This window comes from Scleropages formosus, chromosome 11 (assembly GCF_900964775.1).
Source record: "Scleropages formosus chromosome 11, fSclFor1.1, whole genome shotgun sequence".
In the NCBI taxonomy this organism is placed as follows: domain Eukaryota; kingdom Metazoa; phylum Chordata; class Actinopteri; order Osteoglossiformes; family Osteoglossidae; genus Scleropages; species Scleropages formosus.
Genome location: NC_041816.1, coordinates 25,561,373 through 25,621,366, shown reverse-complemented (window position 1 = coordinate 25,621,366; position 59,994 = coordinate 25,561,373). Strand labels below are relative to the sequence as shown.

At 43.2% G+C, this 59,994-nt stretch overlaps 4 protein-coding genes across 8 annotated transcripts in view; 1 reads left to right on the top strand and 3 right to left on the bottom strand.

The window, feature by feature from the left end:
• The window catches only part of LOC108940933 (solute carrier family 12 member 3-like), an 18,761-nt gene extending 2,802 nt beyond the window's left edge, over positions 1-15,959 (bottom strand). The window contains exons 1-22 of the mRNA XM_029256195.1: positions 15,546-15,959; positions 14,597-14,737; positions 13,930-14,005; positions 12,941-13,036; positions 12,656-12,795; positions 12,289-12,399; positions 9,670-9,781; positions 9,199-9,329; positions 8,746-8,830; positions 8,504-8,655; positions 7,628-7,735; positions 6,108-6,231; positions 5,887-5,988; positions 5,452-5,607; positions 3,865-3,964; positions 3,652-3,763; positions 3,422-3,556; positions 3,021-3,127; positions 2,646-2,728; positions 2,470-2,541; positions 1,964-2,068; positions 253-364 (exon numbers count right to left, since the gene is read on the bottom strand). Coding sequence (XP_029112028.1) covers positions 253-364; positions 1,964-2,068; positions 2,470-2,541; positions 2,646-2,728; positions 3,021-3,127; positions 3,422-3,556; positions 3,652-3,763; positions 3,865-3,964; positions 5,452-5,607; positions 5,887-5,988; positions 6,108-6,231; positions 7,628-7,735; positions 8,504-8,655; positions 8,746-8,830; positions 9,199-9,329; positions 9,670-9,781; positions 12,289-12,399; positions 12,656-12,795; positions 12,941-13,036; positions 13,930-14,005; positions 14,597-14,737; positions 15,546-15,905 — 2,720 coding nt within the window. The 5' untranslated portion in view covers positions 15,906-15,959. The remainder of the gene's footprint in view (positions 1-252; positions 365-1,963; positions 2,069-2,469; positions 2,542-2,645; positions 2,729-3,020; positions 3,128-3,421; positions 3,557-3,651; positions 3,764-3,864; positions 3,965-5,451; positions 5,608-5,886; positions 5,989-6,107; positions 6,232-7,627; positions 7,736-8,503; positions 8,656-8,745; positions 8,831-9,198; positions 9,330-9,669; positions 9,782-12,288; positions 12,400-12,655; positions 12,796-12,940; positions 13,037-13,929; positions 14,006-14,596; positions 14,738-15,545) is intronic.
• Positions 15,960-41,507: 25,548 nt separating this feature from the next.
• Positions 41,508-46,041, bottom strand: ltb4r (leukotriene B4 receptor). The gene is made up of 4 exons (XM_018763248.2): positions 45,954-46,041; positions 43,716-44,225; positions 42,360-42,636; positions 41,508-42,058 (listed from the first exon to the last, which is right to left on the bottom strand). The coding sequence occupies exons 2-4, from the start codon at positions 44,174-44,176 to the stop codon at positions 41,672-41,674; spliced, it is 1,125 nt and encodes a 374-aa protein (XP_018618764.2). The 5' UTR covers positions 44,177-44,225; positions 45,954-46,041; the 3' UTR covers positions 41,508-41,671.
• Positions 46,042-50,409: 4,368 nt separating this feature from the next.
• On the top strand, positions 50,410-55,479 carry LOC108941283 (leukotriene B4 receptor 1-like). Of its 5 annotated transcripts, none has more exons than XM_018764009.2 (3): positions 50,410-50,695; positions 51,585-51,675; positions 53,291-55,479. In XM_018764009.2, exon 3 carries the CDS (start codon positions 53,303-53,305, stop codon positions 54,392-54,394), a length of 1,092 nt encoding a protein of 363 aa, XP_018619525.1. In that variant the 5' UTR covers positions 50,410-50,695; positions 51,585-51,675; positions 53,291-53,302; the 3' UTR covers positions 54,395-55,479. The 5 variants fall into 5 exon arrangements, with proteins under 5 accessions (XP_018619525.1, XP_018619522.1, XP_018619524.1 ...); XM_018764006.2 differs by lacking the exon at positions 51,585-51,675 and adding an exon at positions 51,222-51,532 and having other exon boundaries at positions 50,410-50,711; XM_018764008.2 differs by lacking the exon at positions 50,410-50,695 and having other exon boundaries at positions 51,543-51,675.
• A 934-nt stretch (positions 55,480-56,413) lies between these two features.
• Positions 56,414-59,994, bottom strand: part of LOC108941282 (leukotriene B4 receptor 1-like) — a 4,785-nt gene continuing 1,204 nt past the window's right edge. Inside the window, exons 2-5 of the mRNA XM_018764003.2 lie at positions 58,046-58,663; positions 57,261-57,461; positions 56,909-56,952; positions 56,414-56,814 (exon numbers count right to left, since the gene is read on the bottom strand). Coding sequence (XP_018619519.1) covers positions 56,535-56,814; positions 56,909-56,952; positions 57,261-57,461; positions 58,046-58,654 — 1,134 coding nt within the window. The 5' untranslated portion in view covers positions 58,655-58,663 and the 3' untranslated portion in view covers positions 56,414-56,534. The remainder of the gene's footprint in view (positions 56,815-56,908; positions 56,953-57,260; positions 57,462-58,045; positions 58,664-59,994) is intronic.

Below are 59,994 nucleotides of genomic sequence, written 5' to 3'. Positions count from 1 at the left end.
TAAGGTAAGTACCTTGCTCAAGGGTACTATAGCAGGAGATGAAATTTAAACCTGTGACCTTAGAGTCCAAAGGCAGCAGCTCTAATCACAACACTGTCAGAAATTACATATCAAAAATTATATTTCTAATAACTAGATGTCACTTTTGCTAATGAGCTGCAACATTTTCACAAGCCACTGTCAAGGTGTACATCATGTGTAATTTTTTTTAACTTACTACTTTACTACAGTAGTTTCCCATGGTTTACTCACTCTTTGCGCTGTTCCTCCATACTCTGCTGGTCACCCACGATGAAGACGCGCACCTTGCATTGACGCCAGCGCTTCCGCCGAGTCAGCAGGTAGGGCACCAGCAGAGTGAGGCCTGAAAGATGGGGGGAAAAAAATCCAAAGGCGGGAGACAGAGGCGGCGAGGGACACAAGAGATGTGTGAAATGGTTTGCCGTTTCTGCTAACATGATAAATACTGAACTTACGACATGGTTCTGTTCCCAACGACCTCATTGTAAGTCCACTTTATCGTAAGTCGCAAATACCCTTATGGTTTATTATATAAACCATAAGGGTTGTGTTATGAAACCCTAAGGATATATAAACAAGGGACTCTACTGTGTGAAAAAAATTGTTAACATGCGGGAATGTTAAATTATATAAACAGATTTTGTTATTTTTTCCACTTATTCCCACATTATTCATTTAGCCGACACTTTTCTCCAAAGCGACTTGCAATTATTTACCCATTTATACAGCTGGGTAATTTTCCTGGAGCAATTTAGAGTTAAGTCCCTTGCTCAAGGGTACCACTACACTACCAGCTGCCCCAAATCAAAATAATAATAATGTAGAATAATATAAATACATTACACTGCACTATTATTTTCACTTTCATTTCTAAATCTGTCTTCTGCTTTTTCTTTCGCCTTTCTCTCTGTTCTGCTGCTGTCATCCTCCATCTTTTTTTTTTGTTTAGATGTTATATGCTTTAATTGTTTTTGGCTGCATATTACAGCACGTTTTAACAGAAACATCTCAATGTTATAAACCAACTTTAACACAGATTCTAAATTTCAAAGATGTGAACCTCATGGATGACATCCTTCAACATTTAATTTAGCTGCCAATGGGGAAACACATCCTCAGAAATGAAAATCTCATGTCATATTGTCACTATGGGACCAAGCTTACCAGTCAGAATTCCACTTTGTACCAGTTTGGGGGTGGCTGCCCTTCATGCCCCTAGATCCATAATGAGGACCTGGCTTGCAATGAACTTATATTGCAAATGACTCCTGTGTATGTGTGTGTATGAGTGTGTGTGTGTGTGTGCCCATGCTCTCCCTGAGATTTATGAATATGGTACACAGGCCAAATGTGAAAACCGGCAAGTCTGCTGCTCTGGTTGGTTGTACTGGCTGGTAACTCACACTTTCCTCTGTCAAAACCTCACCAGCCCACCAGGAAGTGTTCCCAACCTCCCAATTGCCACTCCGGCATTGCTACTAGACACTGTCAGAAACCCAAATAATTATGGGACAGCTGGTAGTGTAGTGGTTAGAGCTACTGCCTTTAGACCCAAAGATAGCAGGCTCAATCCCTACATCTGGCTGTAGTACCCTTGAACAAGGTACTTACCCTACATTGCTCTGTTAAAAAATTACCTAGCTGTATAAATGGGTAAATGATTCTCAGCATGTAATAACTGTGGCCCTAACATAGTAAGTTGCTTTAGAGAAAAGTCTCAGCTAAATGAATAAATGTTCAGATGTGGGTATCTTGTGGCTGTGTGACTCATCTGTGTTATCATACTACAGACAGATTGGTCACTGTTAGACATTATGACCCAACATATAATGAGGTTAATGGGTCATCCATCATAAGGGTTCTCAAGATGAGGGCTGTCTTTAGAGTCATCTGTATCTGCTGTGGTATTCTGAGATTTACAGTACATTTGTCCTCTTCTTACCTCCATCATCAGAGACCCAGTACACATCGATGGTCTTTTTTCCTTGATTGTTCTGAAACACTGTATGGATCTGCTCCTTGGTAGTATCATCAGATGCCACATGATCTGAGGAGCAGGAGAAAGTTCTTAACCCAATGCACAGAGTTTTTTATGCAAGACATAAAAGGTATAGATATAAAAGTCTTTCAGCAAAACCTGCTTGCCATCATTCTTATGAGATCCTATACCCAACTGATGAGGGTCTGAGTGCTAGAGTTTTATATGAAAGTCTTTTAGTATCTGGGGGTGTGGTGGAACAGTGGGTTTGGCTGGTGTCTGCTGTGTGGTAGGCTGGGGGTTCAAGCCTTGCTTAGGGTGCCTTGCGACGGACTGGCGTCCTGTCCTAGGTGGGTCCCCTCACCCTTTGGTCTTATACCCTGTGTTGGTGGAGAAGGCTGCGACCCTGCTCGTGACAAGCAGTTGTTGATAATGGATGAATAGTCTGTTGGTGGGGGGTGTAGGTAGGCCTTTGTCTAGGTCACCTTTTTGAATTCTGTGATCTTCATCTTCTGATTCCTCCATTTCAAAGGCTGTGTTCACTGCACATGAAAAAAGGACATGATTAAAACATTCCGATGATCCTTCATCCTTAAAAGATGATAATAGCTCCTCGTCAGAGGTCCAGACCTAAGTGGAATCTGACCTTCACCCTCGGTGTCCTCTGAAATGTCCAGTCCATCCATCATCCTCAGCAGACACACACCGTAGTTGGAGTCAAATGTGTCACTGAGAGAGACGGAAGTTTAAATAAATAGCACGGTTTGTCTTTCCAACCCCATGTTTGTTATTTAGAATAATAAGTCGAAATTCCGCCCCACACTAACTGCTACGTCTACCATCTACTGGGCCATCCTACCCACAGCTTCACACTCATCACTTTAACACTCCAACATCTGCTCCACAGTAAGCTTTGCTTCATGTTAAGGTGTCACACTGTCTCCTATCCAGTAAGGGATCATGGACATGAACATAGTTCCACAATTTTATAAAAATACCATTTAAACGCAATGTTCCTCACTTTATGGTGGAAATATAGTCCTCCAGACTGTGTGGGGAGCACTCCTGCCAGCTGGTCTTGAATCCCATTATGAGAATATTTGGCTTCAGTTTTCCAAGACCTATAGCCTGTAATAAATGGGAGCTTCTCACTACATTTACCCTATCATCAAAGGTTGTTTAGAAGCAGAAGTTGTTTACTATGTTTTTCAGGCAAGCAATAGATTAAGCAGAAAACTGAGTGTTACATAGAGTAAACAGTATGAATAAGAAAGCGTAAGCCAAACATGGAAAAGCAATAAGGTGAATATGAGTGCTTTCCAAGAAAGGAAAGAGAAAAGGGGGGTACTTGTACTTAGAGAAAGCAATCAGGTAGGAAGGGGACAGTTTTGCAGGGGACAGGAAGCATCAGGTGGCAGGTACCTGCAAGAGGCTGCGGGTGCCCTCTCTGAGACTGGCCCCAGCAAAGGGGGTGTAAAAAGAGCGAACTTTCCTGCGGTTTAACCATTTAACAAGAGCTTCAATGTTGTGTTGGGGCACGACTGATTTGTCATTGTCCTGGGGGAAGTGGTAGAGACATGGAGAAGTTACATGACATACATGAGATGGTGAACATCCAGTCACTCTGATGTTGCTACCAGCACATGACTCACCATGAGGATGTCACCACAGATCATCAGACTGATGTTTTTGGTGAAGGAGCTCACGAAGTCCACCAGCGCTGGGCGCACATTTGGGGGACCTGTCAGAACGAGACACTGCGGTCTAAGAGGAAAAGGGAACATGTGGGTGAGATCAAAATGACACTGCTGTAGTACAGCTGAAAAGTCAGGTGGGTCACTTCACAGATCAAACTCTCCACTCACCTAAAGTTCTTGACGTGGTCTTCCACCCCTGAGAGCGAGACAGAGTAGGACAGGGCCATGTTGTAGGTTCCAGCCTGCACCGAGGAGCCCCAGTTAACCGCTGAAGAAAGGAAGGATGCAGAAGGAGTGTGACGTTGTGTATTTGTTATAATTTTCTTTTAGGATGGACTCTGTCCTGGCTTTGTGCAAATGGACTGACTCTGTTGGAGTGCTATTGTGAGTGATGGAAGGCATGGAAGTGTATCCTTGGTGGCAAGAGGGCTGGTTATCCCATGTTTAAAAATTTTCATACATTACCCATTCCTGTCATACCATACTAAAGTCCTCTGTAGTACAGACAAGTGCAACACTAAGAAAGGTTCTCCACAAATCACACCCAAGACTGCACACTGCGGGGTTGTATTAAATAGTGAAATGTAAGGTAAAACATTGTACAATCCACATTGTACCCAAAGGCTTTGAAAGAATTTGAGTTACATGTTTTGAATTACAAGTTTTGCCCAAAATTTCACATGGCTTCATCTTAGATAAATAGAATGTAATGACTGAACCCAAGTTAGTTCAACTTACTCTAGTATTGGGGTAACTGGAGAAGTAACAATTGGGTTGGTTGCAAGAGGTGCAGAAATGGGGCAATTGCTCTGCACATTTAGCCAAAATGCATAATCAGGAGACCCAACAGGAAAGATCGCTTCCAACTTTGCAGCCCTATAAATATGATTTAAGAGCTCTCTGTATGAGTTTCTTGGGTTTTTTTCACAAAAGTTATTTTATCATAACTGGTTGTCACCTGTGTGACACAGATATTAAAGAAAGATTGATAGACTTTTTTCAGCCTTCACTTCCTTACTTACTGCACATATGCAATTTTAACACTTGTATGAACCTCAAACTCGAGTCCGTTCAGGTGACTGTGAACACGCAAGGCCAGTGCAATCCTGGCCTAGAGCAGACCACACCTTACACTGCAGCCGACACGTCAAAAGTAACGGCCTACTATCGGTGTACAAAATTGAGCTGTGGGAACAGATGTAACAGGAGATACACTGTGTGCCTGAAACAGCTTAAGGGTTTTAACCCTTGCTCTGTGACACTCCTTAACACAAGTAAGAGTGATTTTATTGTCATTTCAACCATATACAGCTGGTACAGTATACCCACACACACATTGTTTGAACCGCTCATCCCATATGGGGTCGTAGGGAGCCAGAGTCTAACCCGGCAACAGAGGGCAAAAGGCTGGAGGGGGGAGGGGACACACCCAGGACGGGACACCAGTCCGTCGCAGGGCACCCCAAGCAGGACTCGAACCCCGGACCCGGTCCAACCCACTGCGCTACCGCACCCCATGGGACAGTATACAGTGAAACGAAACAACATTCCTCCAGGACCATGGTACTACATAAAAAAATTAATTAGCAGCAAAAAATACAGTTGGTTGTTACAGCAGAACAGATGAAACCATCTGATGGAACCATGGTATGAAACCATAAAGTTTCAAATAGCAGTCTAAAAATACTGTACCCTGCAGATCTATGAATGTGCATCTTCTACATCTCTTCTAGAATGTTCCCTGGCAGGCCTTACCTGGTTTCTTGTAGATGACATATCCCAATAGGAAGAAGATAAGGCCGAAGGCTATAAGTGCAGCCCACCAGTTTAGCAGGAACATCAGGACAACAGAAATGACAACCCCGAATAAGGCTACCCAGTGACTGTAGTATTTGAAAGAAGGTCTCCATCCTGTAGTACACAACATTAAAATGGAGCATTAGAATGTAAAATTACAGGTAACAGCTTAGGTGTATTATTATGTTTTGCATGTGTGCCATTTAAAGTAAAATTTCCTCTGATTAAAAGATAAAACTTTGCAACTTTAGCTTTAGTGTTAACTTTAGGGAAGATACCACTGATCAAATGTGCAAATGTGTCTATTGTTTGGGCCATTGCCTTTTTGGTCAGGTACTGTCAAACTGCTGGGTTTTTGCAGGCTTCAGGGTAACGGCAAATTGAAATACTCACCGGGTGAGTTTGTGATCGAGGCATGAAAGCAGCTGACGTTGATGAGAGAATAGGAGCAGAGGAAGAAGTTGGAGATGAGTGGAGCAATGGAATTCAGATCACCTGAAGGAGAGAAAAGTCAAAAAACAGAACAAGATGAATGTGAGAAGACTTATTATGAACTTCCAGAACACATATCTACAAATGCCACATGACAGTCCATCATTTTTAGAAAAACTTACCGATTAGAATGAAGGCTACAGCGATGAAGTATGTGAGAACATATGCACGGAAGGGCTCTTGATTTTTCCCATAACCCTTGCCAAAGAAGCCAATGTATGGGTAGATATTGTCTCTACAGAGACACTGGGAGCAATGGAGAGAGAACAAGTGAGATATTATTCCCATTGTTTAGCAATATGCAGTATTGTTAAATTCTAGTGATTCTTTCAATTCATATGCCAGCTACCATGGGGCTTTTGTATGAAGGCTTCCATTGATGTGCATCTCTGAATATCGTGCTGTGAAAAAAGAACATGCCCCCTTCCCTATTTCCGGTACTATTAACATTTTTGACACTGAATGTTTTCAGGTTGGGGGGTGCGGTGGCGCAGTGGGTTGGGCTGCAGTCCTGCTCTCCGGGTGGTTCTGGGGTTCAAGTCCTGCTTGGGGTGCCTTGTGATGGACTGGCATCCCGTCCTGGGTGTGTCCCCTCCCCCTCCGGCCTTACACCCTGTGTTACCGGGTAGGCTCCGGTTCCCCGTGACCCCGTATGGGACGAGCGGTTCTGAAAATGTGTGTGTTTTCAGGTTTTTAACCAAAATCTAATGTTAGACAAAAGGAACTTGAATGAAAAAATAAATTTTTTCTTATGTATTTAATTAACAAAATTATCTGATACCAAATAGAATGGTGTGAAAAACTAATTACCCCTTAGTTAGATCAACTCAATTAAAGGGACAGAGTGAGCTGACTGAACACCACCAGTCCTGATCAACATAAAACCCATTCGTTTTGACCCTTATTATCAGGGTCAATTTGCTAATACAAAGAATGAACAAACGCCATTATGCCACAATCAAAGGAAATTTCAAAAGAGATTTAAAAAAAAATGTTGATATCTATCAGCCTAAATAGAGTGACTCTGGAACTCTACCGAGCCACAAAGAGAGCAATAATGTTCATAAAAACCAGGACTGAATCTTCCCAGCCAAAATATTTCCAAGGAAGCAGCATGAAATCATCAAGGAAGTCACAAAGGACCCACAAAACATCCAAAAAACTGCAGATCTCATCTGCCTCAGCAAAAGCTGGTGTTCATAAGTCCACTATCAGAAAGACAGAGCTTTAATGGGCTTCATGAGAGGGTAGCAAGAGGAAATCATGGCTAACCAAGAAGGACATAAATGCTTATGTCTCATTTGTCAGGAAGCATCTGGATTATTCCCAAGCCTTTTGGGAGAATTGTCTATGGACAAATGAGTCAAAAGTGGAACTTCCTGGATGTCATATGTCCCGTTATGTAAAGCAAATACATTATTCCACAGTCAGAAGATCATATTAACAGTCAAGTATGGTGGTGGTAACGTGAGGGAATGGTGATGCTTTGCTGTCTCAGGATCTGTACGTCTTACCATAACTGAAGGAATTCTGAATTCTGCTGCGTATCAGAAAATTCTTCAGAGTAATGTCCGGTGTGGCAAATTACGTGTGGAATTTGTATATGTATCGGTATCTCATACATACAGTACATCAGTCTCACCTGGAAGACCTTGGGGGCAGAAACTATGAAGGCAAGAGCAGAGGAGAGTGTGGCAGAGAAGATCCCAGCAGTGATAAGGGGCCCAAAGCCAGACACCGTTGTAAGCACCTGGGGGTCAGAAGACACCATGTGCAGATTACAATCCGAAAAGATCAAAACTGAAAAAAATCCTCCTATTCTCTTTGTTTCTTCTTTTCTCCCAGTCAGAGATGGCACTTCCAAATGTGTGCAGGTCATTCCAAAAGGCACAGGGTTACTCTGCAGCACTGATTCAGTGAGTTCCTGTGACCTACAGGCATCCCTTGATTCGACTTACGCAAATAGACTGTTCTTCATCCCCTTACATAAGTCAAAAGTTATGTATGTCAGATTCCCCCTCCTCCCCCACCATTAAACATCATCACGTGCTCCTTCATACATGCAGCATCCTTCACTATTGTATTTATAGTCGATACGGCTAAACCTGATTCCCGTGCTATAGACCATCATTTTTGTCCATTTTCATACTTCCTTATTATTTTCAATTTCACCTCCAAATCGATTGCCGTACGCTTGCGATAAGGTTCTCGTTTTTCCTTCAAGTGCACGTTCACCACCGGTCATTGTGAACAATGAAATGAGTAAAAAATATGCGAAAAAAGCAATACACGAAGGAGATGAGATGTGTTCACAGCTCAAAACACACGAGAACTGGGAAGATGCAGCTTCCTGCCTTGGCTGGTTACGCTGACTTGCCCTTAACATATTTCAGATGTTTTGACTAAGCACTATTCATAAATAATGTGTATGCCGGGAGTTTTTGACGTGAATCCGGATTTACGTACGTAAGTAAAATTTATGTAAGTAGAGGGGTGTCCTTAGTGGTAAAGGCCTCACCTGGAAGTTGTTGGCCAGCCCGTACTTGCAAGTCTGATTCATTTCACACTGAGAGAAATCCCAGCCTAGATTGCATCCCATGCCCTCACATGACACATTTCCAGATATACTGTCATTCATACTCCCTGAGGCATCCCGCACAACACATGCTCCTGGAAGGGGATTCAGATAAGATTAGAGGTTTTAGTTTTGACTGTCAGTGACATACGTATAAAGACACCACTAATGGAATAAAGGCTAACCTATGGTAGCAGATATCCCCAGGTAACTGAGTGTTGTCCAAAAAATAGCCATCAGTGTGCCCTTTGGAATTGCTATTTCTGGATCCTGGACAAACACACATAGAGACATACACAAAGAAAGCAACCAATTTATGCATTAAAAAAATTTAAGAAAAGCTGGAAAAATGCATTTATGAATAAATTGCTCCATAGCTTCAGAGTTGTTTTTTTTTTTCTTTATCGTGTGTTATGGATTAATGTTAATGCACCTTTCCAATGTTTTGTAGTACATAATATTATGTAACATTTTTATCCATTTTGTAAATCAACTCAATCAAGTGCCAATCTGAGCGATCAAGGATAAATTTATTCAAGACCACAGTTCTATATTGTAGTGAACCACAAAGTCTCTATACCGTATACTGTACTTACATATGAAAATTGTTACACAACACTGTTCCCTGACATCTATACCTTTAGATCTCCAGAAATGTTGGCCCCAGACAGAATTCCAATGGCAGATGGGAAGAAGATTGCAAACATCTGGAAGAAGTTCGCCTCAGGTCCTCTCCAGTTTGGCATCAGGTTTGTGACAAAAATCTCACCTGGAATAGTTCATTCAACCCTTTGGTGACTACGCACATCTAGTCAGTAAATGGCATAAACATTTACTGGCATTTATTTTCATTTGCATCAATGCCAGTCAAGTTCAAGTGGGTTTTTATTGTCGTTCCTCTACATAGCTTGTACACAGTGGAACGAAATGTCAAGTGTGATGTGGTCTAAGGTTTTTCCGGGACCATGATACAACACATTCAATGTATATCTAGCATTTATAGTAGTAGGAAGACAGTGCCCTACCCACCAAACACTGAACAAGTGACTTAAAAAGTTTAACGTATAAAACTACCATGGTTGTTCCATAATCTGCCCCCGAACACTTACTGTTGTAGCCAAAGAATCCTACGGACTGCTTCTCTGGAGTGGCTGGAATCAGAGTTCCCACAAAGTAGTTGACGAAGGAAACCATGAGAATTGCAAAGAAGAGAATTTGCGTCTAGAAGAAATGTAGATCATTTAATTTTGGTTATTCTTGACTTTCTATGAATATCTTGAATTCAACCTGACTGAGAAAGAGGAAGAGAGAGAGCTAGAGAGAGACAGAGTTAAACGTTTCTGAGGATAGTGAGAGAAAAACAACAAGTAAAATACAAAAAACACAAGAATGTATTTCCTTTTTTGAAAGAAATATAGCATACAAGAGTTTCAGGTCTTCGCATGTACATACATTTTAAGTGTTTCCTCAAATACAGGCGTGTAAAAAGCAATGGTTAGGCCACATGGGTTATTAACAGCATGTTGCAAAAGGCATCAGTTTAATTTTGAGGAGGAAACTAGTATTTTCTGCCACTGTATAGTCAGTCTTAAGACCTGCAGAATTTCCGTGACCAATATCTGTTTTTGGATCCAAATTTGACCATTTAAGATCTCTTTAACAAGACTAAAAGTAAGCATTTAAAATTCCAATAATTAGGGGATCTCAGTTCTCTCTGTTCATTATGTTAGTAAATACCTCTGCTTTTAAATCTCCGTATAAAAATATAACCAGCTTTTAGATCAAGAATCCTTTAGAATACAAACCGCACTGTTCAGAAACGTGATGTTCAAAATGGTGTAATCCAAAAAGAAGTCTGCATTAAAATCTGAAGTAAAATGAACAGTGAAGGAAAAATTGAAGGGTTCAAGAGAGACGGGTAAAATGAAAAGAGCCACATGATAAACTCTTCACCAAAGAAACCCTCACTATCAACAGATATCTCTTGCTTCACATTCTCCTACAATCACCCAAACACAATGTACCAAACCACTAGTACAGCAGTCAACGCAAGCTGTAATCGCTGGCCATTCTGCCAAAAAATAAAACTTTAACGTTCCTGTGTAGTATATTTACAGCAGCAACTTAAGCTTACGTTTACATTTGTTCATTTATCAGACGTTTTTCTCCAAAGCGACGTACATCTCATCGAAAATACAATGTATGCATCACATTATCAGGAAGAGAGATTTAGATGGAGACACGTGATTTTCAAGTGCAGTTAGTTTGTTTCTTTCCACCATATGAACCAATGTTCACCACACAAGGAGCTGCATAAAACTTTATCAGAATATCGACGATTTTTTATCACCTTCCTAGAATTTTTTTTTGTTTTTTCGAGATACATGTAAACATTTACGTTACATTACAGGAGTAGCTGTGTAAAGGTTTATCCGGGCATCATCTTAAAGTTATCCTACATAAACATTTACACCTTACATGAACATAAGAGATGATGGGCAAAGTGAGTCATGCTGCAAACTTCCCTGTTTGACTGGCCATGTTGTCTTTGCAAATAATGTTGTGGGCACTTATCCCTTAAGGGCACTTGTTGGGGAATTCTATTAACACTTAACATCACTCAGTAAATAAAAGTAATAAAGGGTTTATCATCAGATTATTGCACATCTGTTCAGCACTCAAACCAGCGCTGGGGAATCAGGGCTCCGCCAACAAAAACATTACACTCCTTAAGTACATTTGGAGTGGGTGTGAGCTACTAACAACTTCTTACTGGTCACATTCATATGTTTACATAACATGATTTAGTCAATAAAACACAGCTAGAAGTTCCAAAAAAACATGGCGCTTAGTATGAGGACATTGCATACTTTTGAGGACAGAAGAAAGACAAGACATGAGCATATCAAAGGAGATAGGGACAGGTACATAGGATAAAAAACAAGACTGTTTGGCAGCTGGGGGGCTCACAGCAGGCATGTGTACGTAACCATATACATGTGACAGCTGGTATTGTATTGATTAGAGCTACTGCCTGTGTATCCAAAGATTGCAGGTTGAATTCCACCCCTCTGGCTGTAGTACCTTTGAGCAAGGTATTACCCCAAGTCACTCCAGTAAAACTACCCAGCTGTATAAATGGGTAAATAGCTTGTAAGGACTTTAACATTGTAAGTTGCTTTGGTGAAAAGCATCAGCTAAATGAATAAATGTAAACCGCTGTAATCCACAACAACGGGCAGTGTAAGCTATTCTGTCACGCACTGAATCTCCATCCCTCACGATACAAAACTGAACCCGATATGTGATAAATTGCCTGGTTAATATATATATTGCTTTTTGAGAATAGGTTCATACCAAGCTCAGTCTGTGTGGAGTTTACATCTTCTCCACATGTTTGTGTGGTATCCTCCAGCTTCCTTCCACAGCCCAAAGCTGCTTTTCAAGGGAATTGGTGATTCTAAATTGTTTATAGCTTCTGTGAGTGGATGAATATGTTTGGCTACCCTGCGATGGATGGGTGAACCCTGCCCTGTGCTTCAATGATCAAAATCAGGCTCTAGACCACCATGCCTCTGACTTGGACAAGAAGTTACTGATAGCAAGGGACTGTCAGCGAATAAAGTTTTGGTTCAATGTATTAGTCGGTTGTCTTTACAATTAGCAAGATATCTACTGGGAAATGATGATGAAGTGGCAGAGAGTGATATTGGGAAGGGAGGGGCTACCTTGGCCTCCCACTCCATGCCAGCCAATGAAATCAAGAGCAGCATTGTGACTGTGGCCACGCCCACAATCCTTACATCGTTGACTGGATCAACAATCACTGCATTATATTCCTGCCAGAGACAAAACCATTTACCATGTTAAAGTTTCATTTACAAAACTATAATATATTACTGTTAGTTTCACAAAATGCAAGTGTAGGACTAAGCAAAAATCCTTCAGCCAGAACCATAATGGCATATTCCACTTAATCCCAAACAACTCAAGTCATTTTATTGATACCCAAGTACAAGTTACAACAAGAGTTTAAAAAATGCACTCATTTTCATTTGTAATACAAGAAAATATATGTGAATGATGTTCCATTACTATTAGAAGGTCTCGGACGGTTTCTGAGAAGCCCACGGTGTGTAAGGCACAGCCAATAGCGTTTGCAAAGGAGTAAACCACACCGATTGGACCTCCCACCTCTGGACCAAGGGTGCGAGAGATCATGAAGTAGGCACCCCCTGCGGATTGGTGGGAAAGACAGTAGAAGAGGTTTAAAGTGGAAATAAATAGCTGGACCATCTGGTTCCAGCCTACTGTAAATAATAACACAGATCCATGTATACACACTCACACACATATATAAACATTTGTAACAGCACTAACCTGAATACACCTTCCCATTGGTGGAGATAGCAGAGACAGACAGTGCAGTTATGGATGTCACAAGGACGGACATGAGGATGATGAGCCAAGTGAGAACTGGGAAGGTTTTTGTGAACGTTATTTATGTCATAGGTTTCAAGCTTCAGTGTTTCAATACGAAACTTCAATCAAATGAACGAAATTTGAATACAAATGAACACTGAGACATACACAAAGAAATGGAGTAAAATACTCAGATGGAATAAGATGTGAAGAAAAATATGGTAATATACAGGCATCCCTTGATTTACGAACTCCCTCTATCCAAAATTTCAGTATAACTGTTATCGATTTTTAATACCCAATTTTCAGTATCAGAAATGAAAAATCGCTTTAACAAAATTTATCCGAAGCGCGTCCAAAAAAATTAGAAAGTCATAGATCGCGAGAGTGAAGCAGAAGTACAGTAATCTACAGTAGTTGGAGCTAGTGTACCATCGACTGTTTCGGGTACTTTTGTTTGCACTTTTTTTTAACAACTGTCTGCTGGATTTAAGGAAAACAAAGTTTCCGAAATGTATTGCCTAGAAACACACCCATTAATAACTGTTGGAAGTGATTCACGTCTGCATCCAGATCTCTAAGAAAGAAAATGCTAAATTAATAAATGCAAATGTAAGTGCTTTATATCATATTGAAATCATGGACTGCAAATTGATTTGGGGTTTTCGGATGGGCTGGGAACACATTTTTTCAATTTAAAATAAACAGAAATAGGCTTTTGGTATCCAAAATTTCAGCATCCACATCATTTTCAGGAATGGGCTAATTTCCTAAATTGAGAGATTCCCGTAGTTTGAAAAGTTCAAAAAGCCAAGCAAAAAGCAATTATTAAAAGTGTTTCTTGTTTGGAAATTTGGAGAAACAGCAATAGGAGTGGAGTCAGAAGGAAAGGACTTGAGGGAGGAAGTTTTTTGAAAGATACAGGGTCGGCTGACGAGAAAACTCACGGATGCCTGCTTGGGATGTGATCCAGGACAAACGAAGAAACGTAATGACTCCCCAGATGTTGAGCATGCAGCGGATCTGCAAGAACCAGCAGCATTAACATAGTCAATGTAGAACTAGCACAACAGTATCTAAAATATCAAAATCAGCATAGACCATATATTCACCATTGTTCAAAGGCATTATCAACAGTGGTGCCAGTGGGTTTACATTCTCTGTATAATATTCATATTCACCACTGTTCCCTGAGGGACAACACGTGCAAAGCATATGCAATGATTGATTTTGTCATGTATCCAGGTATATATCCAGGTATATTCTCCAAACGAAAAGATTGCAGTTGCAGAGTGGGGGCTTAAAATGTTTTTTTTTTTTTACATATCTATGAGTATGTCCATAGGGGGGCGTGGTGGCGCGGTGGTGCAGTGGGTTTAGCCAGATCCCGCTTTCTGGTGGGTCTGGGGTTTGAGTCATGCTTGGAGTGCCTTGCAATGTACTGGCGTCCCGTCCGGGGTGTGTTCCTCCCCCTCCGGCCCTGTGCACTGTCTTGCCAGGTTAGGCTCCGGTTTGCCGCGACCCGATTCGGGACAAGCGTTTTTAGAGAGAGTGTGTGTGTTTGTGTGTGTGAGTATGTCCCTGTATGTATTTGCTTATGCGTTCTTATCTCACCATGACTCCCGTGATCCAGCCGAAGCGCACGGGTTGAGCTGCGGCCTTCCGCCTATTGTTCGCACCTCCCTGGGCTGACTCTGGAGTACCAGCCAGTTCAGCTGTTCCTTCACCACTACCCTCAGTGCCAAGCTCCACATCCTGACACACACAGAGTAACGCATTTCAGTGAATATTCATACACACACACACACACACAACATGTACCGACGCAACGGCAACACGCTGACAGGGAAAATAACACACTCCACTATTACCATCACAATTATGACACTTAATATAGTACTTGGACTGCAGGCATTGTAGTGACTATGAGTAACTATCTTGTCCAAGTCAGAGGCCTGGTGGTCCAGAGTCTGAGCTGCCAATGTAACCTCAAGGTTGTTGCTCAAAGCCACACTGGTTTACATTATTTTATGTAACTGACACTTTTCTCCAAAGCAACTTACATTGTTAAATTATTTACCCATTTAAACAGCTGGGTATTTTTAACTGGAGCAATTTTAGGGTAACTACCTTACTCAAGGGCATTACAGCTGGAAGTAAGACTCAAACCTGCACCCTTGGGGTCCAAAGGCAGCAGCTCTAACCCCTACGAAACCAGCTGCCCTATAAAGACCCTGCATATGCAGTGTGTGTGTTCAGTTCTAGCTTCCGACTTCATTAAATGGCTCAATACTGTAAGTCATTCTGACAAATGTGCCAACTACTCAATGAATTAATAGTACCAATGACAGTAACAATGCTAATAAACACAATATCGTAGACTTCAGATAACAGTGACATGTTGAAACACATATAAAATCACAGGTGAAAACTGATACATACTCTAATTCACATAAGCCTATGAAAAATAACTTGCATCGGTTGAGGGATACTACAACTGCTGGACATCTGAACATCATAGCAAGGCACAGTACTGGTAAAAGCGTGTAAAATTTGCATGTACATCTGTTGCCTTTCGAAGGACTTCCAACGATGGTCTGCTGCGTCGATAACGGCCTGTTGCTGTTGCATTGATGTAGAAGTCAAGCTGCGGCACAGTGTCGATGACACTGTAGATGGAAGGAGACCTTAAGTCCTGCTTGGAATCTTGGTGCTCAGACGTCTGGTCTGACGTCTCCGATTCTGTATAATAGGGGAAGAGAATATTGGACCATCGCTGGTGTCTTGTCTGGGGGCAGTGAGGACAAAGGTGTTGACCTTGGAATAAAGAATTCCATGAGGAGAACAGCTTACCTGAGGACAATGAAACTTGTGGAATGGTTTCCAATGTCTGCAGGGTATGCTTAGATGGCCGGTGGCCCATTGCCAATAATCAATTAATATCGTTAATAATTATAGGTATTTATTGTACTGTAGCGTTCTTCACTCTGTAAGGATAAAACCAAGAGAATGAAGTTCATAAATAGATGAGAAAGTAAAATTATGCTTCTGCATTCATAATGAACACATGTAATACTTAAGAAATGCCAAAAAATCTTATTTGTAAGAATATCCCAAGAAACAATTTTAACCATACGCCTTGGAATAGAAGAGAAACAATCTTTCCCTAGTTGTGTCTGTGTGACCAAACTGGAGACCTGTGCAATAAAGTGAATAATAAGAAACAGGTATTGAATTAGTTTCAGTAATTTCATCTACATTTCTATCAGTGTGTATGTGTGTTTGTATATGTATATGTATATGTGCAAAGTGAATTATTACACTCTAGGATATGTGTCCAAAAATAAATGATTGAATTACTCTTCGGCGATACGGGTTTGCATTGGTTAACTGCTGTGTGTTTTGCACAAACACACGGTGATGAAAATGACAGACCGGAGATTTATTCTCCTACCTTTCAGGAGCTTGATCCTGTCCCTTAACAGACAGAAGCAGATGTAGTAAATGCTTCAAGTTCTATTGTAAAGCAGTTTCACTCTGATCAAAGGAAACTGGTGTGTGTGGCACCAGTGCTGGTGTGCAGCATTGTGAAAGGGCATTAATACAATGACTGGAATTTATACCTGTCAACCCCCTCCTCCCTGAACACACACACACACACACACCACACCTTGGAGCATGCCCCCATTTCACATCCACACAGGACACAAATCATGGTTAGATATTGTATATATATTTTGATCACACTCTCATTAAGCACATTTCTGGGGAAATGGGAAATTTCTGTCCAATTACCATCCTGACAAAGTATGATTCTGATCCTAATTCTTTATTCAATTTTGTCTGCTTGCACATCATCTGTTGAAAGTATTTATCGCAGTACCTTTATGTTTGCATCCCAATTCCAGTGGTACAAACCAGGGTAAGAAAATAGCAGAAAAATTTAAACCATCTATTCAAATTCCACACACATCTGTCAAAATCATAATGCTCTTTCATTATTTCAACATATTATTAGAGCAGAAGTACTGTTGTAATTTTCATATGTAGGCGTCATGTGCGGTATATACCCAGATCCTCACTTTCCGTTGGAGGTTGTGTAATAATCTTATATAGAGTCCCTTAAATTCGTTAAAATCATCACATCGCTAACAAAACTCGTGATCTATATCCTGATTTATTTATATAGAATAAAAAGTTTGTCAGTCACTGACCGTTACGTTAAGCAAGGCTTTAGGCTAAGCGTCGTCTGCAGTGCATTTGTATATACAGTTGACCCTTAAACAACATGACGGTCAGGGGCGCTGACCCCCCGTGCAGTCAAATATCCACGTATAACTTTTGACTCCCCGAAAACTTAGCTACTAATAGCCTACTGTTGACCGGAAGCCTCACCGATAACATAAACAGTTGATTAACACATATTTTGTATGTTATATATGTATTATATACTGTATTCTTACAATAAAGTAAGCTAAAGAAAGTATTAAGAAAATCATAAGGAAGAGGAAATACATTGACAGTATTGTACTGTATTTATTGATACCGTAAGTTTACGTCATCTGTTTACAAGATGAATCGTCTGTCTGTCTGTCAGTACCTAAATCAAAATTGTTTTATATGATACAAAACACTCTATATGTTATATGTACTACACGTATATTTTATGGTAGTAATTGAAAAAATAGACTAGCATCTGCATATATTTTATGCATTCATGACATAGCTAACTTTTTCATGATTTTTTTGACATTTCTAGGCCACGCGGTTCGTCGGTGAGTTTTTTCAAATTGTCGCCAATCTCCAAAAAATGTTCCAATATATTTATTGAAAAAATCCCCCTCTACGTGGACCCATGCAGTTCAAACCCATGTTGTTCACGGGTCAACTGTTCAGTATAGTGGTGTATTAGCTGAGGGAGCCTGCAGGAAATGAACTGATGCCGACAAATATAAGGCACGCTGTAGATGTTTTCCTCCTGAAATATTCTACAGTAGCAGGTCGAAGAAACAGCCAGTGATGTGAAAAACAACGAAGACATCAAAAAGACAAAAGACATTTAAGTGTCCTCACAGGTGTCATTGACACTGTCATTGTCAACCTTTGTCACAGCAGGCCAAATGCCAAATTCATTAGGATAATAACTCTTAACAAATGTAGTCTTAACATGCAATTAAAAATATCAAAGTAAAAGAGAGTGTGATTGTAGGTTATCATTGCATTTACAGCTATTTTGAAATCTTTTTTGCTCTCTTGTCAGTGTCTCTGAGGAATGCAGGCTCAATCATTAACTCCATGAAATGATTCATTTTACTGAAACTGTGATATTAAATGGAAGATTTTAGATTTTAGTGGCGCATTGAAAGATAAAAAAAAAGTTAAGAAATCATTCCCTTTGCACCGGCTGACTTTTCAGTGCTGCTTGTTTTAAGGAAGTTCCCTGAGGTCTTACTGCTCTAAAGAAAAACAAATATGTTGAAATCTCTTGACCTTCAATGTCATCTCCAGACAGGAACCACAATCAGAGCGAAAAAAAAGACTGGTTAAAAGTAAGGAACAATGGGTTGCTATTAGAATACTTTGTTATAATAATTCAAAGATGAAACCTTCCTAAAAATTTGTTCCAGTAAGGAAGGACTAAAGGGAGTTTGAGAGACAGTACAGCCTTCCTTAAACACTGCCCCTCCATTTCTACCTGATAACCTCAATATTTATTGAACAATTTCATCCTGGGAAAATCTGACTGCCAATACATTTAAGGTCGTACAGAATGCTGGGTGCATGGTGTGACACAGCAGGTCTGTCTCAATTAGGGTTGAGGAGAAAAATCACTTATTCATTCTACAGTTAAACTAACTTAGTGGTTAGTTAGTAGTGCACACACTGCGTTGGTTATATTCTTTATATCACTTACAAACACTGAACACATACAAACATCCATCCATCCATCCATCTTCCTCCGCTTTTATCCGGGGCCGGGTCGCGGGGGCAGCAGTCCGAGCAGAGTACTCCAGACCTCCCTCTCCCCGCACACCTCCTCTAGTTCCTCTGGGGGAACCCCAAGGCGTTCCCAGGCCAGCCGGGAGACATAGTCTCTCCAACGTGTCCTGGGTCTGCCCCGAGGCCTCCTCCCAGTGGGACAAGCCCGGAGCACCTCCCCAGGGAGGCGTCCAGGAGGCATCCGGAACAGATGCCCGAGCCACCTCAACTGGCTCCTCTCGATGCGGAGGAGCAGCGGCTCTACTCCGAGCTCCTCCCGGGTGACTGAGCTCCTCACCCTATCCCTAAGGGTGCGTCCAGCCACTCTGCGGAGGAAACTCATTTCTGCCGCTTGTATCCGCGATCTCATTCTTTCGGTCATGATCCAGAGTTCATGACCATAGGTGAGGGTAGGGACGTAGATCGACCGGTAAATTGAGAGCTTCGCCTTACGACTCAGCTCCCTCTTCACCACAACAGACCGGTACAATGACCGCATTACTGCAGACGCCGCACCGATCCGTCTGTCGACCTGCCGCTCCATTTTTCCCTCACTCGTGAACAAGACCCCAAGATACTTAAACTCCTCCACTTGAGGGAGCAACTCCCCCCTAACCCGGAGGGAGCAATCCACCTTTTTCCGACTGAGAACCATGGCCTCGGATTTGGAGGTGCTGATTCTCATCCCCGCCGCTTCGCACTCGGCTGCAAACCTCCCCAGTGCACGCTGCAAGTCTTGACTTGATGAAGCCAACAGGACCACATCGTCCGCAAAAAGCAGAGACGAGATCTCGCGGCCACCAAAACAGACACCCTCCGTTCCCTGACTGCGCCTAGAAATTCTGTCCATAAAAATAATGAACAGAATCGGTGACAAAGGGCAGCCCTGGCGGAGTCCAACATGCACCGGGAACAGGTCTGACTTACTGCCGGCAATGCGAACCAAGCTCCTGCTCCGGTCATACAGGGAACGAACAGCCCGTAGCAACGAGCCCCGAACCCCATAATCCCGAAGCACCCCCCACAGGATGCCACGAGGGACACGGTCGAATGCCTTCTCCAGGTCCACAAAACACATATGGACTGGTTGGGCAAACTCCCACGAACCCTCCAACACCCTAGTGAGGGTATAGAGCTGGTCCAGTGTTCCACGGCCAGGGCGAAAACCGCATTGCTCCTCCTGAATCCGAGGTTCGACTATCGGTCGGATTCTCCTTTCCAGTACCCTGGCATAGACTTTCCCAGGGAGGCTAAGGAGTGTGATCCCCCTGTAGTTGGAACACAATCTCCGGTCCCCCTTCTTAAAAAGAGGGACCACCACCCCGGTCTGCCAGTCCAGAGGCACCGTTCCCGAACTCCACGCGATGCTGCAGAGGCGTGTCAGCCAAGACAGCCCCACAACATCCAGAGACTTGAGAAACTCGGGGCGGATCTCATCCACCCCCGGAGCCTTGCCACCGAGGAGTTTTTTGACTACCTCAGCAACTTCAGCCAGGGTAATGGATGAGTCCCCCTCCGAGTCCCCAGCCTCAGCTTCCTCTACGGAAGGCGTGTCGGAGGGATTGAGGAGATCCTCAAAGTACTCCTTCCACCGCCCGAGAACATCCTCAGCTGAGGTCAGCAGCGCACCACTTCCACTGTAAACAGTGTTCGTGGAACACCGCTTCCCCCCTCTGAGTCGCCGGACGGTTTGCCAGAATCTCTTTGAGGCCGACCGAAAGTCTTCCTCCATGGCCTCACCGAACTCCTCCCAAGCCCGAGTTTTTGCCGCGGCGACTGCCAGAGCCGCGCTCCGTTTGGCCCGTCGGTACCCGTCAGCTGCTTCAGGAGTCCCATGAGCCAGCCAGGCCCGATAGAACTCCTTCTTCAGCTTGACGGCATCCCTTACTTCCGGTGTCCACCACCGTGTTCGGGGATTGCCGCCGCGACAGGCACCGGAGACCTTATGGCCGCAGCTCCGAACAGCCGCACCGACAATGGAGGAGCGGAACATAGTCCATTCAGACTCAATGTCCCCCACCTCCCTCGGGACCTGGTTGAAGCTCTGTCGGAGGTGGGAGTTGAAGACCTCTCTGACAGGGGCCTCCGCCAAACGTTCCCAACAGACCCTCACTATGCGTTTGGGCCTGCCAGGTCTGTCCAGCTTTTTCCCCCGCCATCAAATCCAACTCACTACCAGGTGGTGATCAGTTGACAGCTCAGCCCCTCTCTTCACCCGAGTGTCCAAGACATATGGCCGAAGGTCAGAAGAAACTACTACAAAGTCGATCATTGACCTCCGACCTAGGGTGTCCTGGTGTCAAGTCCACTGATGGACACCCTTATGCATGAACATGGTGTTCGTTATGGATAAACCGCGACTAGCACAGAAATCCAATAACAACTCACCGCTCGGGTTCAGATCAGGGAGGCCGTTCCTCCCAATCACGCCCCTCCAGGTATCACTGTCGCTGCCCACGTGGGCGTTAAAGTCCCCCAGTAGAACGACAGAGTCCCCAGTGGGAGCGCTTTCCAGCACGCCCCCCAGGGACTCTAAAAGGGCCGGGTACTCTACACTGCCGCTAGGCGCATAAGCACAAACGACAGTGAGAGACCGTTCCCTGACCCGAAGGCGTAGGGAGATGACCCTCTCATTCACCGGGGTAGACTCCAACACATGGCGGCTGAACTGGGGGGCTATTAATAAGCCCACACCAGCCCGCCGCCTCTCACCTTGGGCAACGCCAGAATAGTGGAGAGTCCACCCTCGATCGAGTAGAGTGGTTCCAGAACCCAAGCTGTGAGTGGAAGTGAGCCCGACTATATCTAGACGGTATCTCTCAACTTCTCGCACCAGCTCAGGCTCCTTCCCCGCCAGTGAGGTGACATTCCAAGTCCCAAAAACCAGAGTTGGCGCCCGAGGTTCGGGTCGGCCGGGCACTCGGCCCCGACCACCGCCCAAATCACAACGCACCGGCCCCTTATGGTTTCTCCGGCAGGTGGTGAGCCCACCGAAGATACAAACATATTATATATATATATATATTCAACTCTCGGTATGTCTGTCCCTGTGTTTGTTATATATGTTATGTTTGTGTTACACTAATACACCACTTACCCAACAGTATTGTTTTTAGGGACCCAAAAGTCCAACGTAAGGCTCTAAGTGAGCAGCATGGTGGCACAGGAAGTAGTGCTGCTGTCTCTAATTCTCACCAAATCATAACAGATACATCTAACTGCATGTGACAAATAACACAGAACAGATTTTACTTATTGTTTATTTACCTGGAATCAACATACAGTTGCTTTGGGGAAAAAGAGTCAGCAAAATTAATAAATGTTGAAAGGGATTCAGCAGCTCTGAGGGAGAGTGGGAGCTCACTGGAGCAGCATGGTGGCACAGCAAGTAGTGCTGCTGTCTCAGCACCTGGGTGGTGCGAGAGGATGTGGGTTCGATCTCCTCTCAGTTTGTGTGGAGTTTGCATGTTCTCTCTGTGTCTGCATGGGTTTCCTCTGGGTGCTCTGGTTTCCTCCCACACTCCAAAGACATGCTGTTCAGGTTCCCCATAGTGTGTGAGTGACACAGAGAGTGTGTGTGTTCCACTGATGTATGGATGAGTGACCCAGTGTAAGTAGTGTATCTAGCAGTGTAAGTCATCATGGTGAATAAGGTGTGTGGACTGATAACACTATATGGAGTTCAGGGGAAGTTGCTTTGGAGAAAAGCATCTGCTAAATAATTAATTGTATGTAAGTGGCTTTAAATACTGCCTGTTCTAGGATGGTTCATGAAAATGGGACAAGAAATTACTATGATACTTTGTTATGAATTGGTTTGCATTAATCATTGTATTTCCTGAAAATGACAAAGGGAAATATAAGTGAACATTGTACTCATTCATAACTAGACATTTGTAGATTTCTCTTGCTGAATTCCTGTCTGTATCATCGATACCTCTATTTTGGTGAAAATGGTTTGGTCCATCCTACAAGAACAAAGAGAGGTAATTTGAAGGTATCTTTACCCTCTTGGGGAGAGAGGTGTGGATATACAATGTTGTGTGCTGCTGATGATGGAAAATGACAAGTACAGTTGACCTGTCCCCCGCGATGTGCAAAAACGGCGTAAAATTCCCCCCGAGGGGAGCAAAGTGAGCACCCCCAGCTGGGGGGTTTGGGGCAAAGCCTAACTTTTTACAAAATTTAACTTTAAAATAAAAATTTTGTACATTTATGGTATTAAACAATAAAATACATTAGTATTATACACATAGCTTATGCATTTATGACTTACTGAACTTTTTTACATTTTCTTTACTTTTTGTCTGCAGTGCTACGTTGTTTTCCGCACAAGGCTCCAAAGCTCCCAAGAAATTCCCATTGTTTGTTATTGATCCGCAAAAAAACCGAAACCGAGATGTGGAAAGGGTCAACTGTAGCGTGAACTTTTGTAAATATTGTATATAGTTCTTGTTTCTCACTTACTTGAGCACTTAATAAACGCCTTTGGCACTAAAAAGGTTTATTGTGACCTCCACCGCTTGAAGAAAAGAACCGGAAGAAGCACATTCACCCCACACCAAGATGTGAGGTGTGACACATGGCATAAGAGTTTATTTAAAATATTCTGATTTTGAGATGCGAGCTTCAGACAGCCTATAATATTCACCCTATAAAATTCTGTTCCCTGCATCTCAAGCTGAGTGCTGTGATCAGGAGTCCAGCATTTCCTCAAGGATTCCAACACATAACATGCTGGTCACTCATAATGTCCAGTTATTTTTTGAACTTCAGCTTAACTCATCTTAAACAAACCGGTTCAAACTACAGCTACCTTCTTTTACCAGCTCGGTATAACATTTTATAAATTCAAGGGTTCTTTTTAATGACCCATGCCTTGTTTTATAACCTATTTTGCAACACTTCTCTTTCTTTTTTTTATCTTCCAGCCAACAGATACAAGAAGTCTTTAGTTTTAAAATAACTGCCTTTATGGCAGTTTTACTATGATACTGCAGCCATATCGTTAAAAATAACTCCTTTCGTCCTTTTACTGTTCTACAACAGGGTTAATAAGTGAAATTTGTGAAATGTTCAGACTACCGTCTTCACATAAACAAAAGTACTGTTATTTCATGTCAGACTTTCTCATCTTAAACTACTAATTAAAATTAAAATTGAATTTCAAGTGCATTTGTTCACTTAAATCATTAGGAAATGTTCACATTACTTTCAAATTATTTTCAACTTAAGTGTGCTTTAATTTCAAGTCATAAACCATAAATTGAAGAATATTCACAGGTAAAAAAATATTGCAGCTGGGTGTTAACACGAGTCCCTGAGGCCTTTAACATCTCAAAAATTTGCCCTGAAAAGAGCAGCAGGGAAAGTCTTATGTGACAATAATTCCTGGTGCCTTACAGACCTCATTTTGAGTGCTACTTTTCTCTGGATACTTTATTATAACTATGTCAAACTTAAAAGAGTACATCATGAATTACTGAAATCTTTGACACGAGAGCAGTCCAATGTACGTATTGGGGGCAGGTTGTAGGTTTGAATCCCAGACCCTGCAATGTACTTACTAGGCTGCTCCTGTAATTGCTGCTCAAATTATATTTCTCTGAGATGGAGAAAAGCATCTGTTAAATGAATAAATGCAAATGTAATAACTACCTAGCTATATAAATACGTAAGTAACTAAGTGATTATATCAATTGCTAAATATTTAGGGGCAGCAGGTAGCTTGGTAGTTAGATTTGGTGCCTTTGAACCCAAAGGTCACAGGTTTAAACCATACCTGAAGCTGTAGTACCATTGAACAAGGTATTTACAATAAATTGCTCCACTTAAAAAATTCCCAAGCTGTATAGATGGGTAAAAGAAATTAAAAGTAGCTCAACAATTTAAGTTACTGTGGAGGAAAGCATCAGTTAAAGTAAATGTGAATAACTGTAGGCAGTTGTATAAATAGGTAAATATGCTGTAAGTCCCTTCAGAGGAAGTTAACTAAATAAATAAATAAATTTCAGATAAATAAATAAGTGGTGGTCCAGTGGGTTGGACTGGTTCCTGCTCTCCAGTGGGTCTGGGGTTCAAGTCCTGCTTGGGGTGCCTTGTGATGGACTGGTATCCTGCCCTGGGTGTGTCCCCTCCAGCTTTATGCCCTGTGTTGCTGGGTTAGGCTCTGGCTCCCTGTGACCCTCTATGGAACAAGCAATTCAGACTGTGTGTGTGTGTATAAATAAGTAAATGTAAACTGACACAGAATCAGTGAGTGAAACCATGGTAGCTAATGGTTTAAGGGCTCAAAGATGTGGTAAGTTCAAAATGATTACAGCAATCTGTCACTATTGACTGCAACACCACGAATCTGTTGGTCAGCAGGACCTGTTGCAGATCCTGAAGACGGAGAAACCAGGGGAGAGGTATGTGTTTGTAGATCTATGGTATCTAGGTCTTACAGAATTTGAGTGTAAACTGTAATCACATTTTCAAAACTGGACTTCAGTGAAACTTACTGGTTAAGACCAGAGAGATTCATTACGTGCATTAGGATGAAATACCAGAATCCATAAATATGCAAACAGGTAGAGGATGTACAACAAAGTAATCATACCTTCACAGCGCATAATGCAGTTTACCACAGTTTTCATCTATCAGCACATGGGTTTGACTAGTATTCCTAGTACAGGCCCCATTTCATTAGTCTGTGTTTATTATATCAATATGTGTGGTGCTCTGTGCATTATCCTGGAAGGCCAAGAATACCAGCAGTACGAAAGTCTGCATATTTTTTTAGCCATAGATATTATAGTCTTGGCCCTCAATAATTATTAACTACATGACAGGATGTTGCACCACTGCGCCATGTACTTAACCCCAGTTACTTTAATAAACTTTATATCGTGTACGGTACAGTTTATGAGTTCTGCGATCACAGAAAGGGAACACGTCCTTTAGTGGCACGAGAGTCACGAGCGCACAGTGTTGGGATAAAGGCTTTGATTGACATAGCTGTGAATTTCAGGACGGGTTCGAGCCATTCTCTTTGGCAGAGCACTCTGGATATATTTTGCTTCCCACAACTCTTATCTGAACAAAAGCAAATGTTGGAAAAAATAGAACATACCGTATTCTTTTGTTTAACGTGACCCCAAGTTCAACTTTATACTCTTCATAGTTCATCTGTCTCCAAAGTGGAGAACATCTTTAAGTATCAGGTCCACAGGATGTGGCTTGGCCTGAATCAGTGTTTTGGTAGTGGTTAAACATCTGCATGTGTCTGTTAGAGGGAGCACAGAAATCTCAGAGCCTACTGCACACATTTTTTTCAACACTTTGTCAGAAAAACATAGGGATGACACAAGCTGACTGCAGCTGAATATTGGGGACAGTTACAATAACTCTGGTGTTATAATATTTTAATGAACTACGCAAAGGAGTCATTTAACACCGACTTATGTAAAATGCTACAATAAAAACAACTTTTCGTTATTTATATTAATTATTATTAAAATAAATGACAATTATTTAACTTGTCCTTTAAATTTCATCAAAAATAGCCATCCATCGTGAATAATTGCTAGTCCAATTCTTGGTTGCAGTGGTTCAGAGTCTTGGCTAGAAGAGCAGTGTGTGAGACAGGGCACACCCTAGATGAGAAATCAACCCCTATCTCACACACACACTTTTTTACATTGAAAACACACTAAGAGCAGTTGAGAGTCAGCCACAAATTAAAAACCTGTCTTTGGACTTCAAGAGGAAACCCACACAAAAATTACACATTTAGCTGACACTATTCTCTAAAGCAACTTACAATGTTAATCTACCTACAGTTATTTACCTAGACAGGTGGGAAATGTTACTGGAGCAAATTTAGGGTAAGTATGTTACTCAAGGGTACTACAGCAAAATGTAGGGATTGAACCTGTGACTACTGAGTTCTAAGGAAACAGCGCTCACCATTATGCTACCAGCCGTCCCCTATGAAGAGACAACATGTAAACTCCACATGAATTGAATAGTATTCAGTCCTATACCTGGCTTACAGCCCAGGAGCTGTAAGATACTCATGTTACATAATGTACTACCCATTTATATTTTACCAACGATCCAAAAAAAACACATGGACTAAAATGATGTAAATTACACCTAAATTGTTGATGTAATGCACTCATCGTATTTTTTTCTGGGTCACTTTGGAGAAAAGCATCTGATATATAAATTACTGTAAGAGCATCTTTATCTTTTATGTGAAGTTTGGTGCATTTCTGTTGATGGTCAAAATGACCAGGATCCAAAATGTAGCTCAATGTTCTACAAATGAGTTGTATAAATGCATCATTATAATGTGTCTCTCAGTGGGTTTTTATGTGCAGCGTTTTGCTTATGTTTTGTTATGTTTGCTTAATACAACGTTTTGCTTTGGTGCTGGTGATATGAGTGACTCCCAGGTAGCACATTGATTTCTATGCACTTTTGCGAAGATTAGATGCAGCTCCATGGTACCCGTTCATTGTACCGTTCCCCAAGGGCATTGAAACATTTCTTCAGTAGAAACTGTAAATGTATGATCATCCTACTACTGTGATAGCTTTCAGAACCAGGATTCCTGAAACAATATTCAGTTTGAAACGTTAAACAATAGCGGAGAGTATGATGAATTTTCTCTAGGTTTCTTTAGAAGTGAGTCGAGGAAAAGATGTCATTACCTGCACCCAGTGATACCGATGTCAACTCGGGAAAGTAAAGACATTGGTTAAACAGTGACAATGATTAACATGTTTAACTCCAGTCCATTGTGGTACAGCTGAGATCACAAAAGTCCTGCCCAATATTCAGCTGCACTTACATTTACTTTCATAGGTTTATTCACTGAGACCAAGAGAGTCGATGAGAAACTTTGACGTCGAAGAGCGAAATGAAAGGAGAGATGCAAAGAATTTTATTAACCCTGAACTTGAGTTATTACCATGATGAGAACAAGAGATTAATGATTGAGGAAAAGATTAAGCAATTTACTATGAGATCCCAAAAAATATGTTCCTAATCCTATACTCTCATACAACAGACGTGGTATCCTTTGAGTTAGAACCTCCAGCAGATGATGTTGCGAAAACTGAATAGTCTAGAGAGCAATATAAATTTGCAACACCCTTGCATGCACTGATCCTTTGAGTTACCTTATGTTTTTATCAATTGTCAGCTGAGTTATTAACCTTTATTTAGCCAATGCCTTTGTCCAATGTGACTAGCATTGTTTGTCTACTTTACAATGATTTACCAATTTATACAATATGTATTGGAGTAACTTGGCACAATTATACAAGTCAAGAGAGCTACAGCAGGAGGGGAAGTTGCACCATGAATATTTAGATTGCAAAACACCATTCAGGACACACAGGACATGATGTTACACCCATGCATATATTGCAACGGCTTTATGCAAGGACCCAGTCCAACCAACATCACCATAAAACCACAGAGAACAACATTCAGAATCAGTTTAGTGGCCAGTGTGCTGACACACACAAGGAATTTGCTGTGGTTCTAGGTCCCTCCACTATTTGCAGAGTAAACAGACACAAGAGTATAAATAGTAGTATAAATAAGAATAAACTTACAAAAAGTGGTTGCATAATGTTGCACTGACAGGAGACCTATAGGGGAACGTTAACTGTTCATGAGAGTGATGGCCTATGGGAAAAAACTGCTCTTGTATCTGGTTGTTCTGGCAGACAGTGCTCTCTAACACCTGCCAGAGGGGAAAAGTGTAAAGAGTTTGTCCTTGGGGGTGTGTGGGATCAGTGACATTTCGCTTGCCTGCTTCCTCATTCTGGACTTGTACAATAGCTCAAGGGTAGGCAGAGGTGCACCAATGAGCCTCTCAGCCATCTTGACTGTCCTTTGTAATACTTATTATTGTAAGGTCTTTTTTTGCTGAACGCAGGCAAGGCAGTGGAACGTTTATTAATCTGCAACCTGATAGAACCCATTTTACAGGGTGGGTTGCTGATGGGGTTGGGTGGACCTGGAGCAACACCCCTCATGATTCTTTGAATCATCCTTCTGGATCATGACATTGAGTAATTTGACTCATAGTGGCCACTCATTGCATGTTGAAAATTATAACACCACAAAGAGGGAAGTCTACACATTATTCTCATCAACTTTGTCACATACTCAGTATAAAAGTTTGACTTACTCACAAGGCTCACTGTGCAAAGCCTAGTTCTGTGAAATACTGTAACATATGATATACTGCAGTCAGTATTACTCCTGGCCTCATTTGCCTGTGTGTTTTTACATATTTGAAAAAGAGTATTATGCAAATAACCTGACTGCTACAATCTCTCCAGTCCGCAGTGGGAACACATCCATACACTGGTACAGTAAATTACTTGTGGTAAAAGTCAAATGTTTCATACTAGGAAACATAAGGGAAGACTACCAGTATTGTGCAATGTTGTAAAATTGAGGTCACTGACAGTCAGGTAGTATTTTACTGTCCATATCTGAACTGGTCACAAATGCATGTATGTGATGTGGTGAATATCAAGACTGACGTTTGTTCTTGTGTTAAAGGAAAAAATGCGGTATCACATTTGGCCAGCTATTTATTGTCCCAGACCAACAGGTAGAATGCTGTTGCTGATGAAGAAAAGGAACTTTCAACCCTCTTATGAACATGAACAGAGCAAGAGAAAGCGTTTATGGGACAGTTGCTCCAGGCATCAAAGTTTCTGAAGTAGGATGATCCAGCTGATGCTGGGTTTCCAAGTCAATACCAGTGTACTCAACAGGGTAACAGAGGAAAGTCAGACATTTGGGTTAAAGGGAGATTTCTCTTTGAAATCAGGTACAGAAATAAAATTCAGAGAAAATGCATTTGTTCACCTGAAACTGGAATGTTAAGTGATGTAGTAAAAATCAGGTCAAACATTACCTTAGAAACTTAAGGTTCCAAGGTACACAGATGACATCCTGATACAGCAAGTAAATTAGGTCGCAAAACTATAACAGGAATGAAGAAGAGGCAGCTCTAAGCAGCTTCACGCTACCGTGAGTGATCAGCAACCTCCTACAGTGCAACTGAGCCGAGACCATATGGAGTGTGACAAGACCAGAGGAAAACAGTTTCCCCCACAAAGGAAGCAGGGGCAACACAAACCTTATCCCAGAATAAAGAAGGCCTCAGAATTTAAATTATAGAGAATAATACAGTATAAAACTACCAACAAGTATTTACCCATTTGTCCAGGGGAGGAGATTTACTAGAGTAATTCTAGGGTACCTTGCTCAAAGGTACTACAACAGTAGATGACACTTGAACCGACAACCTTCAAAGCCTAAGGTAGCACTCTAAAGCACAGTCTAATAGCTACCGCTTATGCTTACATACCAGGATTTAAATAAAATTTAAAAAAAAAAACTACTGGCCCTCAAACAACAAAATGAACTGCACTACAAAGTGAGGGGATAAAAAGCAATAAGAACCAGTCATTTTCCAGTGACTACTCTCTTCTCTTGAGTCCTGAAGTCAGTCTTTATAAAAGTAAATGCTTTATAAGTTAAATGGCTGCAGCTGGTGCTCAATTCCACTAACAGGCCTAGATTCCACAGTCATATAATGGTAACAGTAGAACAACGAACTGCTGGGTTCAGGGTCACCGAGAAAGTGGTCACCATGTGGGTAGAAGGAAATCAATAATGAACTCTATCCAGGGAATGAGCAGCGCTTTCTGTATTCACTGTTTAATTGAGGGCAACAGATGAAGCTGCCAGAATCGCTTGAAGGGTTGAACCTGCATGACATTTGAGTCACAGATACATCAGAAAGATTAATGTCTGTACTTGTTCCTGTAACAAAACATCCAAAACCATCAAAAAATAATATTGCCATAAATCAGTAAACCATTTTGCGTTATCTCCAGGCTAAAGAAGCATCATACACAGTGAGAGTTGAAGAGATGTCTATTGGCAACCTGCAGAACAAAAAGGTTATCACAGAATGGAAAACCAATAAGACGACTTGGTGCAATTCCCGGGGCAACACTGATCATGTCGATGATTCTCAGAAACAAATGATGAGATGGAAACTGCAAGATACGTCAGACTTTTCCTTTGAAGAAAGTGACATCAGGTGCATCCTTTCACTGAAGTTACATTTCGCCGTGACCCGTACCTGTGAGTAAGTCTGATGTCTCAGTCCCAAAGTGATTACACAATGCTGTTAAATCATATCCACCAGACCTCTGAATCAAAGCCAGACAACAAAGTTGACATCACTGCATGTATTTGCTTGTATCTGTGGGAAAGAAAGAGGGGGGTTTGCTACTCTAGTGGATTTACAAAGAGCTGAATAGGAAATCAGACCCCAGTCAACACTGAACATCTCAACACTTAATGCTCTCAGGTGGTACTCTTAGTTCTGTACTCTGGATGAAGGAAGACTTGCTGTCAAGAATTCCTAGATGAAAGATGGGCAAAAGTACCAGTGGATGATAACTCCTTTCTGACTGAAGTTCAGCACTCTCTTAGTGTTGGAGGATCAGGGAATGCTTGAGAGATATTTGTCTTGGAGGATCAGGGAATGCTTGAGAGATATTTGTCATCTATAATGACAGTTTGGTCCACAGCCTCTTCTTAGCAGAGAATCTCAACACTTTCAGTGAGATATCAAAGACAGCATAGACCACATGTGTGAAATGTGCCAACTGGAAGCATCCTGAAGAGGAATGATGCCTTGAGACAGGTCTACTATGGACGTCATGGAAGTGCCCCATTCAAAGGTTTAAAGTACAAAACACCATCAATGTTCTAATGAAAACCAGGAAGGTTGAAATTTACATTTAGCTGATGCTTTTCTCCAAGGTGACTTACATTTACATTCATTAGTAAACACTTTTCTCCAAAGCGACGTATATCTCATAGAAAAAATGCAATGTGTTCATTACAGTAGCAGGAAGAAAAACTTAGATGCAGACATGTGATTCTAAAGTATAGTTCGTTTTTCTTTCCACCATATGAATCGATCGTGCATCTGGCTCACACAAGTGGCTGTATAAAACTTTATCCGAATATTAATGATTCCTTACTATACTGCACTATATGGTGCATGAAGGTTTATCCATTGTTTAACAGGTATGATCTCAAAGTTATAGTACATGAACATTTACGTGTTACATGAACTTAAGAGATCATCATCGAAGTGATTCCGGAAGAGGTGACTTTTAAGACCCTTTTTAAATGTGAACAGAGATTCAGCAGTTCTGCGTAAGAGGGGGAGGTCGTTCCACCACAATGGAGCCAGAATCGAGAACCTTTGTGCTTTACCTTTTGTGCGTGGGACCTCCAGTGGGCAGATGTGGAGGAGTGGATCTACATTATTAAGCTATTACAGTTATTTACCCATTTATACAGCTGGATAATTTTACTGGAGCAATTTAGGGTCAGTACCTTGCTCAAGGATCCAACAGCTTGAGTTAGGATTTGACCCTGCACCCTTTGTGATTAAAGGCAGCAGCTCTAGTCACTTCACTACCAGGTGCACCTGTTATTTTTTCTGATGAAAATATGTTTCCATAAATACACTATGAAACCTGCAAAGAACAGATGTCAGTTTTTTAGATTAAGGGAAACTGGAAGGTTCACAGTGAGTCATGAGTCTGCAGTACTGTGGTGAGGGGGAGCAAAGTAGTTGAGGAAAATTTTGCTACCAGAGTAAATCCCTTTCAATCTGAAGTCCCACCACATAAAGAAAGATGTGTGTGATATGGGCAACTTTCCTTTTGCATGAATTTAATTACTACACTCATCTTCTGTAAGGAGAACAATTCAAACATTCAACTTCCAGACACTGTTAAACTCGTTGCAACAAACGCTGATAAGCGGAGATACTAATGTATAAACAGAGAATATTTTATTTATTAATGTGCTGATACCTTTGTGCGAGTTGCATTTATGGAAGTGTTAATCATTTTTTAAACATTTAACATTACAAATAGTGTAGTTAGTAGTGTTAATTATACAATAAAATGGATAAATCTTCAACGTAGACATTTAAGATTCTGTAACCCACACCCTGACACCAACCCTGTTCAAAACAGTGATTGCGGCCATTGGATGTCGCTAGCCTGGATCAGTAATCTAGATCATTAATAGATGAAAAAGCTGACGTTGCACCTGGTCGCGAAGACACTGAGTAATTACATTGAAAGCAGAGTCGTGAGAGTGGTGACACTTGTAGGCACACTGGCACTCAGACCTCCCCACACTTGGGTTCATATTTCCTTTCCTCCTTAAGGTGGAAGACCTTCCCATCAGGCTGATCTCTCCACCTCGTTGTGTAATCCTCAAGGACGCCATGTTCCCTTAGCTTCTCCTGCATCTAAAGCATAGCAGAATACATTCATGACTCACTTGCTAAAGGAAATAGTCAAGCTTTATAAGTAAGTGAGTGCGTGCATGTGGGTGTGTATGTGTGTGTGGTTTCTTCATGGGCAGAAGACTTACCTGTTGTAAACTTGCTTCCTTCACCCCTTCACTCATCATGTTAAAGTCAGCTGGTACAATAAGCTCCACCCCCACTATGTGCCTCTTTCTCACTGTTGAACCACGAACAAATACAGATGAGTGCAGGATGCATGTGTGGCAAAGTTTGCAAGAGCCCAAGCGGGCTGATAATCCACCATCTGAAGATGAAATAAATCTGGGTAGAATCTGTGTTACAGCATGCAGGTATCACGACTGAGGAAATGCAAGCGGTACCAGGCCAGGAGGAATCCCAGAATGCCCAGAACCTCTAGGTGCCATAAGCCAAAACCACAAGAAGCTGAAAAATGTCAGATCGTGTGGCTGCAGAGAGGGGGAAAAAAGAACCAATTGTGCTTCCAGTTTCCTTGCGATAAAGTAGTCGATAACATACAGTACTTGATGCAACCACAAAGGGTGATCTTGTTTAGAGTCAGCAGACTGATAGCAACTGTAATTTGTTTAGTAGCAGAGAGGGCTGGCAAAGAGGAGAAGGAGCTAGAATACACGCAAAAGACTTATCGGAGAGCACAGGAGGCGAGGGCAAAACGACCACACCTAGGGGAACGAGTAGCACTGGCAGAGCTTCACACTCACACACACACATTGTCTGAATCCATTTGTTCCAAGCAGGGTCGTGGTGAACTGGAGTCTAACCTGGCAGCACAGGGTGCAAGGCTGGAGGGGAAGGGGACACACCCCAGACAGGATGCCAGTCCGTCACGAGGTACCCCAAGCAGGACTCAAGCCCCAGACACACCAGAGAACAGACCCTGGCCAAACCTGCTGCGCCACCTCACCCCCTGAGCTTCAAACTCATTTACAGAATCTATTTTACTCCACTGTGTCTAGCAACGGTGTTCACTGGGACAACTGAGTCTTGCAATATGTAAACTTAGTCATTTTTGGCTGCTGAGGATCACAGAAAGCCTCTTCAGATTTATTTGCTTATCAGACACTTTCCTCCAAAGCCACTTCCAATGAACTCTGTGTAGTATCAGCCCACACACCTTATTCACCAAGATGACTTACACTGCTAGATGCACTACTTGTGAAGCATGCTCACACTGTTTTACATTTATTCATTTAGCTGACACTTTTCTACAAAGCAACTTACAGTGTTGAGGTTATAATTATTTACCAATTTATACAGCTAGGTAATTTTACTGGAGCAATTTTTAGGTAAAAACCTTTTACCCTTGCTCAAGGGTAGTATGGGCAGAGGTGAGGCTCAAACCTGTGACCTTTAGGGCTAAAGGCAGTAGCAGTAATCACTATGCTACAAGCTGTCCTGAAAGGCTATGGTTTGCCTTTACATGCCGCACACAGTATTGAAAGTAACACCTCTACAGGGACTTGAACCCTGGACTCTCAGATTAAAAGTCTGAGTTATCCAGGTTCTTTTGGGGTGTTTCTCCATACATCAATGAAACACACACACACACTACAGGGGAAACATGAAGAGCATGTCTTTGGATTGTGAGAGGAAACCAGAGCACCCAGAAGAAACCCACACAGACACAGGAAGAACATGCAAACACCACACAGACTGAGTGGGGACTGAACCAATGCCCTGTTGCAATAGCCAGGTGCTGTGAGACAGCAGTGCTACTCATTGTACTACCAGGCTGCCCACAAAGCAGTTTACAATGTTATGCTACTTTGTGATTTACCCTTTTACACAGCTGGGCAGTTTTACTGGAGCAATTTAGGGTTTTTGCTTAAGGGTACTACTGCAAGCAGGAATCAAACCTACAACCTTTGGGGGCAAAGGCAGCAGCTCTAATCACAACACAACCAGATGTTCCCTGATTTCTGGAATTATGCTTTGTTTTCTCACTTTCACTATATAAGGTAGCGCACTGTGAAAGAAAAGGTAGGACTTGGTCTGTTTTTCATAGCTGGATTATGCAGTATGATGGCAAGCATATTGAAAAAATGTATTTACACCGTATGTAATTACTACAGCGTTCAGCAGGCAGTCTTGTGCAATGGACTGTTGGGTAAAACTGGTAATGCATAGCTTTTTTTAATATACTGTGCAGATACTGGAAAACGAGAACATAATAAGAAAACCTCCGCTGGTAGAATATCAAGTCTTCACAAGTCATTTGTCTCAAATTCAAATCCAGCCATGGGTTATCAGCTCAAGTAATTTTTTTGTGCACTCAGTCATGTCAAAAGTCTGAAGATTTTACAATTTAAATGTGACACAAGACAAGTCATATGAGTCAAATCGCCCACTTCTGGGCTGTAGATGCTTCAGTGGGCCGTAACATTTGTTGAGGAAAGTGAAACCCAAAGCCAGTTCAGGGGTCTTGGTGATGGCATGAAACTGGCAGTTGATTTAGGAAGGCAACCTCGACTTCCGGTCACCATCACAGAGATGGGTCTAAGACCCGAAAATGTACTGCAGTTTGAAGAATCTGCACAATGGTGCTCACAGTCCCACCAGAAGAATGTATGCAGGAGGCCAGTGGGAGGAAGAAGATGTAGAATCAGGAACTAGTGGAGCAACGTGTGGAGGACGAGATGTTTGCTCATCGATGTAGATTGCAGAGGGTTGAAGGACAATTGCTGTAGGGAGCCCTCTACGTGACCTTAGGCACTTGGAGGAAGAAAGGATTCAAACTTGTGACCGAGGGAGCAGAGAGACCTTCTAGATGGCCGAGACCAGGAGAGGAGAATTATGGGTTCAAAGTATCAGTACTTGGATGCAGGCTGTGATCCGATCAACCCTGGTAGTTCTTCTGGGCAAAAATGTCTGATGTCCAAATTCCTGGAAGATCAGGTGACGCCAGGTTACATCACAGACGATGCATCTGGGTGCATCTTAGATCTGTTTCATGCATCAAGTGATTGACATCTGCTGAAAATGTGGGAAAGTAGCAACATCCAGGGCATGACCATCTAGGTGTCTGAAGAGCAGAGATGACCTTGGGGTTGCGTTTAAAGATCTCTAGCTTCAGGGGTGTCACAACGCTTCCTGCTGAGCGAAAAGACATATCTGCAAATGGCATATATTGTTTCTTTTTAGTTTTTTGTACAGATCCACACCTAAAACCTGTTTTACGGGATAAAAGAATAGTAATTTGCAAAGATGTTATCAATTATTAGATGGGGAGCCATTTTTTTCAAAGAATGGGGAGAGGGGTGCGGGAGGAGTGTAGTTAAATATCTTACACCCTTTGTCTTCGTCCTTTGTTTAGCTCAGACATTTAAATTGAAGTCAGATTTTTCAGATGAGCCCTGCAAATGTGTCCTGTGGTTTTGGTTTTGAACAATTGCAGGTACCTGGCGGTGTAGCGGTTGGGGTTGCAGGTTTGAATCCCCCCACCAGCTATAGTTCCTTTGAGCAAGGTGCTTACCCTCAATTCCTCCGCCAAGATTACCCAGCTGGGTAAAAAGTCCGAAGCTGTTTTGGATGAAAGTGTCAGCTAAATGAATAAACATGAATTCGCTCAGCCATGTTCACAGAAAGCACCATTTATTTTCTTTTGAAACATGAGTCTCGAGTGCTTTTTATTTCAGTCTGTTGTTGAAGTTTCCTGATGGTGACACCACTACCGAGCTGCGATACAAGGGGACACTACCTGCACTCTGTTGACGATGGATATTTTCCGCTACCCCAGCATGATGCTGCTAGAACCAGCAGGTGAACATCTGGCCCTGAACTCCGGCTGACCGGGTGAGTTTTACCTACGACACTTACCTGTGTTGATACCTGACCTGGAGATCTGTGCTCAGGGGTCGGTCGTGCTCCTCCTCCTAATAATAAGCCACTGGGACCCGGGACCAGACATCACTCACCATCTCCATAGCCCAGAGGGCCTCCCCCTGTCTGTGCCTCTTCCTGTCAGAGTAGCAGTCAAGAAACCGGTACACACATATTTACCAGACACTTTTCTGCACAGCAACTTCCAATGAACTCTATGTAGGGTTATCAGCCCACATTCACCGAGGTGACTTACACTGCTAGATACACTAGTTACACTGGGTCACTCATCCATACATCAGTGGAACACACACACACTATGGGGGAAACTGAACAGCACGTCTTTGGACTGTGGGCAGAAACCAGAGCACCCAGAGGAAACCCACACAGACACGAGGCGAACATGCAAACTCCACACAGACTGAGCAGGGGGTTGAACCCACATCCTCTCTCACACACACACACACACACACAAAAAGTGATTATACAAGTCACATTCAGGCAAGAATGTTGCTTAGGCTCTATTTGTTGCTGTTTCTCCAGAAGAGCTTGGTGACTTTTTCCTGCATTCCTGATTCTGTTGGACGTTTTACACAATGGTTGAACCCACATCCTCTCACATACTTGCACCAGGGTAAATGACACTGGTCAGGTGTTTCCTCCATGCCCTTCTCGTTAGAATCAATGAATTCAGTCGAATATTTTCACCAGGACAGTGAAACAAATTCATACTGCGGTATTCAGCATCCAATTTACTTTTTTTGATATTTTAATAACATGGGATTTACAAGGATGACAACATGGTTACTACAGTCTGTAAAAGTAAAAAGTTTCTTTCGCAGGTGCCTGACCGACTCTAAGAGGAGCTAAGGTCTAAGTTACATTTATTCGTTCAGCCGACACTTTTCTCCAAAGCCCCTTACAGTGTTACGGTCATAATGATTTATTTACACAGCTGGGTAATATTTTTTTTTTTTAAATGTGACCCCCCCCCCAGTCCCACACCCTGTACCACCAGGCGAGGCTCCAGCTTACCGTGACCCCGCTTGGGGAAAGCGGCTGTAAGACTGCAGTAGTGTGGTGAACAGGACAAAGCGTGCGTTTAAAAATAAAAAAACCCAGACCACAGTAAATCCCCTGCGTGGTCTTGTTCTACCACATAAAAAGATGAGTGTGACCTGAAACCTTTGCTATTGTCTGAACACTGCAGTACAATCAACTGTTTTCTGCATGTTGTTCTCAGAGCCCACCTTAGCAGCCAATGCGGGATAGGCTCCGGTCCACCACAACCCTTAATCAGGACAAACAGGGTATGAGTGAGTGACTGTTCTCGAATGGTGGCATTTTCATTTTTTTCTGTGATAAAGATGGTGAGATGAGAAAACAGGATGCTGGTCTTCCCGTTTTGAAACTTCTCAGAAGAGCACGTACCAAAGGAAAGTAGCATTTACAGTGCATCGCATCTGGTTAAATCTGACTCAATTACACCTATTATTGATAAGTGCAGGGTCACTGAGGTCTGGAACCTATCCCGGAGGGTAAATCTCGCACAGCACAGCAGTCACTAGAAGCAGTCACTAGCAGCTACACACACTCATTCACTCGCATATTCACACACTAAAGGCAATTTAGAATCAGCAATGCGCTTGAAACACGTCTTTGGACCCCAAGAGGAAATCGGGAACATGGAGGAAGCGCACGTGAACATGGGGAAAACACGCAAACTCCAGATCGACTGATCGAAAGGGTCCGATTGTGCAACCGAGGCACCTGAGGCACCTGCTTTTGTAACGTTAACAACAAAATATTTTGGAAATTACCTTTGTCTCACAGCGCCTGGGTGGTGTGAGAGGATGTGGGTTCAACCCCCTGCTCAGTCTGTGTGGAGTTTACATGTTCTGCTTGTGTCTGTGTGGGTTTCCTCTGGGTGCTCTGGTTTCTGCCCACATTCCAAAGACATGCTCTTCAAGTTCCTCATAGTGTGTGAGTGACACAGAGAGTCTGTGTGTTCCACTGATGTACAGATGAGTGACCCATTGTAAGTAGTGTATCTAGCAATGTAAGTCTTTGGGTGCTCTGGTTTCCTCCCACACTCCAAAGACATGCTGTTCAGGTTCCCTCACAGTGTGTAAGTGACAGAGAGAATGTGTGTGTTCCACTGATATATGGATGAGTGACCCAGTGTAAGTAGTGTATCTAGCAGTGTAAGTTACCTTGGTGAATAAGGCGTGTGGGCTGATAACACTATGTAGAGTTCATTGGAAGTCGCTTTGGATAAAAGTGTCTACTAAATAAATAAATGTAATTTTCAGCTTACTCTTAGGGATAATTGTAAGTTATCTGCAAAAAGTGTAAGGGTTCCAATATTTTTGGCCACGAGAGCACGTTATTATTTTAAACGATATTGACTGGACATTAAGGACACTGTGTGTCCTTGGGATCAATAATTCAATACAACTTAAAACAGGCTATAGACGTGTACAGGGAAAAATAAAAACGCTGTACTGTGGTCATAGTGTATTAATTTAATGACACCAATACACAATAAAGTGATAAATATAAAGTGAACCATTTATTACTGCAAATAAATGGCCTTTGTCACCATTTACGTAAAAGAGTACCAACTGTATTCACTGAGCCTGTGGGGGTGCTGTCGGAGATGCAGATGAAAGAGGGCATGAGATAAGATTTTATGATGTCTTCACTCTGCGGTAATTAATCTCTCGCACCTCTTTCCATTCCTCTCTAAAGAAGAAACTGATGTCCTACACCTTTTCAATGAAAACTTTCCAAAAGTGATGTTTTTGCAAGACTTCTCTTAAAATTTCCATTTATTTATTTAGCAGACACTTTTCTCAAAACCAACTTTCCCTGAACTGTACATAGTGTTATCAGCCCACACGCCTCATTCACCGCAGTGACTTACAGTGCTAGATACACCTCCTACTCATCCATACATCAGACGGAAACAGAACACGCCAATCTACCTGAACATCATGTCTTTGGATTGTGGGAGGAAACCAGAGCACCCAGAGGGAACCTGCAAAGACATGGGGAGAACATGCAAATTCCACACACACAGGGTGGGGATTGAACCCATGCCCTGTTGCACCACGGAGGTGCTGTGGGATAACAGCGCTGCTCACTGTGCCACCGTACCCCCATTATCTAAATTATCTAAAATGTGGCCGTCTCTTACTGCATGGAATTCATTTCACACACTGGGTTCCTTTCTTCAGAAGTGACCATATATGAGGAACTGCCACATTTATTAATTGTAATAGTAGCAAAATGAACACACTCTCAGTCAATGTCAAACACACAATGAGTAATTTTTCTTTTTTTTAAAGAGTCACTAATCCACTAGCACAGCATGTCTTTAAACCATGACACGAAGCCAGAGCAAACTCACACAGACACGGGTCGAACATGCAGACTCCACACAGACTGAGCAGGGATTGAACCCACAGCCTCTCACACCACCCAGGGGCTGTGAGACAGCAGCACTACTGATGTTGCATCCATATCACCACTAAAACTTGAGGAATTCAAGCAGTTTATTGGATTTATATACCATATTTACAGATGAAATCAATGCAATCAAAGAAGAGAAAAAGAAAAATATAACTTATATATCTCGAACCCTTGAAAAAGCAAAATCCTTTTCAGGTATTGAACAGATTGTCCAGGAAAGAACTCTTCAAACTAGACATACTAAGGGTCACTAAGCCCAAATAAATAGCATTAAAATAGCCATTAAGTATCTCCAGTGATACTCACACACACCCACAATCTGAACCACTTGTGCTATACAGGGGTGCAGGAGCCTAACCCAGCAACACGGGGCATGAGGCTGTAGGGGGAGGGGACACACCCAGGACAGGACGCCAGTCCATCACAAGGCACCCCAAGTGGGACTCGAACCCCAGACCCACCAGAGAGCAGGACCCAGTCCAACCCACTGCACCACCACACACCCCCCCCCCCCCCCAGTGACACGTTGCAATAAAAACAACTCTGCACTTTTATCTCTGTTTATTTCGAAACAAACAGAAAACATAAAAAATCTACAGTATAAAAATGTCAAAATAAAAACACCTGGGATTTTTTTTCCTTCTATGTATACATTTACATTTATTGATTTAGCTGACACTTTTCTCCAAAAGAACTTACTGTTAAGCTACTTACAGTTATTTACCCATTTATACAGCTGGGTAATATTACTGGAGTAATTAAGAGTAAGTATCTTGTTCAAGGGTACCACAGCTGGAGGTGGGATCCAAACCTGCAACCTTCAGAAGCTGACCCCTCATATGTATAATATTAATTTTAACAGAATTTTTGAATATGCTATATACAGTATATAAATCTGACATTAAATGAGGAGCCATCAATCTACACGACAGTAAAAACAAATTCAATAACATAAGACACTACAAACAGGTGGATATTGGAACAAAAACACAGGAATGTGCTCAGAGCTGGCCTTTGGACATCGCCTTCAAGTCTAGTTGTTGTAGCTCTGACCCGGCATCTGGTCCGGCAACGGTCTCCATCCACTCATCTCGTACGCCCCTAAGGCCAAAGCGCATGGACAGCTTCCGTAGAGTGCTGGACTCTGGGGAAGAGCCGCTGCGGCTGGAGCGGGTGCTACGAGAGGAGAAGGAGCCTCCCTCGGAGTTTGTGCCCTCGAAGAGCTTGCCCATAAAGCCCAGACCTGCTCGTCGGATGTACGAACTTCCGGCGAACACGTACAGAATGGGATTCACGCTGCTGCTGAAGAAGGCAAATGCGGTGACGTTGGGCCGGGCCGTTTTGGCAAATTGCAGCACTTCGGGCAACTTCTGCAGAGTTCCCAGAACCTTGAGAACGAGAAGCGAGAAGTAGATAAAGACAGGGGTCGAGGGTCACGTGGTCAAGTGCAAACGGGACAACGCGTGATCCCGATATTGATGAAGCAGTGGAGCCTTTATCATCTGATCACAAGGTGACAGGATACCAAAATACTGGTGGGATGATGGTGTATCTGTACGATGTTAACGAGGTCATAACATTCCTTTCTGATGTTGCTTTAACGGAATGGCATTGCTCATGCTCATGCTATGCTCGTGTAAGAATACCGTCGTAGGCGATATTGATGGCACTGGCAAGGTAATCATGTACCTGCAAGATATTGATGAGGTGATAGGGCAGCCAGAAGAGGGCAAAGGCACCGATGATGAAGACGATGAGGCGGTTTCCCCTGCTCTTGCGCTGGAACATGGCACTTCTCAGGCGGCAGATGATGGACAAGTAGCAGGCCAGGATGAGGCAGAACGGCAGCAGGAAGCCCAGCAGCGTTTCCCACAGGTACTGGAACGTCTCATGTTTCTCGCTTTCCCAGTGGTATGGCATACATATGTAGACAGAAATGTTCTTTGCCAGGAATGGCTGGAGGTTGCTGCAGTCAGAGATGAGAGGTCATCACCGTGCATGTTTGATCCTAGTAACACCAAGCTGACATTAATGAGCTTCATCCCTGCTGACTTGCAGCTCTTGCCATGGAGAGGCCAGTGTTGCCATCACCTAAAGCTCAGACTCATCCAAATCCCATACTAACAATCACGCTAAGGTTGAAACATCTGCGATCTACAGCTCAGGCAAAAACTGTTGGCGTTGTCAACAAACAGCTGACATCCAACCACAATGAGCCCGTCTGTTTTTCTATGACACCTGATCAGCCCTCTCGTTCTAAAGCTCTTCTCCGCTGAGCCCTGATCACCTCATGGAGGAGTTCAGCTGCTTCCATGAGGATGATTCATCCACAGCTCGTCTACTTTTCCCGAGAAAAAGTCAACCCAGGACACAGCTACCCATCTTGATTCTGAGTATGAGCGTACGTCATATCCTCTGACAATCAAGAGAAGACCAGACGTGCTAATACCAAGAATCCAGATAGGTAGATGTGTCCTGGACTAAAAAAGCAAGACCTAACTTGAAGCTTCAATATATGCAGAATATTATGAACATATCACCCAATGATGACATTTAGGTTATTTCATGATTTATAATTTACTTCTATTCATTTAGCTGATGCTTTTGCCTTCAAAAGCAACTGAGAGTGTTTAGCTACATACAGTTATTTACCATTTATACAGTTGGGTAATTTTTCAGACTGCAGCAATTTTAGGGCGAGTACCTTGCTCAAGGGTATTACAGCATTAACTGAGATTTGAAGCTGTGACCTCTAAATACTGCACCAGCTGCCACCAGAATGTTCGGCTATAGTCATTAAATTATATTCTGTACAATATATTAAAATATTATATTAAAAACTTGCTCAACTTTCCTCGCTTTTATAGAATAACCTTAAAATAGCGTTTTGTTTGTTAGGGACAAAATAGCGCTCTTCGGGGTTATTATCATTGTGAGGATTTTTTTCTTCATAAATTATCTCTCTCGGTCTGAACATGAGCTGCATGTGAGACGCAGACGTGCAGGCGTACACGCAGACACACATGCACACGCACGCGTACACACCTGCGGTAAAAGGGCATGGGTAAGGCGAAGACAAAGGACAGGATCCACAACACCAGGAGGAACGCCCAGAGCGTGTGTTTGGTGCGTAGCTGTTGCGAGAGGAAGGGTCGTGTCACGGCCAGCCAACGGTCCACGCTCATCAGGCAGATGAGGTAAATGGAGGCGTACATGTTCACGCAGCACAGGTAGTGCACCGTCTTGCACATCCCCGACCCGAACTCCCAGCCGCGAACTGCCAGGAAGCGTATGAAGAGAGGTGCGCTGAGAAGCACCAGGGCATCCGCCACCGCCAGGTTGAGCACCAGCAGGCAGGTGAGAGAGCGGCGCGTCACTCGGCACACGATGGTCCACACCACGAAGAGGTTCCCCGGGAAGCCCAGCAAAAAGGCCAACGAGAGCAGCCCGATCCCCACCTGGTGGGAGACGGGTAGCGCGGAGGGGGCGGATGTTGCGTTTGTCATGTCAGCACGGAGAGCAGAAGCCTGCGGGGTTCAGAGTTTCCTGGATGATCTGTGAGAAAGCGAGCGAGAGATGAGCGTCAGAGCAGCTTTACCCCGTTGGGTTCCTCAAAAGACACCGAGACGTACGCAAAGACGAGCTAGAATGCTTTGACGCTACCAGCTGTGAATTTAAGCACATTTTCAGAAAACTCATCAGAATGTTCTAGAACGGTGATGACGTGGGAAGAGAGTTTCGTGTGTTGGCTGAACATTGCATACCATCTTGTACTATTGCATTCCGTTCAGTACTATTGCGCGTTATTGCATCCTGTATGATATTACCGCACGCAGTTGCACATTGTAGTGCGCAGTTCATATCACACACTTTTGCATGGGGTCTGAATTACATTTTTTTTTTTTAATACAGCCCATGTTTCCAAACCATGCTGTTGTACAACACTCCAATCCCGGCTGATGGGGAAGATGAGTGTTCACCCATCGTCTGATTTATGACAAAAACTTGCATTTAGGATTAGTATCTTCACTGATTCAGTCATCTGGGGTCCCATGATAATAATAATCTCTGTACAATGAATTAATTAGAGGCCATTAGTCCACCTTAATGATTCTTTTTCTTTTTTTTTTTTTTAAAGATCAGTTTGATGTTACCCTGACTGAGTAAAGAGGGTTTCTGTGCCAAGCACAGATTTTCACTGGCTTTCAAACTGAATTTACTTTAAAAGACCAGCAGAAAATAGTGGCATAGAACTGGAAGCAAAAGAATTAAATTAAACGAAGATCAAAACCTTTCTACTTCTGAGGTTTGACACCTTTTGAGCATTTCCTGAATATTTGCATCGAGCCACTAAAATCGCATTTTGGCAGTAGTGCAAAGCAGAGTTGACAAAATTTTAAAGAAACAAATAAACACACATATAAAAAAAATACAAATGGACTCTTTTTTTTTTTTTTTTTTTTTTTTTTTACTGTCACACACTCTGGATTTCTCATACTGAATTTAGTTTTTCCAGTTCGGTGGTTGCGGCACGGAGCTGAACTCTGCTGTATTTAAAGGTCAAAGGTGTTTTGACTGTGTAGTGAAATGTATGTTCAGCAAACTGATACATCTGCAAAAGGCATCGATTTGTCCGTTCAATACAAATTTACCTCATATACACTCTTACTGTCATTTGTTTCCTCTTTCACACAGACAAAATTTGAGTGAAGTGTCAGCCCTGCAAATGCGCTCTGTAGTTTTGGAGATGTCATTCTGATGCATAAATGCGCTGTGTTATGAGTCTGCCTGTCAATTATTTCAACCCATCCATATTATAGTAATAATAAAAAGAGCTAATGATCTGTGATTTCCCCGCTGCTGCTGCTACCTGCACTCCAGTGCATTCCTCCAGGACGCAGGACCTCGTCTGACATTTGACGGAACAGAATTTCCCGGGTCGGCCCCCAACATGCAAGGTGTGCATCAAGCATCGGCCCAGGACCGTGTCACATGTGCCCACATTTCTAGAAAATACCATGCAGCTCAGATGCAATGAAGCACTCTTACGGTAACGCTGCCGTACTTTACTACTGTATTACCCCGTTGAAGGTGCTGCTGCCGGATTCTGCTGTTTGCAGTGGTATTGACTCATTGTATTACTGGCGATTGCCAGGCACATGTGGTTCATTTCATAATTCTTATTGTCCGCCGCTCATAATGGTGCTATTAATTCCTGCAGGTGAACGACTGACCCTGAACGCTGCCTGCGACCTGAATTTTTTTAATGCCTGTTATGCTTACCTGTGGCGTCAGTTGGCCTGGAGATCTGTGCTCAGCAGTCAGTCTCATTCCCCCTTGTAGTAAGTGGGTTCCTGGACTAAATCACTCCCCATCCTCATGGCCTAAAGGGCCTCCCTTTCTCTCCGCCCCTTCCTGTCGCTCTGCCAAGGGGGAAGCAACGATTACCACAGCCAGGAAACAGAAGCAACCACATCCAACCATTTAGCAACCATGCCTTTGAATTACTTGTACGTAAACACACACACACACACACACACACACACACACACGCACACAGAGTGTGATTGTAGTGATCATGATCAGGCTTGTCGGTCGCCTAGGCTGCATGCCAGGCTGAAAAATTCGATTCACAGTTCGAAATTTAACGCGTGCATGATTTTTTGCCGACAATTACGTTCTCATTCTGCTTTATTCCGGAACGTTTGTATCTACCTTTAGATATCTACAGCTTCCTGTGAGAAATGCGTTTCATCTGAGTAAGACCTATTACAGGAAATGTCAGCAAAAAGAGAGCATTCTTTTTTCAAAATTACCCAATCTTTATGTCTCCATAACTCTCACGCGAACCTGGGAGGGGTGAACACCTCCGCCGATGTGTGTGCTACAAGTTTTTCCATTCGATATGCTCAAGACTTCTTTGGGTGGTGCGAAAAGCTAGGAGACCCATCTTTGCTGTGGTACGCCCGCAGTCAGGTAAATATCCGACTGATTTTAGCTCGGGGGTACAGTCCCGGCTGTTTAAATCGCCCATGGAAACATAGACCGTCTTGCGGCCTTTGGGCCTCCTCACCCCAACACGGACAAGTCTAGAAAGACAGGGACTCAGACTTCACATAAGGTCTACAGCAATTTACTGTAGTGCCCCTGGTAAAACCTACATAAATAAATCTTCTTGCAGATTATAGCAACAATAATACCCCGGTTAGCGCATGGGATACATTGCTAGAGTGTGGACAGGTGGTAGTGCAGTGGTTACAGGTGCTTCCTTTAGACCCAATGGTTTCAGGTTCAAGCCTTACCTCAAGCTGTAGTACCCTTGAGCAAGATACTTACCCTAGAATTGCTCCAGCTGTATAAATGGGTAATTACTGTAACATTGTAAGGGGCTTTGGAGAAAAGCTTCAGCTAAATGAGTGAATGTAATTTGCTGGTAATTTCAAGGTCATTCCTCGCAGAAGGTCTTGCCTCCGTATTTTGCAATTGTTCTCATTGTTGATGTTGACGAATTTAAATAAGCTCCCGCAGCAAGTTCACGTTCACCAGCTTCCAAGCACCTCAACGCTTGCAGTTTTACATCCAAAAAAATTTTTTTTTCCTTCCACATCTTGTATGCAATAATATCACTTGCTGGCCTTTTTCCAGAAATTATGGCTCAAGATCACTGAAGAATATACTCTTTGCAAAAGAATACACACGCGTATGAGTACTGTGCACGGAGGTCAGAGTTGCTGAAGACTGAACTTTCACTTCTGTATTAAATCTGCGGAAGACTGAAAAAACTCCCAGCAGTATTTGCTCAGACCATTTTCCTTTGATTGTAAGACTTCACAATAGAAGCAGACCCACAGCATCATGATGGCTTCATTGCACTTGGTTACAGAGGTAGCAACGAATCAATGAGATTCTTTGTTTCAAAAGAATATACAAGATTTTTATTATGGTATTCAATATACAAGAACATACAATGGCACTTGAGCTTTACCCCAAGAGTTTATCTAACTTTAGCCACATTTTTCGTCTTTACTCTGATATCGTATTGAGATGGACAGCTCTAATAATGTATTTACATGTACATTTACATTTACATTTATTTGTTTAGCAGGCACTTTTGTCCAAAGTGATGTACATCTCAACAAAAGTACAAGTTATGCATCACATTAAGAAAAAGCGACATGGCTGCAAACATGTGACTCTCAAGTAAACCTAATTTGTTACCTTCTGCTCTGTTGTTGTCAGTCGACTGTCTGTCAACCATTATCATCATCTTTTGGTTTTCTTTTACTGCTTCTGCCTCACCGGTGCTGCACATCACTCTTCTTGTCACACCCACACCTTTGTACAAACCTTTCCGTCCTTCCAGTCCCTCTTCGTCCTTTGCAAATCAACTTAGATTCCTATCAAGTCCCAAGAACAACATCTGCGCATAGAACGACCCACGACTGTCCTCGACTACAGTCCTCACTTACTCCTTGTTTTGGTTTTCAAAATAATCGACTTTATCAACCACTAAACCCCAACCAAACCCCTTCGCTCGATTGGTGGTTTCGCGCACGAAAAGTAAAGCACAGAGGTTCTTGGTTCTGGCTCCATTGTGGTGGAACGACCTCCCCCTCTCACTCAGAACTGCTGAAACTTTGTCTACATTGAAGAAGGGTCTGAAAGCTCACCTTTTCCAGACTCAATTCACCCAAGATCTCTCCAGCTCATCTATGGTATAAATGTTCATTCAGTGTAACTTTACTATCATCCCCAGATAAGCCTTTACACAGCCAATACTCCTGCATTGTATGTAAATGTTTGTGTTGCTTAAAAAAAAAAAAAAATTGTAGGAAGGTGATCAGGACTCATCTATCCTGCATTTTATGCAGCTACTCGAGCGATGAACATGAGTGCATCAAGTGGAAAGAAACAAACTTAAGAATCACATGTCTGCAGCCATGTCTCTTTCTCTTAATGTAATGCACAAATTGTGTTTCTGCTGAGCTGTACATCTCTTTGGAGAAAAGCATCTGCTAAATGAATTAATGTAAATGTAATGTAAATGTAACCGGCCCGCAATTGGGTCCACACCAGCTCCTCGGTCTCCCGTCCTTGTCCCTGACAGAAGGTTCCGCCCTAACCAATGGACCCAGCAGAGACTGAGTGCCTGCATTGTGCTCCACGAAAGGGGAGTCACCAAAGCCACCGCCACTTTTGAGCCCTGTCTGACATCATCAGCGGCCGTCACAATCATCCCCACGACGGATCCATGGCTGGCCACGTCGGAGAGGTATGACGGCTCCCCCAAAAAACGTCAAGGGTTTCTCCTCCAGTGCGAGCTTGTGTTCTCCAGTCTGCCACATGTATATGGTACTGAGGACAGTAAGCCGTCACTGGGAGTTTAGGAGCATCCGGACCGAGTATGCGGGGGCATGCAGTATCTGGTGGATTGGGAGGGGTATGGCCCAGAGGCGAGATGTTGGGTGCCCGCGTGAAACATTCTGGACCCTGCCCTGATCTCGGACTTCCACACGGACCATCCGGACCGGCCGGCACCCAGCGCCCTCCCAGAGTCCGTAGGTCAGCAGGGAACACCTGTGGAGGGGGAGATATTGTCACACCCATGTCCTTGTGTCAATTGTCTGCACCTGCCCCGAATTAGAGCAACCAGGTACAAAGAAAGCCATGCCGGCTCCTCTTGTTGCAGAACCTCATTGAGTCTACCTACCTACTTCTCCTGCGACAGCGAAAGAACCCCACGTACCTCTTCATCCTTCCAGTCCCTCTTCATCCTTTGCCCCTTGTTCCCTGTTTGCTGCCTTCCTGGTTTCAGATTTTCTGCTTCGCCCATTCAGCTTAGATTCTTCTCATGTCCCGAGAACAATGTCTGCGCCTCGAACGACCCACTCCTGTCCCCGAATACGATCCTCACTCTTCGTTTTCATTTTCATAATAATTGGTCCCACACCAGCTCCTCGATCTCCTGCTCTGGTCCGTGATACTGCTGAGAAAAGCGTATTATAAAACTGAACTGAAATAAACTGAAGCAAATTCAACTGAACTGAACTGAACAGTATTGAACTGAATTGAATTGAATTGAATCATTAATATGAAAGTAATTAGTAATTATGGAAGAAGTTTTAGTTACGGAATTACAATTTTCACATTAAATAATAAGATTGACTGTTTCTTTCCATGTCTTGTGTTCTTTATGTAACACATTAAATGTGATCACTGTTATGATGTGTCTGAAGTGGTAAAAGAACTACAGGGACTCTGATTTTACTCTTAAAAATTAACTTGTAGCTGTACAGGTCAACTCTCTTAACACGCATCTTATCAGACACTACGTTGTTGTAACTTCCTTGCAGTTACACAAATTGTTACAGGTTGATTGCCTTAAAGAAAGGCGTCAGATGAATTATGAAATAAATAAAGATTGCATAATAGGAAATTCGAAGTAGAAACATCTATGAAAATCGTGTAGGCTGTGAATACTTTTGGTTACATTTATTAATGTAGCAGATGCTTTTCTCCAAAGTGATTCCCAATGAACACTATGCAGTATTATTAATCCATACCTTATTCAACAAGGTAAGTTACACTGCTAGTACTGTACACTATTTACAATGAGTCGCTCATCCATAGATTAGTGAAACACACTCTCTGTCTGTCACACAGACACACATAGCGGGTGACTTTTTTTTTTTAGTGAGTCAGCAATCCACTTGAATGGCATGTCGTTGGACTGTGGGAGGAAACCAGAGCACCCGGAAGAAACCCATGCAGACACAGGGAGAACATTCAAACTCCACGTAGACTGAAGGGGATCGAACCCCACATCCTCTGGCACCACCTGGGTGCTGTGAGATACCTTGTTGTACCACCCAGAGGGAAGTAGAATGCGCTCCTCTGGCACATTTCTGCGCTTGTGCTGTTGCGTATGAGGAACCTGTTGATCAGGTTCTAAGAAGCATGAGGACTGTGACCTGCCGAATCACTGCGACACAACAAGACAAGACAGAAAGTAGCTCACATCCATGGTAAATCCATAATCTGGTAAAATTACTTTCATTCATTTAACCGAGACTCTTCTCTAAAGCAACTTACATCGTTAAGCTACTTGTCATTATTTACCTGTTTATACAGCCGGGTAATTTTTACTGGTTCAGTTTATGTTTACGTTTATTCATTTAGCTGATGCTTTTTCTCCAAAGTGGCTTACAATGTTAAGGTTACAGTTATCACAGCTACAAGCTTACAATTATCTCCCCATTTCTACAGCTGGGTACTTTTATTGGAGCAAGTTTTAGGGCAAATACCTTGCTTGAGGGTTTTAAACTTGAAGGCAAGATTCAAATCTTCAACTTTTGGTTCCAAAACCAGCAGCTCCCACTACTATGCTACCAGCTGCCTCCCTGTTACTCACCTGTTCCGGACTCAGTAATATATTAGACCCATTCTGTATGTCTGTATCTATATCCACCTGTCAATTCCTCTCTGTATTTGTATTTAAACACCTGAAATATCTGTTCCTAATGATCATATTTTTTCCACGGACTAATGCAGAGGACAAGTACGCCAAGGAATTTTACTGCGAGAGACACGCAGCGAGAAAACGATCAGTTGTTTCGTGGTTGTTTTTAAAGTTGTGCAACTGGAGCTGTGTTGCAGCTTGTCGTAGATAAAGGACGCACAGCATACGAAACCCCGAGTTCCCCTTTGCCAGACGGATGTTGTTTCACCATGTGTGCTGAAGCCTTTGCAACGCCAGGACGCATAAGTCTGTCCTGCCCTTCCCATTCTCCTCTGAGCGGCAGTACAGAAGTACGTTTGGATGAAGGCGGATCGCAAGCGTAGCAGGAGAATCCCCTCTGCCTGTGAGTTTGAACATGTGTCCTGTGTTTGTGTTGCTGCTTGCTCTCGTGTTAGAGGCCAGAAGAAAGGAGGTGTGCCGAGGACCTGGTGCCTTTGCAGTGGGCGTGTTTGGGGAAGATCAGCGAATCTGAAGGGGCAGCATCAGGTACTCAGTGAAGCAACAGTCGAGTAGAGATAAGTTGATGTCAAAGGGAGAAGTGCCCACTTAACTGCATTGCCGTCTGGGGACTCACCGCAGGGTTTTGCTGTCAAACCCCAAGAGGGGAAGGATGGAAGCAGAGCACTAGCCCCACAGTTTCACAGATGAAGGAAGGTCACAAGGAAATGAAACCACCTGGTCTCTTTGCAATCGGAGAGTCAACAGCCGAGCATCCTTTTGCACAGTAATTGCATGAAAACGGTGCGTAGGAACAAAATGATGATGTTCGGCACCATTTCGGCGTAGGCGGTAATGTGGCATGTGTGGTGAGGAATGGATGGCATGAGGTTCGTTGGGAGGAAGTGCAGGTTATTTTGTGGTAGGGAGTCGTGTCTGTGGAACTGAAGTCCAGGGAAGTGAGTCCATACTCCTTAGCAGAAGCGAATCAATGCCTCTGGTCTTTCGAGAGCTTCTGGAGCCACGTTTCACAACTGAGATGCTACAGAATCGAAGTGAGACGGAGCAGAGCGACAGCTTCTGGGGATGTGACCTACGCTGTAGTGTGATAAGGACAGAAGTACAGAACAAGGACACTTCGCATTTGAACTTGAGCGATTGAAAAAAGCATCTGGTGGTTAGTTGAGGGAGGAGAAAACTGGCGTAACTACAGAAGCTGGAAGTTCAGTTTCAGTCAGCGGTATTCTTGAAAAATCAGATCAGCATGTCTGCATGTTCAGTAAGTGACACTTGTTTTTAATATACATTTTAAATAGTCTGTGACTGCAAGACCTCAAGTTTGATTTGAAAAATGAATATATACCCTACACATGAGCGATGATGGTACATAAATAATTCAATTTCGATACGACCAAAGCATTGATCCAGGAAAGAGCGGTAAGACAGCTGGTAGTGCAGTAGTTAGTGCTGCTGCTTGTGGCTCTGAAGGTCGTACATTACTTACCCTAAATTACGCCAGTAAAAATTACCCAGCTGTATAAATAGATAATTGTAACCTTAACACTGTAAGTTGCTTTGGAGAAAAGCATCAGTTAAATAAATAAATGTAAATATGGGTTTCAACACAATTTCACCGTTCCCTTGAAAAGAGGGTGACAGTTTACCAAAAATTGGCTTAAGATGTCAGTCAGTGAGGATCTAACTTTTTTTTCTTGAGATGACATTTGCGTGCGTGCGACTGCAGAAATATCAGCCAGAAGAGTGTTATAGGAAACCAAAGTGCAAATGTAGATTGGGGTGAGAACAGTGCTTGCAGACTGTAACTGTCACAGGACAAAAATATTAAAAGAGAAGAAAAAAAATGTCAATGCTGTCAATAACATACAAACTGAAGGACAACACACAAAATGTTTCCTCTTGATTCAGTTAATAGGATAAGGGTTACCAGGGAATGTTCAAATGCTTAAATTGTGGGTAAAGGAGAAATGATTTACAGTTATTAACAGTCATCTGAACTCATTTGAGTAAGCGATGGTTTGCTTGACATGTCCTCATTGCTCTCGTGTATATGACATGAGTCCATCATGTCTCAACGCTCTTATCTTTACCCTCGCAGTCCACCGTCCAGCAGTCAATGTCACACCTCTTTTTTTCACCTTTGCAGAATCTCACGACCATGACGAATGAACCGGATACATTTCAGAATACCATCCCTCCGGACTTACCTGCAATCACCACTTCTTCTCCAAAGCCGCCTCCTGTGGGTGTTGGTATTTCCTTCCTGGTGGCAGCCTTAGTAGTGGGTCTCCCTGGCAACCTTTTCGTTGTTTGGACAGTCCTATGCCGCCTACGCCGGAAGTCTATCACCACCCTGCTGGTCTTGCAGCTGGCGGTTGCGGACAGCTTCGTGTTGCTAACTGCACCCTTTTTCCTGCGGCAGTTGGCCATCAACGGGATCTGGGAGTTCGGGGACTGGGCCTGCCGCTTACTGCACTACAGCTGTGGTGTTAACATGTACATCAGTGTCTACCTCATCACTCTGATGGGGGCCGATCGCCTCTTGGGAGTGTCCCGTCCTTTCCTGTCCCAGCGGGTCCGCACCAAGTCCCGCCTCTGGCCGACAACGGGGGCCGTCTTGATCGTGGCACTGCTGCTCTCCATCCCTGTGGCCGTGTACCGAGAAGAAAAGAAGCAGAAAAATAACAGCTACTGCTTGGCCCACTACCCAAGCAAGGAGCATGAGGTCTTCCATTACTGTCTGGAGACGGTGGCAGCCTTCCTCCTTCCGTTCAGCGCATTGGCCGTCTGCTACTGCCGCATCTCCCGCACCCTGCAGGCTGCCCGGGTCCGTTGGCGTCAGCGCAACCGTAAAGGCACCAGCCGCCTCATCGTCCTCATCATGGGTAGCTTTATCCTCCTCTGGGCGCCGTACCACTTCGTGAACGTGCTGCAGACGGCGGCGCTCTTGGCCGGGAAACCGGGGGAAAGCCTGCTTTCAGGCTGCAAGAAAGCACGCCCCATTCTCATTGCCCTGGCCTTCCTCAGCAGTTCCATCAACCCTCTGCTGTACGCTTGTGCCGGATCAACCTTCATGGGCACCTCTGGACTGAGCTGCATCACTCGCCTGCTAGAGGGCACCTCCTCTGAGTGCAACAGCAAAAGACTGGAGAGTCGCGGTGAAAAGGGAGATGGAGGGAAACAGAGCGCCGGTTCTCTGAGAATGACGGAGGTTCAGGATAATAAGGACAATGATGAACAGAAAGAATAAGTCCGATGATGGGACAACTGAGCAACCGCTCTTACGGGAGCAGCAGCGCGGCACCGCGTTGAAGGAAACGACACAAAGTTTGTGACGTTAAGTCCCTGGAAGTGCTCATATTTCTTGCAGAGCGCTTAAGATGTGCGTTTATTTCATAATCATACCACTGTGTGACGAACCCCAAGCTTACACATCCAGACCAAGCGCACAGATGTGTGATATTTACTTGCTCAGGGCACAGAACCATGTCACACATCCAGAATGATGTAACAAAGATCAATCAAATATTTACCCTGGTAAAGAAAATGTGTGTGACACATCCACACCGAGATGCCACACACGTGGTAACGCAGACATACGCACAAACCGAGAAGACACGCACTTGTTAAACGCCGATTCCTTGCAAAGGAACACGTCACACACCTACGCTGAGAGACATGAGACGTGTCGCACATACACACATATGTTACTGTACCGGGGTAATGAAGACCGGCGAGGTCTTTCCCTCCCTCACATCTATATAAAACAGATATGTGTAGCTGAATAATTTGTTTGGGAGAAAAGGACAAATTTATATTGTGTTACTCAACAACAATTTGTATTGAGAATCTAACAACACGGAAGATGTGAGGGTTACAATAGGCTTGAATGGTTTTCGTTTTTTCTTGTTTTTGCACATCATTGCATTTTGAAATGGTGCTTCTTCCTTTCACTTTTGTGTATTTTTTATTGCATTTACCCAGCAACATAAAATGAGTTATGTACATATTTAACGTTTGGTTTGTTCAGCACATTGCATTGTACAAAATGTTTCATTTTCGTTGTATTTAAAAATAAAATTTCCATTTCCTTTTATTTTCACAAAAAACATCTCGCAGATGTACCCACACAACACAATTCTTGTTATTTTTAACATAGTCACACCCGCATGCAAACCAGGCACGTATTTTACACACATGCACACAGGCACTAACACATTTTTTTACACGAAAGACAACTTGTCATTTGCACTTTAGCATCACTCCACGGGGAGCAGTGGTGCAGTGGGTTGGACCAGGTCCTGCTTTCTGGTGGGTCTGGGGTTCAAGTCCCACTTGGGGTGCCTTGTGATGGACTGGCGTCCCATCCTGGGTGTGTCCCCTCCAGCCTTATGCCCTGTGTTGCCGGGTAGGCTCTGGTTCACCCTGACCCCATATGAGACAAGTGGTTCAGAAAGTGTGTGCCTCTGTGTTGCTCCACGGTCCCTCCAGGGGCTGTCTGGTGCATTGCAGTGCATCGAGGATCCCGGCTGGCCAAGTCGCACATTTACTGTTGTCGCCGGGTGTTTAATCCACAAACGATGTCTTCAATAACACTGAAAATATTCCCACGTTCCAATAGCGTCCTTACTTTTTGTCATCCAGCCTCCGTTTGAAATCACTAGGCTGGGGCCACCCAAAACGTAGTAGACAGATTTGCTGTATTCAGAAGGCTGCGGGTGTGATTCCTGCCTACCCCGCAGTAGCATTGAGCAAGGAACCCATCCTGAATTCCTCCGAAAAAATCCCGGCTGTTAAATAGGTAAATAATCGTAGGTAGTATAACACTGTAAGCTCTGTTGGAGAAAAGTGTCACCTAAATGAATAACTGTACTCAGGAGCTGGAGGACTGGATAAAACACAGCGAGGAAAAAGAAACATTCTCTCTGTAATGCTTGATGAAGAAAAGAGGTGGTATCAGAGAAAAATAAAAGTATGAGTTATTCTTATACGGTAAGAGTGGCTAGGGTGGTTACAGCAAGTAGCGCTGCTGTCTCACAGCACCTGGGTGGTGCGAGAGGACGTGGGTTTGATCCCCTCTCAGTCTGTGTGGAGTTTGCATCTTCTCCCTGTGTGTGTGTGGATTCCCTCCAGGTGCTCTGGTTTCCTCCCACAGTCCAAAGACATGCTGTTCAGGTTCACCCATAGTGTGTGTTCCACTGATGTATGGATGAGTGACCCAGTGTATCTAGCAGTGTGAGTCACCTCGGTGAATAAGGTGTGTGGGCTAGTAACACTACGTAGAGTTCACTGGAAGTTGCTTTGGAGAAAAATGTCTGCTAAATAAGTAAATGTCAGAAAACATGCTGAAGCTGGAATGAGGCAGGTTCAGGGTAGGTCAAAGCTTTCCGTTATCTCTGAATCTTGACAGCACTGACGGTAACTGAGGATTCTGCTTCCTTGTTGCTGAGATCCACACCCTCCTCTTCCTTCGGTTTGCTGTTCTGGCTCATCTGCCGGCCTTTCCTGGTGTTCGAATCCGTGCCTTCGAACAGCCGTGCCATGAACCCCAGGCCCGCCTGCCGAATGTAGGCCTTTCCAGCCAACGAATAGAGCACAGGGTTGGCGCAGCTGCTAACGAAGGCCAGTGTAGAAGTAATGGTGCGGCTTGACTGCCACATGTAAGTCAACCTGTGAAAATGATGTGCTGTTAATTTTTTGTTTTATGCTGAGTTCCAGGACTTCTCATTTTTGCAGAGATGGGTTTCCATAGCAAATGGCTTACCTTTTTTTCAGAGGAGACTCCTCCGGGCACAGTCCGGCTATAACCTGCAGGAAAACGGGAAGAGACTGACAACTTGAGCTGTATGAGTGAGGGGAGGGATGGGGGACATGTCCTTCTAGTGTTCAAGCAACCTCAATGAACCTCCTCAGAATTGTGTATAACTCTACTGAGCACCGTTACTAGGCCTTTCTCGGTCCCCCGATACCCGATGAGATGTAACACCTCGGATGAGAATTTATCATCATTTGAGCTGTCTTGGACTGCAATGTACGGGGCAAGAACTTGGCAGCACGCACACACACACACACACACACACACACAACAGGAGCACATTACACACACATAACTGTACCTGCATCACATTTATAACTTGGTATGGCAGCCAGAAGAGGCCAAAGGTCACCACAATGGCCAGAATGAGCTTCTCGCTGCGAATTCTGCGGCGAAACTTGGTCTGTCTGATTCGGCGAAGAATGCACACGTAGCAGCTCACGATCACCCCGTAAGGCAGCACAAATCCGAAGAATGTCTCAATAGAGTAGTGGATCATCACCTGGAAGCAAGAACCACAAGTCACCACAAGCAGCCTGAGCAGAAGCGTAGCGCGACGGTAACGTTCTCCAGAAGTGAGAAATTCTTGGAGGGGTGAAGACTCAGAGTGAAAAGGCTGAGCTGGAGGAATGGAAGAACAATAAATACTTGGAGACAATAAAACAATGACATCTACATTTATTTATCAGACACTTTGTCAAAAGCAACTTCCAATGAACTCTGTGTAGTGTTATGAGTCCACACACCTTATTCACTGCAGTGACTTACACTGCTAGATACACTACTCACACTGGGTCACTCATCCATACATCAGTGGAACACACACACTCTCTCTGTCACTCACACACTATGGGGGAACCTGAACAGCATGTCTTTGGAGTGTGGGAGGAAACCAGAGCACCCAGAGGAAACCCATGCAGACACAGAGAGAACATGCAAACTCCACACAAACTGAGAGGAGATCGAACCCACATCCTCTCACACCACCTGGGTGCTGTGAGACAGTAGCGGTACTCGCTGTACCACCCAGTTCCAACCTGCCAATGAGCAGGAAAGGAATTCCACAACCCCAGTTCGAACACTTACCAGACTCTCTAGGGTGTTTGCGTTGGGTATGCAAATTGTGCGTATATGCTCAGTAACGTTCTCTTCTTTCTCCTCTCGGAACGCCAGGATGGGAGAGGACATGATGAGTACCAGCAGCCAGACTCCTACTAGGAGCCTCAGAAAAGCCTTCCGGGTGGCAAGGGTGCCCACACGTTGGGGGCATACCACAGCCAACATCCGGTACACACTCATGAGCATGATGAGCAGGACGGAGGCGAACATGTTGACGCAGCACAGGTAAAAGATCCCCTTGCACATGATGTTGCCAAACATCCAGGTTTTCTTAGCCAGGTAGATTACGAAGAAAGGTGTGAGGGTCATGAGGAATCCATCAGCGCACGCCAGGTGGAGGATGAGGAGGGTGGTGATGGAGCGCTTGCGGGCACGTGCCAGGATGCTCCAGATGACAAAGAGGTTCCCGGGGCAGCCCAGGAGGAAGACCAGGCCCAGGATGAGCGAAGCTATGATTGTGGAAGCATTGTGGCAAATGATGTTTTCGCAGGCCGTCTTGTTGAGATTGGATGGCGGGGAGGATAAGGCATGCAGCAAACTGGATGAAGAATTGAGGGGAGTTTGGGTTTGTGCCATTGCTGTAATCTGAGAGACAAGTGAAACAGAGACATGTACAATTATGAAGTCAATTTTAGTGAATGCCATTGTTGTTTACATTTACATTTATCAGACACTTTTCTCCGAAGTGACGTACATCTCATAGAAAATACAATGTATTCATTGCATTAGCAGGTGTGATTCTAAAGTACAGTTAGTTTGTTTCTTTCCACCGTATGAACCAACGTTCGTCACACAAGTAGCTGAGTAAAGCTTTATCCGAATATCGACGATTCCTGATCACCTTCCTCGTAATTTTTTTATTTGGAGGTACATATAAACATTTACGTTACATAGTAATAAACATTATTTTTTGTCGTAAACGCAGTGCGTAACTACTACAAATTAAACGTTATTACGTTACGTTGTATTTATATTTCCTCCCTCTGTGAAAAAGTTCCTGGTTTATGATTCCACTTTGTTGGACAGAAAGACACCATCAGGGACCCTGATACAAGAAAATAAACGAGGTTCAATCAAAAAGTGTCTGCGAAAATAATAATAATAATAATAATAATAATAATCTTTTTATAAGCATTATTATTTATAAGCAATGGGATACTCTTTGACTTAACCTCATACACGAAACTGAATCCTGTTCCTCCCTGGTTAAGACATACACTGCTACATTTTAGAAGATCCTGCGGAAAGACAGGAAAGAACATGACCTGACAAGGAAGGCGAGAATCAGATTAAGAGGATGAAGACAGCCGTTGGAGATGTTTTAAATGAAACTGCAGGAAAATGGAGTGGAGGGAAGGGAAAATGTGACGGGGTGAAAAAAAATCAAGGATAAAACAGGCAGAAGAGCAATTGATTGAACTGATGATTGACGGACGATGATTTTTAACTCTTGTTAAAAAGAAAAGTGGGCTGCTCAGATTTGAAGTTTCCTTCAATCGAGCAGCGGAGAGGGACAGAGTAAGGGTGTAAAAACCTGTGCGACAGGTTATTATATAAAAGACCAGTCTGTCGAACATGGTTTAATGGTCCATGGTTGAGAGCTTTGTGCAGCTTCGATGTGTGTTGGATCAGTGCGCGTTACACACCTGAGACACGACACTACGGATTTAATACGCCGAACCCCCGTGTTCTTTCACAGCGCCTTGCAGCCTGACAACACCTACGATCAGTACAGATGCACACAACCCTACATTTGGACACGCGCTTAAGATTAGCTCATGCTTCTCTCCAAAGCAACTTAGAATATTCAGTGTATTAGATACCAGATATTTAACTTATATTGCAACTATTCGCATTCCGTGCACCTTATCATATCGCGAGTCTTTGCTTCATGTGCTTGTTTAGTCTATCATGTC

Bases quoted from the DNA above. Each gene is read 5' to 3' on its own strand.
- ltb4r (XM_018763248.2), bottom strand. From the start codon at position 44,176: ATGACAAACGCAACATCCGCCCCCTCCGCGCTACCCGTCTCCCACCAG. The intron at 42,637-43,715 runs GTGTGTACGCGT...CTCTGACTGCAG, and splicing joins CCCATGCCCTTTTACCGCAG to CAACCTCCAGCCATTCCTGG. The intron at 42,059-42,359 runs GTACATGATTAC...CTCGTTCTCAAG, and splicing joins ACCTCATCAATATCTTGCAG to GTTCTGGGAACTCTGCAGAA.